Source organism: Haliotis rufescens, unplaced genomic scaffold, assembly GCF_023055435.1.
Source record: "Haliotis rufescens isolate VD_foot unplaced genomic scaffold, xgHalRufe1.0.p SCAF_56, whole genome shotgun sequence".
In the NCBI taxonomy this organism is placed as follows: Eukaryota; Metazoa; Mollusca; class Gastropoda; order Lepetellida; family Haliotidae; genus Haliotis; species Haliotis rufescens.
Genome location: NW_025964290.1, coordinates 2,912,066 through 2,984,154, shown reverse-complemented (window position 1 = coordinate 2,984,154; position 72,089 = coordinate 2,912,066). Strand labels below are relative to the sequence as shown.

Genomic DNA, 72,089 nt, shown 5'->3' with positions numbered 1-72,089 from the left:
TGAAAGATTAATAGATGTTAATAGCATAAATACCAAATCATCAAAATTATTATAACGTCAGTTAACTATAAATTTATATAACTAGTCAGACTACGGCTGAATACTGCTGACTTGGCTGTATATGTAGCTTTCACGCCCCCTTCTATCATCGGGGCGGTCGAGTAGCCTTGTGGTTAAAGCGTTCACTCGTCACGCCGAAGACCCGGGTTCGATTCCCGACATGGGTACAATGTGTGAAGCCCATTTCTGGTGTCCCCCGCCGTGATATTGCTGGAATATTGCTAAAAGCGGCGTAAAACAATACTCACTCACTCACTCCCTTCTATCATCACCGTTACTTTCGCCCCTGAGTATATCTTGGTAGTAAACAAAAGCGCAACGCCAAATGGTCCAGGAAGTACAATCGTACAATATATGTAAGGTTGCCATGTTCTGCCTCTCGTTTAATTGTTTCCATCACAAACTCTGAACTGAAATAAATTGAGAATGGCAATGTGTGAAGCCCATTTCTGGTGTCCCCCGTCGTGATATTGCTGGAATATTGCTAAAAGCGGCATGAAACCAAAACTCATTCACTTAGGCGATATCTCCTGTAGAGGCCATGACCAGTTTGGGATATTAAATGTACATATGGAGTCTTAACTGTAGTTATATTGTATGCCACATAAACGCGCTCTGGTCTTAATAAAATGCATTGTAAGTACAGTAAAATACGTTTATAACGAACACGCTTATAACGAACTGACGGATATTACGAACTTAATTTTTGGTCCCGGCCATTTGTTGTTCAGATGTTGTATGTATGCTTATGACGAACTACGGTTATAACGAACTATAATTAGTGGTCCATTTGAGTTGGTTATAACCGTAGTTTACTGTATATGGGTTTCCCAGTTTCAGCAACTTGTCCCGCCCTATCACATGAGTAAAGAAACGAAACGATTCGCAGATTAAAACCATGTAGGAATATTAATCAAAACCCGGTTTTTAGTGTGAGGCGCGGTTGGTTAGCCTAGTGGTTAAAGTGTTCGTTCGACACGCCGAAGGCTCGCGTTCGATTCCCTACATGGATACACACTGTGTGGAGCATATTGTCGTGTCCCCCGCCATGACATTGCCGGTACAGTGTTACAAGCGGCGTAAAAATCAACTCACTCACACTGAAGTGACAAGCAAACGTTTCATCCACTACCCCACAGCCTTCGAGAAAATGCAGAAATATATTTGGATCTATTTTCTTACATACTTGAATGTGACAAACCCATTTGAGATATTCAAATATATGTGTGAAGTCAAAATCCAGATCGGTGATAAATTGCTCTAAAGTGATGATCTAAGGTCAGATTATGATGGACTACTTTCCTGATGGTAATTTATTGATAAATGGCTCGTGCTTCAGTCGAATTCTTATGGTTTTTAAGTTTTTAATAAATGTTCTTTGATCGTATCTAGTTTGCATTGCAATCATCGCCTTGATAATCCACAGATATGGCGGGAACTATTTTGTGGAGGGTCACACACTGGGTATGGGTAGTAAGCAGTAAGCCGGATGACGTCATTCGTGACCGTTGTGTTATGTATTAATGCGCCACTGCGATCATGAGCATAGTCAAAGTGAGTGAGTGAGTGAGTATGGTTTTACGCCGCTTTTAGCAATATTCCAGCAATATCACGGCGGGGGACACCAGAAATGGGCTTCACACATTGTACCCACGTCGGGAATTGAGCATAGTCAAAATATGCATCGATCATATGCAAAATGGTGCGATTTTCGGGTGTGTAATGAACATATAACCATTCATATCATTTACCTTACAACTCGTTGTTTCAAAACGTTTCTTTCGCTCGGGTAGGTATATTTTTTTAAAAACTCGTCATTAGACAAATGGTGCAGCCACTCGTGAAGCAACGTCTCTTCCAGGACAGAATCAAACACAAATGTGGAATTCATTATTACTTTGAGACACGCTTAAGAACTGTACCCTACGTGAATTTTCAAAGGGGCAAGAATGCAGTACACGGGACACCTTCCGCCATGTTGGTAAGGGATGTGCACGAGCTCATTCCTTAGTTACGGTTTCTATGTTTTTGAGACGCCATTTTTGTAGCCTTGCTAAAACAAGCGGGGTCATTTTTTCTGCTTATTTTGAGCTTTATCATCCAAGTTTTCAAATAGTGATGCTGTCGCGTGCGGCTTTATTAATAGCATCAAACTAACATGGCGGATCGGTGTCCGGTATATTGCACGTGTACGTTTCAATGTTGTAAATTGGACGAAGCGGCTTCCTATTGTAACTGAGAGATGAGAGTCGTGTCTCCACCGCACTGACAGACTCTCATGTTACTCCTCCAGGCAGACAAAGTAATAGATGCGGGGAAACAATTCCTTAATGTATTAAAGAGGTGTTTTGTTTTCATTATACCTGTGTTCGACCTTATCCAAGATCCCATGGGACAATTGGAACACTTGTTTCATTCCAACCTACGGACTTAAACGAATGGTTCCGAATGCCCCCGAGGTGTGCGGAGACTCCGCACGTGATGGTGTCCATGCAACTTGTTACACTCGAGATGTCACGCGCTGCCGTGAGCTGTGACTGGTGATGCGTTGTTTTAAAAGGGAAATATCAGTTATTGGCAATGTAAGGGGTCTACTATAGATTTCCTGTTTTGAGGCTGAATGTCAGTAAAATCCATTTATCAGACCGTTTCTATTGTCTAATTAACTAAAAGCGCAGATTATTGTGATGATGGGTACGGTTATTATTTGAATAATTATATTTAATATAATTGTCTCTTTGCTCGTTTATACCTTTGTCTAGAACGGGAAATCCTTTTACCCGGACGGCATCGCTTTCAGTGGAATGTCCTATAAATCTGTGGAATTATATCAATTTGGTTCGTTCTAGTATCATCATCATCATTATTATAATTATTACTTTTCAACATAATGACAGTGAGTGAGTGAGCTGGGTTTAACGCCGCTTTTAACATTATTACAGTTATATCGCGAGGTATCAGTTTAATGTCGGAGAAAAGCCCGAAGTGATGCAGGTCTCAGACGTTTACAACTTCGGTGAAACCCACGAGCACGGGTATGGTGCTGACAAACCTAGAAACATAATCGGGGCGAACCGGGATTCGAACTCACGATTATAGGTTTCTGGCGTGCCCAAAGGACGCAACTTTGCACAGTGAATCGCCACCCGTGCCCCCCAACATTGTGACCGACACATCAGGAATGGCTATGCCATCCATGCACAGTTAGGCTGGATTCACTCTTCTAACGCTCATTTAGTGGGATTCGTAATGAACTGATATTTCGTGAACGTATATGCGAGGTCGTTTTCATTTACGATGAACGTGATTAAAATCAAGTCTTTGAATGGCATTTAGAAGTGATGCACATGAGGAAGAGAATTCATACTTACTCCTTCATCGGGTCACATGGTGAAGGAGGAAGCATATACTCCGAAAGGTTCCTCATGAAAACGTAGTTGACATCCATAACTTCTCTTCCTTGTGACTGAGAGCAGACAGACACACACGCAAGACATATACCTTACCAAGGACAATACTTGTCTTGTACAGAAGAAATATTATATATATATATAATGTAAGAATAATAATGAATGTACAAAGAAAATACATACAATGTATAGAACCCATGACACTACAAGTACACACTTGAAAATTGTATTTGACCAAAACATCACAAACGTTATCAAAACGTTACTAGGCTGAAAACAAGCCCCGAAACATTGCAAAGTCCAAACAACAACTATGACCCCCATATCATATAGATCCCCATCGAACAGCCATTTCTCCTTTGTTTCAGTTTTAGCCACCATCAAACATTGGTGTATACTTTCTTATCACTCTCTTTTCAGTTATATTGATATTGCGCAAACAATACACACACAAATACCCTCACAGACATCTACACACATGCGGGGGCACGGGTGGCCCAGTTGTCTAAGGCGCCGCGATTCGCTGTGCAGAGTTGCGTCCCTTGGGCACGCCAGAAACCTATGATTGTGGGTTCGAAATCCGGCTCGCCCCAATTATGTTTCTAGGTTTGTTAGCACCATACCCGTGCTCGTGGGTTTCACCGAAGTTGTAAACGTCTTAGACCTGCGTCGCTTCGGGCTTTCCTCCCACATTAAGCTGACACGCCGTGATATAACTGGAATAATGTTAAAAGCGGCGTTAAACCCAACTTACTCACTCACTCTACACACATGCACTTTGGGATGACCCTACCGTAGTAAGAAATATGACGTCAAGATTGGAATTCCCATGCCATTTCATCCGAGATACGTCAAAACTGGCTGCAGCACCGATTTTCAACGTGTTGGATAGTATCGCATGCAAAATTCGCTCGCAGAGTGTTTGGCTGCGTGGTTTTTTTCGGCAGCCAACTGTACAGTACAAATCCTACATCAGGAATAGAACTAATATTATGCGATCCATTGTTATAATCCATATTGTTTTTACAAGATACAAGGGTGTGTCATGGATATATAAATGTGAGCTTGCGTTCCCATCCAGGTACTACCTTTATTGGAGCGATTTAACATTTAAACAATACTGAAGAAGAAGAAGAAGTGTTTTATTTTTACTAAGGCCACAGGCCCATTTACAATACATACATACATACATGAAAAAAGTTAATGTCAGGTACAAATGTACAGTTTTACATTCTTTTCACAATTACGTCTTCTTTCATAGCTGTATTACAGGTATTTACATAGTTTTCCAAGTTATTGTTTACACGAGGATGGCAGCAGCGTTTTAAATTTATGAATATTTGGATTATGACAAAAAGTTGTTGGTAAATACAATTGTCTAATATCGTTGTAATATTCACATTCTAAAGTAAAATGATATTCAGTCTCTATACTTGTTTCACATATGGGGCAGAGCCGTAAACGTAAATCAATATCAGCCCATCTACCTTCGTTTACCTTAAGTCTTAGTAGCCCGGCTCTAAGCCTTATCATAACATTTCGATACTTTATTTCAGTAATAATGGAAAGGTATTTTTCTGGTTCCAGGAGATTTTAAAACTCTTTATACAGGATGTACCTAGAACTAGCCTTGATAGTACTATTCCATGATTGGTAGAACATATTTATCAAAACGTTTTTAAAACTATTAATGAATGATGGTTTGTCGCCAACAGCTTGACTGAGCCAAACTACTCCAATCCGTGCGAACATAATATGGAACGTATTGCATCTACATGGACTGTCTGTTTTGTTGTGGGATGGTGGGGTAGCCTAGTGGTTAATGCGTGCACTCGTCACGCTGAAGACCCGAGTTCGATTCCCAACATGGGCAAAATGTGTGCAGCACACTTCTGGGGTCCCCCGCCGTGATACTGCGGGAATATTGCTAAAAGCGGCGTAAAACCATACTCACTCACTCTGTCTCGTAGTGTGACACACAAGCGTCATTCATCGTTGTTTCTTTGTTTCGTGGCCAAAGTGGACAGACTTTTCGAAAATATTTTTATAATAACAAAACCCCCTTCCTAACAAAATGATAAAAACCTAATACGATTATTAAGTAATAAATAGCTATATAGTGGACCTCTAATTGTCAACGCCACCCGCTATATTTTACCTTTGACCCCGCAACCAAGACTTGACTCCAATCATTAACCCGCCCAGATTACAGCCTCTGTTCTCGTAACGAGAATTGCTTCCCTGGTGTTGTACAGAGTTTGCGAAGGGCGGTCAGTCGCACATGTGGCGCAGGGCTTAATCGCCTTAATTGAGACAATCTGCAGAAAATCAAGTTCATAAAAATCGGCAGAGAAAACAAGAATTGGAATGGAACTCTCACGGGTCGACTTAAGTTTGCCTTGCCGTGGGCCGTAATTGCCAGCTCTTTATGTCCGCGACTTGGCATTAAAACCACTGCTAAATAGTTTGTCTGGTTGTGAAATCAAGGGTTTAATTTCCTCTTTATTGCACGAGGCGACATCATAAACCGTCTTGCATCTCAAGAACTCAGCCTTAACTGGTCCAGCCCGTTACTATCTTCGGCTTCCGGTTACTGCTATTGCCACTTCCGCCCCTAGGGACCGGTCCGTACTCTTTGTGTTCTGATTTCTCAATTTGATTGTAATTAAACGCGTTGACAAAGAGAAATAATGATCGATCCCCATTTGGGCATGAATACAAGATAGAGCTTGAGACACAACCTGAGCCGGTCATCTATCAAGGAACTATTTACTTCCGCGGACGAACGCCGGTCTTTTTACACTGTCCTAAGTTTGAGTATTGCTATCACGTTCGACCGTCTTATCGCCGTGTGCCATTACGATGCAATGTCGGTGATTTGAGCTGGAAAAATTGTGGTGATTGTCGCCGGGTGAAAACAAAACGGACGCGAGGCGACTGTAATCAAGTGAAGGTGTAAGCAGGAGAGAAGATTAGTGAGTGAAACTGAGCGGGCTGGACAATGATGGATGTTCTGCTTGGCGTTCATTAAAATGAATGCATGCTTAGAACACTAGAGGTAGGAGCCATTAGGGAGGGTTGTATTAACAGCACCGCCGAGGCACTCCTGCCAGACTAAAAACATATTTAATATAATTTCAAACCAACTTGTGCGCGTTGTTTGCGATCTTGCGGGACGGGCTATTTGTCAAAATTTACCTCAAGTAATCACTGCCCCTCTCGTCTATCATGTCTAATTTGATAAAACTTTCATATTTCATCCGAGTTTTAGTTTTATTCCGATTTTATTACACCTGAACCTGACGTGAAATCCCTATCTCAAACGCAATCAATCAATAACGAATAGAGGAAACTCAACCGACTAAATAGGTTGTGCATTTATAAATACAATTTAAAAAAACATTTTGGTTTCATATTTCAAATTCACTCACAAATTCTATTTGGTCTAAAACAAATTTACAAAAATGGTTTAAACGGTTTATAATTAGCAAAAAGCGAAACAAATCCAACTTAGACCTTTACGGAACGTCGGCACTGAAGACAAGACTGCGGCTTGCCTATAAATATTGACGAACGCGACGAGTAACGTACTCCACACTCCATAAAGACGTGTCACTCCAGTGACGGCGGTATTTTGTCACCTTCGGCCTTTTCTAACTTGTAGTGTCGCTGCTAGATGAGACTTATCGCGATGACGATGGCGTCTAAGTGGAACCTCGTTGTCAGAAACGTTGCCAAGCGTAAAGTCGTCGCTGTCCCAAGAATGCCGTCAATCATACCGGGCATACGTACTTGACAGCATACCGCATCACTTGACTGGTGTCCGACTCATACTTGGTTGACTTCGGTATGCAGAATTGTTCACCCACTGAGCAAATGACCATTAAACTTGAAATTTCAAAAAAATATTTTTTACATTTTGAAATTGATACACACCTGTCAGTCTGGTATTTGTTTTTTGAAATATTACGCAGTTTCGTACGAATGTTGAGTTTCTTTTCCATTTCGATAAAATATGGGAAATAATTGTTCAGAAATTTGTAAAATAACAGGTTTTCTTGCATTCGTATAAAGAGATTTGCGACACGGGAATACACGGTTATTAATTTCCTCTATCTTGAAACTCCCCCTTCGTTAGAGCTAAGAGAGGTGGGGTAGCCTAGTGGTTAAAGCGCTCCCTCGTCACACCGAACACCCGGGTTCGATTCCCTACATCGGTACAAAGTGTAAAGCCCATTTCTGGTGTTCCCCGCTTTTATATTGCTGGAATATTGCTAAAAGCGGCGTAAACCCATACTCACTCACTCGTGAGAGCTGGCGATAGAAGGTAGTCCAGTGGAACGAGTGCTCGCACACCCGTTCTTCATGTCCCAATATTATTGCTATGCTCAAACATTGTTTTCATGCACAACTTAGATGTATCGTTTATTTTAAGCGATAACTGGGCTCAAACAGAGCAGACAAGACGTTAAAGTTGAACTCGCTCGTGCTTGGTGCCGTGCTATGGCTGGACTATATTAATACTGGTAAAATCAACTTAAAGACCATGCTCAATGTCCTTGTCAGATAAACTCAAAGATATCGAGGTGAGTATTGTTTTACGCCACTTTAGGCGATAGTCACGCCATTTCACAAAGGGGGAGACACCAGATTCACACCACACCATAGGCGGATCGGGGGGGGGGGGGGGGGGGGGGGGGTCCAGGGTGAAACAGTTCCGTTAACATACGTACTCTCGAGGTGAGGTGAGGTGAGGTGAGGTGAGGTGAGGTGAAATGGGGTTTAACATCGGATTATAGTACTCCTAAGATAGGTAGGTGTTTGCGTGTATGTGTGCGTGTGTGTATGTGTGCGTGCGTGCGTGTACCAAACTATCAGGTAAAAGAAAGAATACACTGGAAAATTGGATTTGATCAAAAAGTAACAAACGTGACAAGGCTGGAAACAGCCGCCGACACAAAACTGTGGTACCCGTATCAAATACAAGGTTACGACAAGTACCATCTATTCCATAAACGTCTTTTGGTATAACGCGGCCGGGTATCGAACCACAGACCTTCCTCTCCCCAGACGCTCTATCCACTGTACCACGGAGGCGGTTTAATGTACTCTTGCTTTGTCCAACACAACCATTTCACGGCCTTTTGAACTATCTCTTGAAAACAAAACATATTTCGTAAAAACGCATTCGACAAACAATAGGTTCAAGGTTCCGTTCCATACTAGGATCTTAGGGCTTATAATGTTGCAACCCCTTGTTTAACGCCGCCCTCGGCAATATTCCAGCTGTATGACGCCTGTCTGTATATAATCAAGTCTGAACCAGACAATCCAGTGACTGACATCATGAGCATCGATCCACGCAATTGGGATATCATGCATCAACCAAGTCAGCTAGCCAGACCACCCGATCCCGTTTGTCGCCTCTTACGACAAGCATAGTCGCCTTTTACGGCAAGCATGGATTGCTGAAGACCTATTCTACCCCGGATCTTCACAGGTCACATAGTAAGTAAGTGAGTGAGTGAGTGAGTGGGAAGGTGTGTGTGTGTGTGTGTGTGTCTGTGTGTGTGTGTGTGTGTGTGTGTGTGTGTGTGTGTGTGTGTGTTTGGGTGGCGGGTGAGTGAGTGAGTGAGTGAGTGGGAAGTTGTGCGTGTGTGTGTTTGGGTGGCGGGTGAGTGAGTGAGTGAGTGAGTGGGAAGTTGTGCGTGTGTGTGTTTGGGTGGCGGGTGAGTGAGTGAGTGAGTGTCAGGAAGAAAGCCCAAAGTGATGCATATATCAGGTGTTTACCCACGAGCAGGGATATAGTGCTAACAGCCGTGGAAACATAATCACAACGAACCGGGATTCGACCCCCAGATTTCTTGCAGGCTTAAGGGACGCAACTCTGCACAGTTCTGTGCCTTTGACTGGGCCACCCGTTAACTTGGCCTTACAATGTGGCGCCAATGCATAACCTGGCTGTTATCGTACGAAACGCCACCAAGCCTTCAATCACATCGGGGACACGGGTCGCCCAGTCGTCAAAGGCAAAGGCAAAGACAAAGTTGCGTCCCTTGGACACGCCAGGAACCTAGCTATGATCGTGGGTGCCAATGCCGGTTCGCCCCGATTATTTTTCTAGGTTTGTCAGCACCATACCCGTGTTCATGGGTTTCACGGAAGTGGTAAACGTCTGAGACCTGCACTACTTCGGGCTTTCCTCCCACATTAAACTGATACCTCGCGATATAACTGTAATAATGTTAAAAGCGGCGTTAAACCCAACACACTCTCCTTATCTAACTCCAACATAATTTGCATGTTTGCATAGGTCCATTGTTCTACAGTAACTTTACCAAGGGCCCACTTCCCTACACCTCTCCCTATATCGAATAACTTTTCCATTGTCCCAAATGTCTGTGGGGTTCGTCCAAATATTATCAACAATTTGATTTGCCTTTTGCAATTTGTACCTTTGTATCATTGACCGAACCGCTCGTTTCGATCCTCGACCGACTGCAACTCTCACTAAGTCTACTCGACCTGTGACGATCAGGGGTAGAAGAGGTCTTCAGGAACCCATGCTTGCCGTAAAAGTAGACTATGCTTGTCGTAAAAGGCGACTAACGGGATCGGGTGGTCAGGCTCGCTGACTTGGTTGATGCATGGATCGATGCTCATGGTGTCAATCACTAAATTGTCTGGTCCAGACTCGATTATTTACAGACCGCCGTCATATAGCTGGAATATTGCTGAGTGCGGCGTTAAACAACAAATAAACCAACATACAAACACAAGGTCTACGCGTTCTACTCGATAGCGACGTCTCTCCCATCTCTGCTATCTCTTCTTTGAGATCTTATTTCTTCCTCTCCAATTTCGACAACTTCAAGTCTTTCCCCAAATCTTTTATTGACGCTTCTAACTCCTTTTCTTCGTCTCGCGACGTGGGTTTTGTCGACAAGTATTCAGTTTTCGTCGTGCCGCCCTCCATTTCCGCTCCACTAACGGCGCAATGCTCCTCGGGTATTTGACTCGTACCAAAGTCGCGATGTCTTGAGGGTTGAGATTCCGTCATGGAAACGCTTTGTTTGAACACGAAAAGCATGAACTTCGTTTTGTGTCGTTTTCCTTTCTTTATCAGTTTTGTATCTGCTCCTTAACAAAACTATTTCGCTGCCAAGCCATGTTCAGAGTGAGTGAGTGAGTTTGGTTTAACGCCGCTTTTAACAGTATTCCAGTTATAGCACGGCGTGTCAGCTTAATGTGGGGGGAAAGCCCGAAGTGACGCAGGTCTCAGACGTTTACCACTTCGGTGAAACCCACGAGCACGGGTATGGTGCTGACAAACCTAGAAACATAATCGGGGCGAACCGGGATTCGAACCCACAATCATAGGTTTCTGGCGTGCCTAAGGGACGCAAATCTGCACAGCGAATCGCGGCGCCTTAGACGACTGGGCCACCCGTGCCCCCTCCATGTTCAGAAGCTTTTAGCCAAATATATGATATAATTTGCAATCAAATTAGGGAATGGAATACAAGCAAAGGACTTTTTAAATGTTAAGTCATTCACTCACACACAGCGTCAAGGAAGTCGCAATTACAGGATTGACTACATCTGTGGTAAATATTTAACAAACTATTTTCACTCGACATTGAAGTACATGTTAACTTAGCATGGTCATAGCAGGACAATATGTTGCTGACAACGTCGTTAAACTGTCTGCCATGTAGCGCATCTTATTTTAAAGTTCATCAAAGTAGACTCCCTTCATTATTTCAGCTCAGTGTCAGCCATTTGATGCTCTGTACACATACGTCATCGACCAAGCTGCTGACACGTTGTCAGTACATTGAACCAGCCAGTCAATGTACCCGTGGGGATGCCCCTACTACACCTCACCCCATTAGTAAGTCCCATCGATGTGCATTGCATTGACTGGTTATTACCCTTGCACTTATAAACTGATTAGTTCTTAATATTATTGAGCCTAAACCAGAGTGAGTGAGTGAGTGCGTTGGGTTTAACGCCGCTTTTAACAGTATTCCAGTTATAGCACGGCGTGTCAGCTTAATGTGGGAGGAAAGCCCGAAGTGATGCAGGTCTCACACATTTACCACTTCGGTGAAACCCTTGAGCACGAGTATGTTCCTGACAAACCTAGAAACATAAACCGGGATTTGAACCTAAAATCATAGGTTTCTGGCGTGCCCAAGGGACGCAACAGCGAATCGTGGCGCCTCGGACGACTGGGCCACCCGTGCCCCCCCCCCCCCCCCCCCCCCGCGAATTTTTTTGAATATTTAAAATGTGGAATTGTAATAATATTTAGGATATACTGAATATAACACTAAACACTGAATAAAACAGAATGGCGGTATGACTCGAGGCTGTACTCATGTTTATCTTGTAATGTTAGTCTATACTCACTCTGTCATGTCCCGACGGTTGGGATCGTTGATCGCTTTCAGCCAGTAGCGAACTTGTTAAAAACAGGCCGCCAGGACAGAGCTGGAATATTGCTGACTGCGGCGTCAGACAACATTCACTCACTCATCATTAAGGAATTGTCACGAGAAAGTTCTTGCCTTGAGGTTTTCGTACAAGTAGGTGTCGACCATCAGCTGAAACAGTTTTCCATAGCTGTACCCGGGTGCGGTGTGTGTATATATAAGTAGTAATGACAAGGAAACAGTATCAATAAAATTTTATATAAGCAGTGGACGGATGCTGAGGCATGCGCAGTGTTTCCCCACTGTAAAATCATACCAGCAAGTCAACGAATATAGAATACCTGGTTCGATGTCTTGGTCATGGAATGACTGGATTTTCTATGGTATCTGACCGAGCTAAAGTAACACAGTTTTAGTCTGGTCGTGTGGTTTCAGTAGATTATATAAGCTAGTCGGTCGATTACTGGTTTATAAATATATGGTGAATTCAAGAAAATAACCAGTGTCGATTATTCGCCGAAACAGATTTCATAGGACGTTTAAGGTAAAATAGCGGTGAAAATATAAATGGATCCCTGAAAATCAGTGAGGGTAAACATACCCTGCCGTATTAGTAGCGGCCACTCGCACAATTTGCATGAAAAAGTTAATGTTTCTTTGATGCCTGATAGACCGCCTCCGTAGTCTATTGGTAGAGCGTCCGCCCGGAGAGCGGAAGGTCCGGGGTTCGATCCCCGGCCGCGTCATTCCAAAAGACGTTAAAATATGCTACTTGTTGTTACCTGTCTTGCGCTCGGCATAAGTGGCTACAACAAGGACTGGTCGGATCGGAGTCAGTATACTGTGTCTGAGTTGGGTATTCATGTTAAACTGCGGCATGGTATCTCAGTGGGCTAGCAGTATAAATCGGCATCAGTCCGGACTAGTACAAGTAGCCACACACATCCGTGCATGCACGCCGCTGTATAAGTGCAAATCTTGGAAGCGACGTTAAACCCCATTTCACCTCACCTCACCTCACCTCACCTCACCTTGTTGCCTGATGCCGCACAGCCGTACTCCTGCCACGCGACGACGGCCTGTAAACAAAACCGCAGTTGCTGCACATGCCATACATATATTGACTTCCCAATTCGAAGAAAATGTAAAATTATAGTTTTTCGTCCGTTCTCCAGGGGACATTTTTGTGATGTCACTATAACTTGAAAACTACTGCGTAGATTCTTTTTAAACCTTTGCCTTGTTTGAGTGAGTGAGATGGGACTGACGCCGCTTTTAACAGTATTACAGTTATATCACGGCGTGACAGCTTAATGTGGGAGGAAAGCCCGAAGTGATGCAGGTCTCAGACGTTTACAACTTCGGTGAAACCCACGAGCACGGGTATGGTGCTGACATACCTAGAAAAATAATCGGGGAAAACCGGGATTCGAACCAACAATCATAGGTTTCTGGCGCGCCCAAGGGACGCAACTCTGCACAGCGAATCGAGGCGCCTTAGACGACTGGGCCACCCGTGCCCCCTTACCTTGTTTGACCATTTTTTAAGAGTTTTATTTAGTATGCATTTCTTTACCTTTAATAGTTAACATAACGGAACTTGAATATCCTAGTAAGTCAAATGTATTCGTATGACCCTGTCGTGTTTGATGTCTATTATAGCTAAAATGGATAGAATTATCATAAAAACGCCCGCATGTTATCAGAAATGAGCGGGCCACTGTAACTTGATAATGCCCTCATATTATTTGACGACGGGCCATTATCACGCCCGTTGTTAGGTGACGTCATAGGATAGGGATAGGTGACGTAACGTTCAATAGTGACGTCATCTGGTTTGTTCTATGACGTTTCCATATTTGTAAAAGTGGGTCAGTGACATTCGTGTTGATTGCAGTAAATGTTTCAAAATCGACATTGTTTCTATTTATTTGATAACAAATTCCATCCATTTTAGCTATAATAACGGTAACGCTATTTTTCAGGGCATTATCATTTGCTGAAGCCCTCGGTCTTTTCAACTGCCCTCCTTCGTCGGGCAGTTAATGGAAGACCTCGGGCTTCTGCAAATGATAATGCCCTGAAAAATAGCGTTACCCTTATACCACTCTGTGGTGATGAGGGCGTTAACTTCACTCCACCTAGTGTGTGTGTATGTGTGTGTGTGTGTGTGTGTGTGTGTGTGTGTGTGTGTGTGTGCCTGCGTGCGTCCGTGCATGTGTGCATCTGTGTGTGTGTGTGTCTGTGTGTGTGTGTGTGTGTGTGGTTTTGGTACTGTGAAATCTCGTTACGGATGCGACGTTGACGTCATCGGATGTCATCGACAGCCCTGTCTCGATAGGCATGGTAAACATCTTGAAATGGAACCCTAAAGTAAGAATTAACGCTGATTTCAAAACTATTAGAGTTGCATAACCGCATGTCAGCTAAGAAACATAACTGTGGCACGTGACCTGTTCACAGCTCACGTGTCATGAATCAGGTGCAGTTGAGCAACGTCGGTGGCGGAGAGTAGTTGGATGGGTTAGAGTTTCCTTGGCCACGGTCCTGCCCCTTGTAATACACGTGGTGTCACATTAAGCTACATATGCCTCGGTTCACCCAGCAGTGAATGGGTACCCGGTAGGATGAAATGGTAATGTGACTGTTAACCTTCTAGCGCCTCACGAGGCAGCTTGAGTTGTATACTTCCCAGGGAGCTGAGAATGAAACTCAGTGCACACTGATCGCATTATCATTATTATGAATGAACATAATATAATAATGAATATAATGATCAGCGGATCCTCGTACCTAAAGGGACGTAACTATGCAACGAAATTGCAGCACCTGAAAAAACGCGACCAAAGAATGAACACTGCAGGCAGTTGGGCGTCGCAGAAATAAGTGCGTGTTGTTCTTGGCGGTTGTGAAAAGACTTTTAGAAGTCAATTACACAAAATAAATAGTGGAATATAATGTGTAACAATTTTATATACAAGTCTGTTAATATCTACATACATGATATGGACATACATCACAAACTGGCATAATATGTCATGTCGATGAATTCTAATGGAAATATATAAAAAAGAAAACACGTATACCATATGACAACGTTTTGACTCAGCAGGAAAATATACACTGTCAAACAAAACTCAGTAAAAACTATGACGCGGATATCGATGCAATTATGAGTGATACTTTCAACAATGTCCATGAAGTACCATATGCGCCAGAACAACTTTTAATTGTTTAATATCTTACGGATCTGAGACCTTGTCGATGCAAAGTTGGGAAGATCGGAGAGAATTTGAAGAAAAGGTTAAGGTAAGTCTTCATGAAGATTAAAATAAATGGAATAATTGTGTAACATTCAAAAACGTCCTCTTCATCGCTTTTATTATAACGTTGTCGGTTAACAAAAGAAAAATATATCATGAAAATATCACTCGATAATTCTTCTGTCAGTCTATCATGCACCACAGTGTTATAAGAAAATCGATGTTGGGTTTCCATCATCGGGTTGACAGACCAAAGGGAGCTAACTCAATCTCAAGGTTTCGCGAGCCGGTCCTTCTCGATGTATAGCGTTAAGGTCCATTCCTTGATAGTGCTGTATGAACTACTGAATCTGATCGTTCTATCCGTTTCTTTACAGTCGAGTACATACATTACACATTATTATTCGTCTCCTCCAATTGTTTTGGGGTAAGGGGGACGGCAGTAGCTTAGCGGTTAAAGCGTTTGCTTTCACGCCGATGTCCCGGGTTCGTTCCCCACATAGGAATAATGTGTGAAACCCATCCTCGCCATGATATCGCTGAAAAATATTGCTAAAAGCGGCGTAAAATCATACTAACTCACACCAATAGTTTGGGACTAAATAAAAGCAAACACTTCGCTTGAAAAGATAAACATTAAAAGCGCATATCACAAACTACCTGAGAAAAATAAGAAAAGATTATTTCAACAGAATCTCTCATATTTGGGAAGGAAACACATTGTTCCCTGGTCTCCGGTTAACCCGAATATGATGTTTAACTCGAAGTAAACACCTGTTCCTCCGTTGTTTCGAATATCCCAAACTAAACTTTGACTTCGTGATCAGTTGACAAAAACAGCTGGTGTTCGTCAGTTCACGTTGATTGGGCGTAACGTCACGTCACGTCACGTCACGTGAACCCACGTGAAGTCTCTTAGGGTAAATTTTGATTAACAGTAATCAGGGAAAACAACATAATTGTCTCGAAGCGTGTGCCTTCAATTCCTGTCAACATTCGCGTTTTTATCTGACACTAGCTTCCTTTCAGTCAACAGGATGCGATGGAGTGGCGCATGCGTACTGAGCGTCGAGTTAAGCACACCAGGTGCCGCTCCTTCCGAAGATCTCAAGGAGATATGAGTTCATGAACATATCACATGGGTCCACATCGGCCAGTTTCCGCATCTTTTGGAAGTGGTCCAGGTTATCACCGTAGACGAGTTTGATGTGGTCAATGATCCCGGGTATGTTGTCGTGGCGTTTACCCCAATGGGGTCTGACCTTCTGGTTGCGGAAATGGTCGACAAACTGGAAGAAAAATGATAGGAAGATCAGCTTTTGCCACAGCGCAGAAAAACTCACGGTAGCACTCGTGCCATTTCGGGACATCTCCCGCCCATTCGTCACCATCCGTCCCTTTCCGTAAACTTGCAGCTTGCCCATTCGTGACGGCTCGCATCGTTCCGTAACGACAGTTTGTAACGGAATTACACGAGGTGGTCACGAATGCAGCTCGGAAATTGTTACGGAAATTGGCGAGTGAATGTATAAAATGTATAAAAGTACAAATGGTCAGGAAGATATCGACACTTGCAGTGACTAGTAATAATTCCATTCTATACAAGTAGACTGGTCCTATGCTTGAATGTGTCGCCTCAGCTAGCTACACAAAGTGTAGCGTGCTAAAAAGAGGCAGAGGACCAGTCTAGGTATAGGATTTGAGAACGAGGCTGTCACAACAACGGAAGTCGATGCTTTGGAGCATGTACATACCTTCCTGGCGGTGGGGTAAAAGCCATACTGCGCAGGGGGGGCAAGGAAGTCGATGACGAGGGTGCGGCCACTGTCGTCGGCCTGGGTGATGTCGTGGTTGCCGGGGCAAAGGTCGCAGTCCGAGTTCTCGAAGAAGCGGGGAAGGAGGGCGTTCAGTGGGGTGGAGCCGTTAGCCTTGATCTGATTCTCTGCCTCCTCGACGATGAACTGAAAAACGCATGGAAACTATTTTAACCCATACTTTTCTTTATTCATGAGAACCTGAGTTAGGTCTGCAGCTCTGTGTAATTATCTAAACTGTATCAGGTGTTAAGTGAGTGAGTGAGTGAGTATGGTTTTACGCCCCTTTAAGCAATATTCCAGCAATATCATGGCGGGGGAAGCCAGAAATGGGCTTCACACATTGTACCCATGTGGTGAGTCGAACCCGGATCTTCGGCGTGACGAGCGAACGCTTTAACCACTAGGCCACCACCCCTTCACCGGGTGATGAGGCTCGGTTAATTACTCCGTACCACGCGTACCGTGCTTATAATATCAATCACTGACGTGTCTGCTCCGGACTATATCACATACGCTTATGCAAGTGTAAGACTTCGGGAAAAGAATTTAAAATATACAAAGAGAAACCCTTTAAGTCCGAACCCCGATATACCGGACACCCTGCAATCCGGAATCGACGGACGTCTACATATGCACATGGAGATATTCCTATATTCCAGTTATTATTTTTTAGCCAGTAATTTGATGACTTGGACTTTTGAACCAAGACTTGCGCACTTCTGTTTGGTCTGTCATGAATCGCATCATGCACAACCTTATCTAACCGGCACAGAGTCCCTCCCAACATGTATATATCCCCTCAGCCCCCTCATCTAGCTGACTCATATGCCCTCCTTTCATGCATCTCTGAAATGCCATACAGTATAGCAGAGGCAGCGAAGAAGATTTTATGACGCTTCATGTGGTTTGTTTAGGATAACGTTGATTTCACTGGAACGTGGTACTAAACACATAATAATTGTGACTATTAAGGTCAGGTGTTAGTACAATGTAGAAAGAAAGCATTCATCTGTCACTGCATATACTATATTAACTCCGTCCGATGGATCGTCTATGTGAGTGAGTGAGCCCCGACCTCGGCAATATTCCACCCGTAACAAATCGGAGGCTGCCAACGCGGGATTCGGGGGTCTATTGGGAGTGTGATACGCGGGACGCACATAATACCGTATTGGTACGCAGAGTCAACATTTTCAAAAACATTATGGTGTACGTAAAGGTTTTCCTTATAATATTTGACCACCTCCGTGGTCCAGTGGTGGAGCGTCCGCCCGGAGAGGGGAAGGTCCGGGGTTCGATCCCCGGCCGCGTCATACCAAAAGACGCTAAAAGATGGTACTTGTTGTTACCCTGTCTGGCGCTCGGCATTACGGGGCTAAAACAAGGACTGGTCGGCTCGGAGTCAGTATACTGTGTCTGAGTGGGGTATTCATGTTAAACTGCGGCATGGTATCTCAGTGAGCTAGCACTATAAATCGGCATCAGTCCGGACTAGTACAAGCAGCCACACACACCACCTTATAATATTTTATTTTTTCGATATTTGTGGAGTAATCCGACTTCCATCTTCCCGAGGCAAGGGAAATGAACTAACTGACTATATAAGTCCTGTTTACATGTGAAAAATGGACTTATATAGTCAGTTAACTCCCTTGCAAACCGCACCCTTTTCTCAATGTATAAGATGTGTGTTAAGTAATATTCGGGATTCAGAGATGAACAATGAGTTTCAGAGTGAAAAATTCGATGGTATTCGGGATTCAGGGGAGAGCGAGTGCGCCATCTGATCGAGTCTGGACCAAGTACACCAGTCACTGAAGGAATGACCAACGACCCACGTCACTGGGGCGCAATCAGCCAATCGCAGAATACCAGACTGCTCAGAAGATCCGTTTTAGGCTCTTACGACTAGAGGTCTTCTCGGGCAGGCGAAACTATATTGGAGATATCTTACCTGCAATGCCTCTGCCGCCCTGATGAACTGGTTATCTATGTTGAGCATGAAGGCGGCACTGGTCTCCGTGCCCCATCTTGGCGGGAGGATCACGGGAAATGCGTTGACAAGATGGTGGTAGCTGACGATGGGGACACGTTTGGCAACGCTCACAGCGCCCTAAAAGTAAGATGATTCAACATTGAAACGACCGTTTTAGCTTTGAACACAAGGCCAAATACAGTTTCGTGTGTTTCACACCAATGTTTGGGTTGGAAGAGACTCATGCTTGTAGTTGGGACGGGGTTCATCCAAAAGTTCATCTTCGGAATAGAAAACAACCGAAATCAGAATGCAAACATTTGAAAAACAGCAAAAGTAAATAACTACGGAAATAAATAAGTAAGTAGCCCTTATAGAACGAAGACATTAAATACTGGACAATCAAAGGTGGAGAGAAACAAAGTATTTTTCAGACTAGTTTGGACACAAAGCTAGAACACTTCCAGACCTATAATTACTCAATTCCTCTCACGGAAAAATGATAAGATTAATTTAACCAATACCATGGTGTTTATACTCTGTGTCAATAGTAACGTGTAATGTGAACTGATCCGGGACGATACCCCACCTTGGTCAACGTGTGAGCCCTTTTCTGGTGTTTGGATGTTTATCAACGTAATTGTGTGCACTATTTCGTGATGATTTCTCCATGGCAACTGTCTGTTGAACTTACCCTTCCACGGAGAAGACCCTTCTCCTTGCCTCCAGACAGAGAACCGTTAGTGGGGAGGAAGTGGGTGGGCTCAAGGGGTCTTCCTCCAAGTTCAGCCTCGCTGATGATGTTGATGGATCTGTAAGAACATCATCATCATCATCATCATCATCATCAATCGCCTATCATCAATAATCATCATAAATCGCCAATCATCCAATCATCAATCAAGATCATCAATCTCTAATCGCCATCATCATCATCAACCGTCAATCATCAATCATCAATCATCACCATCATCTATCGCCAATCACCAAACCTTTATCATCATCATCATCATCATCAACCTCCAATCATCAATCATCAATCATCATCTATTGCCAGTTACCAAACCTTTATCATCATAATCATCATCACCATCAATCGCCAATCATCAGTCATCAATCATTATCATCATCATCTATCGCCAATCACCAATCATCTTGGTGTTGCCTGAATATTGATATAACTGAAATATTGTTAAAAGGGACGTTGAATGTCCCTTCACTCACTCACTCACTCACTCACTCACTCACTCGTCTCTGTCCATCACTGTAATATATGAGCAGTACCTGAGCCAGATGGAGTCGCGCTTGGCGTTCCATGCTGCTGGTATTGTGCCGTCCCTCTTGTAGTCCTCCGCCTCAGCGTCCGTGACGGAGTTGAAGGGGAACCACGAGATCTCCGTCAGAAAGTTGCCGGTGACGGTGTCGCGCAGGGCTGTGTTGTTGTAGATGAGGGAGCCGAGCGGCACGAACTGGTTGTGTACCTTTGCTATCAGGGTAGGGTATACCTGGGCAAATAAGAAACGTGTCAAGTTTTATGACTGTACTGAGGACTGATTGCTCGCAGCATGTTGCCTAGGTGATTGTGTGATCGTACCCCAACACTCATAGTTGCTCACGCTATCAACCCAGAGCTACAGATAAGCTGCGTATTTGCATAAAATACCCCAAATTATTTTTCAAAACTCAATTACTTTCAATTAACTTGCGTACAGAAACGCATGCCTTAATGAAAAACTCAAATGTATGAAAAGAGCACGCGTAAATACCCAATGAAGCTTTTTCAGCATGCATGTAACGGAGCTAATTTCCGAAACACAATTAAGAGCTAATTTACTTTCCGAGTCAAGACTATATATACGTTGAAAACATTTCTTTCTTTTTTTAAATCTCAAAATGTTTACACATTTGGGGAAAAACCCAATAGAGTGTTGAATAGGTGAGTGACAAAATATTGGTTACCCGATGAAATATGTAATAACCAAATTAAAATAGAAACCGTTGAGTAAAATCTAAATTGCTCAAACAGATATCTGGAGCTCTGCAACCACTGGTTTGTCTCGTCCAAACTCGAAACACTCTAGTGAGTGAGTGAGTTGGGTTTAACGCCGCTTTTTACAGTATTCCAGTTATATCACGGCGTGTCAGCTTAATGTGGGAGGAAAGCCCGAAGCGATGCAGGTCTCAGACGTTTACCACTTCGGTGAGACCTACGAGCACGGGTATGGTGCTGACAAACCTAGAAACATAATCGGGTCGAACCGGGATTAGAACCCACAATCATAGGTTTCTGGCGCGCCCAAGGGACGCAACTCTGCACAGCGAATCGCGGCGCCTAAGACGACTGGGCCACCCCTGCCCCCCTCGAAACACTTTAATAAATCGCCGTCATATAATTGTAATATCGCTGACTGTGGCGTGCACACATTCACCGACTCGCTGTGTAAACAAAGAGTTTCTAATAATGTCCCTATATTTGTTTTTAAACGTTCCAAACACCAATCGTCCAGATTGTGGGGTTTTCGAATCGAGGTTTCGCTGTAAGTGCCAGCTGTTATATATTATCTGGGGGCGGTGGAGTAGCCTCGTGGTCAAAGCGTTCGCTTGTCACGCTGAAGACCCGGGTTCGATTCCCGTCATGGGTACAATGTGTGAGGCCAATTTCTGGTGCCCCCCGTTGTGATATTGCTGGAATATTGCTAAAAGTGGCTTAAAACCACACTCACTCACTCACTCACTATGTCCTACCTGTATGGTGATGTCGTACATGATGCCAAACATCCCCAGGTTACAAATGATAGCCTTCATCAGCTCCGGGTGCCTCTCGATCGTAAACTTCCGGAGTCTGCCACTAGAGTCCATTAGTCGGAGTTCCCTGACGTACCCACTGTAGGTGGGGGCGCTCCACGTAGACCCCTGGGGCGAGGAAGGGCGTGGTTATACACAACCGACAATTCAATCCATTATGACATACTAAAATATATAGCGTGTTCCATTATGATAGGATTTACATTTTTAACCAACTCTGTTAACTCAAAGTTTCCATAGCAACGCCAATAAGAAATTTTATTTTAGATTATTATCGCTGTGTGCAAAATATCACTGAGTCTGATAAAAGTCATACGATGATACTTGATAATGCTTCTGAAATAATAATAGACCAGGCTATCTGTTTTCTGCTTGTTTTCAATATTTCAACACAAACACAACTACGTGTCTGTTTAAATTTTATTTCCTGGGATCCAGGGATGGGGGGAGCCTGTTAAGCTGACCAAATTAAAGTTCAAACACAAAACAAACGTGACACTTTTTAGGACATGCATCCAGCTTATGCTGTGAACAGTTTTTGTTTTCTGTAAAACATAATTGATAAAACAATTCAGATTTTTTAAATCAAATTTTTATTATTTTTTCAAAACAATCCAACAACTCACGTGTGTAGCGGCGGCAACCATCCCGCCCATTGTTTCGTTCACGTTGAGTGGCTGTGACAGCATTGTGACGTCATTGCGAACCATGAACTCATTAAGATCGTATTCGTACACGCCTGTCATCGCTGTCAACGTCTTGTAGTTTCGGACGCTGTTCTGTAACAGAAATATATCAGATGTGTACAGTGAAACCCTGTTATTCTGGAACCCTCCCTTTTTGGAATAGTTAACGAGGACTGTCAATATGTATAAAAATCGCATTAAGAATCAATCCGCAGTGTAGTAGACAGAGCGTCTGGCCGCGTCGTACCAAAAGACTTGAAAAGATGGTCCTTGTTGTTACCCTGCCTGGCGTTCGGCATTACGGAGCTAAAACAAGGAGTGGTCGGTTTAGTAATAATAATAATAATTGATTTGTAAAGCGCCTAATATCCATCGACAGTTGCTCACTGGCGCTGTGACAAAGTTAAAAAGTAATGTCTATGTACATATGCCAACAATCAGGAGATCTATTGAAAAGCTGAGGTGAAGAAGTGGGTTTTGAGGAGAGACTTAAACGTTTCCTTAGAAGCAGAGTTTCTCAGATTGGAAGCCAATGTAGTGCTTTAAGGACAGGACTGATGTGATTGGATCTTGGAACTTTAGAGATGCATCTAGCCGCAGAGTTCTGAATGCGTTGTAGCTTTGATATGGCTTTCATGGGAAGATTAGCATACAATGCATTGCAGTAATCCAGTTTGGAGGTCACAAGACATTGCATCAACAATTTAACTGTTGGAGTATCAAGTAGATGGCGGACTTGACTGATGTTATAGATGCTATGGTAGCATGCTCTGCTGGTTAGTGAAATATAAGTGTCCATGGCCATTGTTGAATCAAAGGTGATCCCCAGGCTTGAGGTCAATATACTGTGTATGAGCAGGGGTTTATTCATATAAAAATGCGGCATGGTATCTTAGTGTGTTAACACTTTAAAACCAGCATTATTCCTGACTAAAACATGGACACACACACAGACACAGACACACACACACACACACACACACACACACACACACGTGCATACACGTCGTTATATAAGTGGCAAAGTTTCACCTCACCTAACATATAACATCAGACCAAATTAGTTAATCCGAAACTGAAATAAGGCAGAGTTAAACAACAAACAAAGAAACATTGCCTTGAACCAGATGTCAATGTCAAACATGTTTCTTGTGACCTACTTCTATAAAAAAAATAATGTGGCATGTTCCACGTGACTAACAGGGGAATCCCCAATTTCCGGTTTTCCAGGAAATCCAGTCCGTGTTTTTCCAAGACGAAATAACCTTTGCGGCCAAGTGTCGCACTGCGACCACTGGACAACACACCTTGGGGTTAATCTGCATCCGGGGTCCGTCGTGTCGCTCGAGATCTCGGACATCCATCATGACATTGCCTTCGTCAACATACAGCGGAGATCGGCTATGTCCGGCACCCGTCGCCCTGACGCGCATGCCCAGATGCCTCGCCGCCCGGATGATGCGTCGGACCTGGAGGACAGAAACTGTTTATCACAACGTCTCCCATCTCCCCGAGGGAAGGGAGTTAACTGACTTTAAAAGTCCTGTTTCAAGTTAATTCCCTTGCCTCGGGAAGATGAACGCTACCTGTCTTTGTTAATAACTGTTTAAATAGAGCGAGAGTGCGAGTTGTCCGCTCTGGCATTTTTTTATTGTTATGTAAAACATATCAACAGCGTTTTATTGTTGTCGTTTATTAATTTGTTTGTTTATTTATTTATTTGTTGTTTAATGCCACACTAAGCAAAATATGATGGCGGTCTGTAACCAATCGACTCTGGACTAGATGGTCCATTGACTGACATCATGAGCATCGATCCACGCAATTGGGATACGATGACATGCATCAACCAAGTCAGCGAGCCTGACCACCCGATCCCGTTAGTCGCCTTTTACGACAAGCATAGTCACCTTTTACGACAAGCATAGTCACCTTTTACGACAAGCATGGGTTGCTGAAGACCTATTCTACCCCGGATCTTCACGGGTGTTTAAGGATGTCAGCTGTATTGTTTAATATTGGTAGGCACTTCACGTTGCGGGGTATGCTCTTATTCCTTCGCCATGTTATACTACTTCTAAATGACAAATAGCTAGGGGATGGTGGTTAAAGCATTATCTCGTCACGCCAAAGACCCAGGTTCAATTGCCCTTATGGGTACAATGTGTGAAGCCGATTTATAGTGTCACTCCTGCTGGAATATTGCTAACAGCGGCGTAAAACCATGCACACTCATTCAGAGTGAGTCCTGCACGACTTTCCTCCCACATCAATCTGACACGCCTTGATAAACTAAACATACTTCAAGAACTCAAAGCTACTTAACCCCAAGCATGCGCACTCGTATGTTCCTGAGAAATGACCAGCCTGGTTCCCTGGGTATGCCGCCAGCGCAGCATACCCAGGGAACCAGGCTGAGAAATGAACTGATGTTGCTATGAATAGACGGAGCCTAGTTTCCACTAACCTGGAAGATGCTTGTTGGTCTGGTGTAGAAGAGGTTGTCGATGTTGATGGTTTTGTCCCAGTTGACGTAGTGGAAGATCTCAATTTGGGGCTCCTTCCCAATGAGCATTTTGAGGATAGACAGAAGACCGCGCATGCGCAAATATACGGCTGAAAACATGACCAAATTTAAATACAATAATAATCGCCATCGTCAGTGGTGCATCTATATACAGTAAACTACGGTTATTACGAACTCAAAGGGGTCACTAAGTTTAGTTCGTTATAACAGTAGTTCGTTATAACAGTAGTTCGTTATAAGCATATACAGCATATTTGAAACACAAATTAAGAAAAGAATTAGCACAGCTCTTATTCAGCCGCCAAGAGCTGATACATAGCTAAATCGGCTAAACATATTACTCGCTCACTCTTTTTTAATTGACACTCTTGACTTTTAAAAGGTTCTTCAGCGTCTGCCCGCGCCTATACGGGACAGACAAATGCGTTCTATATATAGCTGAAACAGTTATTGCAGTAGACAGGACAATAACAATCAATATACAAATGTCTACAGTCCAGGAACGAGACAATTATGAAATACCTGCAGCTTTTGATTAGCTAGTATTTTGTGGATCGGGAAAACATCGTGCGGTTTCAAACATCGGATTTTCTCATGTTAAAACGACCATTTGTCTTCGGGACAGATAAAACTGGACAAATTAGAGTGAGATACCCATGGCAGAATTCCCTCATAGTGTACGTGCCATTATATTTTACATGTTGTTGTCGTTTTCTGGACAGTTCGACCCGACGTGGATTCCGGATCCCAAACATTGTGTCTCCGAATTCCTTTATTATCACTACGCCGAGGTATTGTGTAGGTACGGGAATGTGCCGAGTGTATTGTGTAGGTACGGGAATGCGCCGAGTTTATTGTGTAGGTAGCGGATTATGCCGAGTGTATTATGTAGGTAACGGAATATGCCGAATGTATGCCGGTAGCCAAATACACCGAGTGGACCCGAGTGTATTCCGTAGGTATTGAAAAAGGCCGAGAGGACCTGAGTGGGAAGACCCGGAAAATCGCAGGAACGGGCGTGAACCAGTCAACTTTGAAAAAGGATAAAAATGTTCCCTTACCGTCACTTCTCTGAAACTCCGTGAGATCTCGTGCATGGCGGCGACTGAGAGGGCCCATGATCTCCGACAGTGCTGTTGGCTTCCTCATCACCGAGCGCTTAGCTGTAACACAACACCAGCATCCGTCACAGTTTTGTATACAACCAGGAGTATTTGTACAACACAAACCAACCTCATTTATCGCAAAAAAAATTGCCGCCGAAAATTCTTGACAAAAACTATTTTGCTTCTTTAGAGTGTTGAAAAAATTAACTTGCCTGGCACTAAAAATACATTGTTGCAAGGTGGGTTTTTTTTTTAAAAAAAAAATATTCAGACTCATAGTTTTTAAACAAAAACATCTCTGGTTTTGCGGGTGTAGCTGAAACATTTCCAGTCTCCGTACAAACCAAACGCTTCCACCACCCCCGACCCACAACGTTATTGAAACAACTCAACAAATGTTTTGTTTGTTTGTTTTTTTGTTTACCGCCGCACTCAGCAATATTCCAGCTATATGACGGCGGTCTGTAAATAATCGAATCTTGACCAGACATGCACTTAGGATCGATGACATGCATCAACCACGTCAGCGAGCCTGGCCACCCGATCCCGTTAGTCACCTCTTACGACAAGCATGGTCTCCTTTTACGGCAAGCATGGGTTGCTGAAGACCTATTCTACCACGGATCTTCACCGGTCTCTCAACAAATTAGAAATATCTATCTGTTATCTTAATAATTTCAATTTTCAAGGGTCAACACCGATGGGTACGATGACACACAGTCAACCGAATAACCAAGCCTGACCATCTTATAGCTAGCCGGGGACCTATGCTACAATTCAATTCATCAAATACGGTAGCTGAATTAGGTATGGCAACAAATATTCATATTATTTCATTATATTGTCCCTTTATATTTTTCATATTACGACATGTGTTTTCTCATATTCACTTGTTTTTCGCATTATATGAACAGCTCAATGTACCTCTGTAGTCGGCTGGTTCATCCCCCAAGGGTACGATCGTGTCCTCAAGACCTATAACAAAGCGATCATTGTGTTAGAACATCAAGCGAGAGATTTATTATTGGTTGTTTAACGCTGCACTCAGCACTATTACAGATACAGATAATCGAGGACCAGACAATCCAGTGATTGATATTATGAGCAATAATCCTCCATCACGTTGAGATGGTACAAAATGTAACCTCGTTTATGCGGACAGCCTGAAATAAATGGTTTCCACATGCATTAGGTCGAGGTGATACAAAGTGCAACCTCTTTTATACGGACGACATGGTATCAATGATGACCCTAGTTTACCATGCATCAGGTTGAGATGGTACAAAGTGTCCCCTCATTTATCCGGACATTCCTTCCCAAACATTTATACTAAATCACGAATAACTTGGTTCTACCGCAATAGCGTAAACACACGTGACAACCATATAGAAACAGCTTCAAGGGGGTCATCTGGTGCCAAGAAACCACGTGGTACACACAAAAGACTCAGCAATATTCCGGATATAGATAATCGAGGACCAGACCAGACAAATTGATATTATGAGCAACAACCCTCCACAAAGCTACTCAGCCTGGTATCTATTTCAAGCCTGAGTGAAGACCTTGTAAGTTGTGTCTTATGGTGAAACCGAGACAGGGTAGGGCCATGTGCTTGTAACTTCAATTCTTAACAGTAGCACATATGTTAAGAAATTCACAAAATAATTACACAACACGGATTGTTTACAGATGTTTGACGACAAAATTTGAAATTATTCACCATTAAAAACAGTTTAAAAATAGTTCCGTCAATTCCAAGTGCAACCTAATTGAAATTCTGGTTCAAGATAATGTATAAATGAAAAAAATACTCAATTCCTGAAAAATAATGGTGAATTTAAACAATAGAATGACGTCACAGATGTGTTCAAGTTATGTACATTTGACACCGCTGGCGGAATATTCAGAAACTAGGATTTTATACTGTTATGGTAAATGAAATATAAATAAAGAAAAAAAATTAAGTTAGTTACCTTCAAGATTTCCATCGGTTTTGCTGCTGCGGAGCGACTTTGACCTTGTGAAGGATATGCACGTGGCGAGATAGAGCGTGACGACCAGAAACACCTTCATGATTAACTATAACATAAAACATTGATACATGATTGAACATAGTTGCCAAATAATGTGATCAGATACACTTTTGCTCTTTTGTGTTTATATTCTTTTTAAATTAATAAGTCGTCCCTGCAACATTTTCGTTTCTGGTAAATCTTATTTTATTTTTCATGATGATATTTAATGTTAGGTTTGTTGAAATATATTTCTTGTTTCCTAACGCCTCATCCCCTCATATGTGTGTTATATTTTAAAAGAAAGGAATTTTAAAATTAAGTTTCGTTTTAGCACACGATTCCAACTTTTCGCCTACACCATGGTAGTCATGGTGAGTCAAGATGCACATGGTCATGTGAGTCAAGCTTGGTCAGCTTCCGTCTCTTCCTACTTAGAACAGTGATGGCGTGAACGAAAAGGTCACGGAGTCCATTAGAAGCGAGGTTTCATTAATAAATAAACATATTAATAAATTAATTTAAAAGTTAGAATCCTACTCACACCCAAACAGTTCTGAGAGAATACATGATAAACAGTAATATCATTTAACAGACCTTAAGACGCCATACATAATTTATTGTATGTTTCACCCCGCCCAGATTGGGGGGGGGGGGGCGGTTTTTTTCGTTACCGCGGTTCGAACCCAAACCAACTCCACTCCATAAACACGGAGGCTGGACGGGGCATCCCAGCGACTCAACAAATCGGTCGTGCGTATGCGACGGGTCTTAAGATACACATTCTTTAATCCTACTCGCCATTCGTTCTCACGATTAATTATAATTTAACATCCATTTTCTCCCAAATCATAAATTCTTGGAAGTGGAACATTTACAAAATGGTAATAACTAGAGACCAGTATCACAACTACGCAAATCTCATTATTTTACCTACGTGCCAGAATGTTGCCATCTGATCACGTGATCTTGAGAAAAATACATTATACCTATGTCCCATTACCAACACTAATCTGCGTCTTGACTTCATTACTGTCGTCAGCCGAAACTGTCGGGCAAAACAATGTTTACACTTGGAAATTGAATTTGACGAAGAAATTACGAACATCAAAACATTACTAAGTTGAAGCCAGTGCCATAATACTGCAAACGTAAGGCCCAAAACACAACTATGATACCCGCATCAAATACATCACCATGGAATAACCATTTCTTGTTCGTTTCATTTTTAGCCACCATCAAACATGGGTGTATACTTTCTATTGCCCGTCAGTTTACATGTGGGTGAACTAAAAGCGGTTCACTTAAAACAATTTTTGAGATGTTAAATTTACGTGATGAATTGTCACTGAGTGCAACGATAAGTCAATAATAAGATTAAGATGCCTTTAACAGTTTGTTATAAAAAACACTATGACAAAAAACAACAGTGCCTTCTGCCTCACAATAGTTAAAACTACTGATGCTAATGTAATAATTAATAAATGATTGACCTAAAACATTTAAATGGTTGTTCACAAAATGAAATGAATGGCATATCCGGCTATGAATACAAACCGCGAGCTGCACATAACGTGTTGTCTTACCTTGCTCTCGGGAGCCTTATGGTAATGGTTTATATTCGTGTCATTTATATACCCGATAGAGTCTCATAAAACACGTGACTTTTATATACGCGCCAAGCCTTCATTCCGTATCCGTCACGGAACCTTCAGAGTTTATTCCGTGTTCACCCTCCTCCGTTCCCTCCACCACCACCTCCTCTCCCTCCCCACCTGCTACTCCCCCTATCGCGCCGCTAAGCCGTCGCTGAAGTCCACACAATCGCGAGGTACACCAAATAAGTCACAAATGTCACGTAAGGTTTTTTCATAGTCATGATAAGGGCATGACGTTATCGCTATCTGGCCCTGATTGCACTCTCGTTTGTTGTTGTCGTTCAACTCCGAAAATATGGTTACGGGTTATTCAAGGACGCTCGATTTCCGTGAAGGCGTTATCAAATGCAACCTTATGCGCTGATCCGGATTGAGTCGGTTCAGGTATATGTACAGGTAAACATGTTACTTAATATAGCTACAGCTATACGAAGTGAAGCATGATATGCAGCACGAGACAGCGAAAACGCGTGGCTCAGTCTGGAGACGTAGCGGCTGCACATTGTGAGTCTCTCTATTTTCAATCAATGCTTTAATTGATTTATATGATCAAGGCCGTAGTAAACTTTTTTTGACAGGGGGGAGGGGGCAAATATTTGTACAAGTATCACTTGTCCCCAACTAAAACTGTTTTCTATAAAAAAAAATCTGGGAGGGGGGGGGGGGGGGGTGTGTGGCTACGGCACTGGTCATCGATATGATTTAACCTGAAGAGCAAAGGAAAAGACCTCTCAGTTGATTTCATGTTTCATTTCAGTTGAAAATATCTGTTTGCGATATTTAAAAAGATTAAATGTACTGGCGCTTATTCAGCACTAAAAGAATACTTCTATACATTGTTTTATTTAAATTACTAATTTTATTAAAAACTGCTGATGGGTGTCTTAGAGATCTGCTCTTTGAAAATTAATAAAGTTGTTTTTTCGGCGCCATATATGGGTCATGTCGTTGAAAATTCATTTCTTACCCCAGTCTTCATTGAACAAATATATTTTTACACAAACCTACCCAGCCACGGGTTACTTTTTTTTACAAATTGTAGCAGGATTGAGTGAAGGTTATACAGACATAATCAAATTCAACAACAGTTTTTTTCGATTTTCAATGACATACAACAAAAACAAAACTCGGTATACTTTCTTTTGCCCCGCTGTGTATGACGAATGACAGTTACAGTCATCGATGTCAACCTCGTCATCGGTATATATGTGTCTGTATACGGCTTCCATCTTTATATTCGGGGCGGTCGGGTAGCCCAGTGGTTAAAGCGTTCGCTCGTCATGCCGAAGACCCGGGTTCGATTCCCGACATGGGTACAATGTGTGAAGTCCATTTCTGGTGTCCCCCGTTGTGATATTGCTGGAATATTGCTAAAAGCGGCGTAAAAACCAAACTCACTCACTCACTCACCCATCTTTATTTTCAATGTGATATAAACTGGAGCCCCGTTAATCCAGACAGTGTCAAGTGAAATCTCCTGGACAATCGAATTTCTGGATTGACGAATCGTGGTGAATACATTAAGTTTGTGTTCCCGTGAGATCGTCCGGTGTGACGTGTTCCGGGCTTCGTGAATTTCGCTGATAACTTTGTTTTTGAAATGTTGCATTAATAATGACATTTTTAAGAGACAAATTATTGTTGCAAATTTGAACTTTAAACAATTACATCACTTTGAGATATCTGTAGTCATACAAACTGATAGTAATATTTAATCTGCGTGTACTCAACATGCGATTATCGACCCGAGAAGATCCGGGGTCTTCAGCAACCCATGCTTGCCGTAAAAGGAGACTATGCTTGTCGCAAGAGGCGACTAACGGGATCGGGTGGGCAGGCTCGCTGACTTGGTTGATGCATGTTATCGTATTCAAATTGTGTGGATCGATGCTCATGATGTCAATCACTGGATTGTCTGCTCCAGACTCGATTATTTACAAACTGCCGTCATATAGCTGGAACATTGCTGAGTGCGGCGTTAAATAACAAACAAACAAACATTATGCGCTTATCTTCCCTGGTGTTGATTACTCAACATCCGGGCCTTTGTCTTTGTGACGAGTGATAATTTCGTTCTATATCTCTATTCAGTCGTTCGTTTCATGGTATATGCCTAGATATGATATTATACATGTGGTTAACAGTATGACGGGAACACGTTGACCAAGACTGGATTATTGCACGTGTATCAAAGTATAGGCAGTATTAGGTGAGGTGAGGTGAAATGGGTTTAACGTCGCGTCCAAGATTATTGCACTTATTTGGCGACGTGCATGTACGTGTGTGTGTTTGTGTGGCTGCTTGTACTAGTCCGGACTGATGCCGATTTATAGTGCTAGCACACTGAGATACCATGCCGCAGTTTTAACATGAATTCACCACTCAGACCAGTCCTTGTTTTAGCCTCGTCTTAATGCCGGGCGCCAGACAGGGTAACAACAAGTACCATCTTTTAACGTCTTTTGGAATGACGCGGCCTGGGATCGAACCCCGGACCTGCCGCTCTCCGGGCGGACGCTCTACCACTAGACCACGGAGGCGGCCATAGGCGGTATTAAAGTTATTAATGAGATCAGTTTGTTATGACATTGGTTTATTGGAAACTTGCAATGTTGCATAAATAACAATGCCATTGTTACGAGGTAACTTGCAAAGTTGCCTTATAAACAATGATATTGTTGCAAAGAAACTTTTAAATGCGAAAAAACCCTTTTCAGACATTCACAAGAAATACCTGCTATAAGTGAGTCGTTTGCAGGATTCCGACTATATCACAGCGCATGTGTCCCAGACCCTAGTGGAAAGAAAATTAAAAAGTAGTCTTACTCAAGTCAAGAATGATTTGGCAAGTCTAGATTGCCCAAGCTCTTGGAAATTAAGCATTGTTCTGGGCTCCATTTGGATTTTATAATTTTATTTTGTACACATATATTTTCTAATAAGATAACTTTATTTCTGCGACTAAATGTAAGTCTAGTGTCAATGAATCACAATCTAACAATGATAATTCCAGTTCTTCGCGACAATAACATTTTAACAGGTAACTAATTTTACGATGTTGTATAAATGTTGTATAGCCAGGCCTGTACTGCAGACAGCTTGTCTGTCACACAGACCCTGAAACAAATATATCCAATACAGCCCATGCAAGTCTATAATGTTGGGCAAGTCTAGATTACTCCAGTATCGGGATGAAGAGAGTCTCTGGGCTCCTTTTTATTATACATGTATTTTTATTAAGATAATTTAACAACTGTTTTTTTTCTGTAAAATATGTTCATTTTAGAGACGAGATGTTAGTCTCTGCAGACAGCTTACCACACGGCGTGGTTGCGGGGACACGAATTTAGACCCTTTCCCTTCTAGTTTATAAATGGGAAGTGTGAAAAGTGTCACATGTCACGTGATCGGTGGATTCATACATGTCAAGGTCGCATTCGCTCACCCGGATGTTCTCCGCTTGTTTTGTCTTTTACGAGGAATTGTGAATGATTCATCTCTAGCGTGTTTCTTTTTCCTAGAAACATGAAACAGTAGACACGGTATGAGCAACCGCTGGTCTCACAATTATTCCTAATACTGCGTTACGGCGAATATCAAATGATAAACTAACTATCCCCCTGGAAACGCCTTACAGGTATATCGGAGTTTGAAATTAACATGACTCTCAATCTGCAGTTTCGTTAGTCAGGAAAATTGGACGACTACTGACAGGAATATCTACAATAAACAACAGGGCATCACTCATGAGTTGCATGGAGAGTAAACATTGTGTATTAAGAGTTGGTTGGTTGGCTTGTTGTTTTACGCCGCACTCAGCAATATCCCAGCTATATATGACGGCGGTCTGTAAATAATCGAGTCTGGACCAGACTGATTGATTGATATCATGAGCATCGATCCACGAAATTAGGATCGATGACATGCTTCAACCAAGTCAGCGAGCCTGACCACCCGATCCCGTTAGTCGTAACGATAGTAGTATTAATGCTAAATATGGTAGATGTATTAATAATAAAGATCGTAAAATATATATTATTAGTAGAGCAGAAGGCGTGTTAATGGTTTGTTTTATTGTTTATTTGTTGTTTAACGCCAACCAATGCTATAACAAAATGTTTGTTTGTTTGTTGTGTAACGCTGCACTCAGCAATATTACAGCGATATGACGGCCGTCTGTGTTTAATCGAGTCTGGAACAGACAATCCAGTGATTGACATCATGAACATCGATTCACGCAATTGGGATCGATGACATGCATCAACTATGTCAGCGAGCCTGACCCCCCGATCCCGTTAGTCGCCTCTTACGACAGGCATGGGTTGATAAAGACCTATTCTCTACCCGGATCTTCACGGGTTGAATACTGATTCTAAGAAAAGTTATTGAGTGAAGAATTCGAAAGCTGAATATCAGATGTCACTGGATGGAATATATATAGCGTCCACTATCTGGCATGAGTCCCAGACTTTGTCGAAAGTGACAATGTCTATAAACGGACGCACAATGAATTAACGAAAGGCACGTGTTCCCGAGCCGAGCAGGAGGTCAGAACGTTCCGTGATTGATCGTGTGTCCGGGTACTACGACCTTCACCTTCAAGTCGGATAAAGCACGTCCTGTGTTACCTTTGACCTACCCGTGTGTCATCATGGCGTTATGTAAAGGATCTACATTATAGGATGTAGGGAGGGGTATATGTAGTATTGTGTGACCCGAGTGTCCCGGGCTGGAGGCCGGATGCGAGTGGTATAGAGCGTAACGAGGGACGCGTACAGCACCACACACACCCTCGCGATCCTGCTACAGCGGACTTGTGTTACCGATATGTTTCATTCTGCGAATGTAAAAGAATTATGACAAATTGAAAAATTATAGAAAACACTTGTTTGAGTTGAGGTTAGCTGGTGCTGTGTCACGTGACTTTCATTGACTCGGAAACAACGCGCAGCTTTTAAGTTTGCTTCGTAGCGGGGTATAAGGGGTTTGTTCCGCAGCTCAGAGATATACGTGCAGCCTGTTTTCTGACAGTCTCTGAAATGAACATATCTTACAGAGAAAAACAGTTGTTAAAATATCTTTATAACGAAATAAGACTCTCTTCATCTTATACTGCAGTAATCTAGACGTGCCAACCATTATAGACTCGCATGGGCTTTATTGGATATATCTGTTTCAGGGTCTGCATGACAGACTAGCTGAATTCTTTGTGGCGGGGTATAAGGAATATATTCTACCGCTCAGAAATGTAATTTCCTCTCAGGCGGGATACGTAGTATTTTATCAAGATCACGTGAGCCAATCAGTACTCAGAGGGCACGTGTGGCCCTGTCGTCTAAGGCCCCGCGATTCGCTGTGCAGAGTTGCGTCCCTTGAGCACGCGAGAAACCTATGATTGTGGGTTCGAATCCCGGTGCGCCCCGATTATGTTTCTAGGTTTGTCAGCACCATACCCATGTTCGTGGGTTTCACCGAAGTGGTAAACGTCTGAGACCTGCATGACCTCAGGCTTTCCTCCCACATTAAGCTGGCACGTCGCGATATAACTAGAATACTGTTTAAAGCGGCGTTAAACCCAACTCACTTACTCACTCACTCACTCAGTACTCAACATTATTTTACAAACTGACAAACCTAGAAACATAATCGGAGCGAACCGGGATTTGAACACACAGTCAAATGTTTCTGGCGTGCCCGAAACTTGGAAATATAAGAACGTTTCGACCTTGAATTAATGTTGAACAACAAAAGCAAGGACATACGCATTGTGGGAATGTTTTTTTTATTTTTGTTTGTTGTTTAACGCCACACTCACCAATCTCTGTCTGTAAATAATCGAGACTGGACAAGACATTCCAGTGATTGATATCATGAGCATCGATCCACGAATTTGGGATACGATTGAAGGAATGTAAAAGTATTACAATATTCTATTGAAATGGTGGTGCAACGTTTTGCAATAGTATATAATACACATTTTCAATATATCAGTAACAGAAATGACCACACAAGTCTTCAGCAGAACTTTATGGTGTGACCTAGAATTTCAGATAAATACGTATTCATAAACATGTCGCATGGATCCACTGCCGCCTGGTCACGTGCAGCCAGGAAAGCCCGGATGTTATCTCCGTACACTCGGCGAATATGCGGTATGATTCCAGGAATATTGTCGTACCGTTTAGGCCAGTGGGGGCGGATATCCTCCTTCTCAAACGCTGTCATAAACTGAGGGGAGAGAAAAACAGAGAATTAGCAGGCGGTATAAGGGGACTGTACTCAGTGAGTCAGCGTGAACTTCTGAAGGGCGTCGAGATTCCGCTATCCAGGTCATGATTACCCACATGTTCGTGTTTGTCGAGGCTTTTGCTCGTCTTGTCAACATAGCTGACGGTGGCTTACTTGGAATTGTGGACGGAGTGAGAGATGTAACTCCTTGGCGTTATTGTTACTGACTCGACACTATTTGATATAAGGTAAGGTACTGATGTATATGTGAGACGTAAAGTATTAATATGTGTGTGTGGGTGTGTGGGTGTGTGTGTGTGTGTGTGTGTGAGAGAGAGAGAGAGAGAGAGAGAGAGAGAGAGACGCGCGATATAGATATATATGTGAGACGTAATGTATTCGATAATGTAAGACGAAAGCTATTCATATATTTGTGACGCAATATTCAATATTATTTCGCTTTATTCGACTTCGTTATAAGCGTAGTTAACTAACAACGTGACCAGTGTTTTACACGATCAGTGGCATAAGGTACTGATACATATATATGAGACGTATCTATTCATCCCCACGATGTTAGGTCAGCTGCAACTAGGCACGGGAGATATATATGTGAGACAAGGTATTGGTAGATGTGAGACAAGGTATTGGTAGATGTGAGACAAGGTATTGGTAGATGTGAGACAAGGTATTGGTAGATGTGAGACAGGGTATTGGTAGATGTGAGTCAAGGTATTGGTAGATGTGAGACATGGTATTGGTAGATGTGAGACAAGGTATTGGTACATGTGAGACAAGGTGTTGGTACATGTGAGACAAGGTATTGGTACATGTGAGACAAGGTATTGGTAGGTATTGGTAGATGTGAGACAAGGTATTGGTAGATGTGAGACAAGGTATTGGTAGATGTGAGACAAGGTATTGGTACATGTGAGACAAGGTATTGGTACATGTGAGACAAGGTATTGGTACATGTGAGACAAGGTATTGGTAGGTATTGGTAGATGTGAGACAAGGTATTTGTAGATGTGAGACAAGGTATTTGGAGATGTGAGACAAGGTATTGGTAGATGTGAGACAAGGTATTGGTAGATGTGAGACAAGGTATTGGTACATGTGAGACAAGGTATTTGGAGATGTGAGACAAGGTATTGGTAAAAGTGAGACAAGGTATTTGTAGATGTGAGACAAGGTATTTGGAGATGTGAGACAAGGTATTTGGAGATGTGAGACAAGGTATTTGGAGATGTGAGACAAGATATTGGTAGATGTGAGACAAGGTATTGGTAGGTATTGGTAGATGTGAGACAAGGTATTGGTACATGTGAGACAAGGTATTGGTACATGTGAGACAAGGTATTGGTAGATATTGGTAGATGTGAGACAAGGTATTGGTAGATGTGAGACAAGGTCTTGGTAGATGTGAGACAAGGTATTGGTAGATGTGAGACGTAATGTATCGATATATGTGAGACATTAGGTATTATTGGTCCAGATTGGTCCAGAGGTAGAAGGTTCGTCCACTTAACACGTCTGGTTTGATCCTACAGTAAGGCCCAGTCATAGTGTGCCCGTTGTATGATGGCTTCAAACTACGCTGTGATCCTATATCTACAACTACATGCAGTTTGTTTATTCAGTGAAACCCCGATAGTACGGACGTCATTAATCCGGAACCCCATCATACCGAACTCTTATTGTATGGATGAATTGTATGTATCAGAAGCGATCATACTTCGTACCCATGGTTCGTTACTCCGGGCATTCGTTAATCCGGACATTCATTAATCCAGATACAGTACAGTCTGGATTAACGGGGATAGATTATGATATGAAGACTAGACAATTGTTAGTTTGGTTGTTGTTTAACGACACACTCAGCAGTATTCCAGCTATATGATGGCGGTCTGTAAATAATCGAGTCTGGACCATACAATCCAGTGATTGATATCATGAGCATCGATCCACGAATTTGGGATACGATTGAAGGAATGTAAAAGTATTACAATATTCTATTGAAATGGTGGTGCAACGTTTTGCAATAGTATATAATACACATTTTCAATATATCAGTAACAGAAATGACCACACAAGTCTTCACACAAGTCTTCAGCATCGTTAGCATCGATCTACGCAATTGGGATACGATGACATGCATCAACCAAGTCAGTGAACCTGACCCCCCGATCCCGTTAGTCGCCTCTTACGACAGGCATGGGTTGCTGAAGACCGGCTCCCTATTTAACCCCCGATCTTTACGGGCAACTCGGCAATTGTATAGCTTCTTTGTTGTTTGTAATGACATTGAATTTGCAAGAAGTAGCCTGAAGTATCCTTACAAACAATACAGAAGTTGTTGTCTGTAAAAGTGCCATTTATTATATACATATGAATGAAATACTGGAATTTATCAGTGACGATAGATCAAGTTCTCAGTCACTCGTGAAAATATTATACTCTCCCCACTTCACGAGATGAGATAAAAGTGGTATTTGAGAAAACACATAAAAATATCCTCTATGTCTTCGTGTACTTCCAACTTCTAAATGCCCGTGAAAGACTTTACTGTTCACTGTTATAATTTCAGCATTACCTTAATGGTGATGTCGTAGAAGCCAGCTTGCCATGGGGGCGCCAGGAAGTCGACCACGAAGGACCTGCCGGTGTCTCCGGCGACGTTGAAGGCGTTGTTTGCGGGGCAGAGGAGACAGTCGACGTTGAGGACAAATCGAGGGAGGAGGGCGTTGACAGGGGTGGTGCCGTTGAGCCGGATCTGTCGCTCTGACTCCTCAATGATGAACTGAAAACAGTAATTGACAAATATATACATTTGATACATTATTACGTTCTTTGCGTTGGCGTGAAATGTTGCTCACAATATTGATCACTGGCTTGTCTGGTTCAGACACAATTACTTGTAGGCCGCCGTCATATAGCTGGAATGTTGCTAAGTGTGGCTTTAAACAAACAAACCTGTGGTTAACAGTATGAAGGGAACACGTTTGCGAGACTGGATTATTGCACGTGCAACAAAGTATAGGCATTTAATATTAAACAACCAAACAGATTGACAAGTACTCGCTTTACATCGATTTGATTCCGGTCAGATGCAATATATATATATATATATATATATATATATATATATATATATATATATATAATAAAATAATAAAGTCCACGTTAGTCCATCATCTTCTTTATATCAGTTTCATACATATATATATATATATATAAATATATATAAATTCTGACAATAAATAATCATCTTTGGGTTTTGAAACTTATTAAATTTGAAATAATTGATGACCATCAGATGACCTCATTGAAGCTATTTCTAAATGACTATCACGTGTGTTTAAGCTATCGCGGTTGGACCAAGTTATTCGTGATTCAGTATAAATGTTTCGGTTAAGAGAGGTGACACTTTGTACCATCTCAACTTGAAGCATGGTAAACTATGATGACCAGTAATACCATGTCATCCGTATAAACGAGGTTGACAAGTTGTACCTCGACCTGATGCATGGTAAACTATGATGACTATCAATACCATGTCATCCGTATAAACGAGGTTACATGTTGTACCTCGACCTGATGAATGGTAAACTATGATGACCATCAATACCATGTCATCCGTATAAACGAGGTTACATGTTGTACCTCGACCTGATGCATGGTAAACTATGATGACCAGTAATGCCATGTCATCCGTATAAACGAGGTTACCCCTTGTATCACCTCGACCTGTTCTTCTTTCCACATTACGTCCAGGCGGCCTATTCACGGAGCTGTCTTAGCTAAGACAAATCTTAGCGACTTAAATTACGACTGCCATTCTATTCATGAAGTTCTCATAAACCTTTCGCAACGTTACCTTACGACTCAAAGACAGGGAGCTCTTTTGTGACGGAGGTAAAATAAGTTGGGTGTTTCACAATGAGGTCATCGATTATTCAGGAATTCTTCTGATTGAAATCTTTAATGTTCCTATTAAAACGTCGCAAGCATGTCGTATTGTTGTGGAACGTCGCAAGCATGTCGTATTGTTGGGGAACGTCGCAAGCATGTCGTATTGTTGTGGAACGTCGCAAGTATGTCGTATTGTTGGGGGACGTCCCAAGTATGTCGTATTGTTGCGGAACGTCGCAAGTATGTCGTATTGTTGCGGGACGTCGCAAGGATGTCGTATTGTTGGGGAACGTCGCAAGTATGTCGTATTGTTGCGGGACGTCGCAAGTATGTCGTATTGTTGCTGAACGTGGCAAGCATGTCGTATTGTTGCGGAACGTTGCAAGCATGTCGCATTGTTGCGGGACGTCGCAAGCATGTCGTATTGTTGCGGAACGTCGCAAGTATGTCGTATTGTTGGTGGACGTCGCAAGTATGTCGTATTGTTGCGGGACGTCGCAAGGATGTCGTATTGTTGGGGAACGTCGCAAGTATGTCGTATTGTTGCGGGACGTCGCAAGTATGTCGTATTGTTGCTGAACGTGGCAAGTATGTCGTATTGTTGCGGAACGTCGCAAGCATGTCGTATTGTTGCGGAACGTTGCAAGCATGTCGTATTGTTGGGGGACGTCGCAAGCATGTCGTATTATTGCGGAACGTCGCAAGCATGTCGTATTGTTGCGGGACGTCGCAAGCATGTCGTATTGTTGCGGAACGTCGCAAGCATGTCGTATTGTTGCAGAACGTCGCAAGCATGTCGTATTGTTGCAGAACGTCGCAAGCATGTCGTATTGTTGCGATCGTCTTAGAAAACAACTGTCTAATGAATCTTCGCATCTATGACGCTGTTTCTAGTGTGACATCATTCCGACCTCATGTCACGATTGAGATTTGAATGACGTCAGCACATCCGTGCGGAAGACGTAAACAATAGGCTTGAAGTACCGTTGTTAAGGATTGACGTGTATTTATTTCGGTTCATTGAGGTATGAATCGAAAAACCGATGCGCAAATTGTATGAATCCGCGTAGCGACATGATAACTCAGTGGGCTTGCACTATAAAATCGGCATCAGTCCAGACTAGTACAAGCAGACGCACGCACGCACGAACGCACACGTGCATGCACGTTGCTATATAAGTGCAATATTATTGGAAGCGACGTTATACCCCATTTCGCCTCACCCACTTTATCAGTGACTAGCATCTCTTAAAGCCACACCTACCTGCACGGCCCGGGTCGGCCTGTCGAAGTCCTTGTCTATATTCATCATGAAGGCCGCGCTCGTCTCCTTGCCGTGTTTGGGGGGCAGGATGGTGGCGAAGGCGTCGATGAGGTAGTGGTAGCTCACACGGGGCAGGGACCGCGGGATAGCCACGCCTGCCTGAAACACCAAAGGGTGTCATTATCAACTAAACTGGGCCTCAATGTACAGGGGTATCTACACATAGTGCCAAGCATACATAACACTGAAATAGTGCCGTGCGCTTTAAATCTGTCCGAAATAGTCCCGTTGCAGTTCAAAACAGATGTTTAATCTCTTCTCCAGGTCAGTTTGCCCTGTTTTGTGTATAGGATAAAACACGTCCGTGGGTTGTTATGATATTTAAAACCCGCATCCCGAGGGATTTTCCGAGGGAAAGGGTTTTAAATAGCACAACAACCCGAGGGGAAGTGTTTTATCTAACTTATGAACCGAAAAAAGAAACTTAAAACAACATTTATCAACATTTTTATGTTTCGAATATACTTTCCAAGAACATTAGGAAACGGGCGTAAAATATCTGTTGCTGGTATACGGATCTTGAAAAGGACATTCTAAAAACATTGTGATTGATCAACACCTCTGTAGCCTTGTGGTACACTCACTGGGCTACAGATACGAAGGTTGTGTGTTCGATCCTCGGGAATATAATGAAAATAATTGGCATTTGATTTTAATTTCATTACATGTTACAATCTGAACCGAAGTTGTTTAAATAAAATACCCAGGACATTATATAAAATCCATCGGATATTATAACAAATTATATAGCAAATATGACTTGAATATCCTATAAAATCCCGGGAATATTACAGCGTCCCTGTTTCTGAGATTTAACCCGACCAGAGAACAAGAGGATGACGTCACTGGAGGTTTATAAAGAAGGTCAAATCTTGTCAAACTGCCTTCCACAGGAATTGTTAGATAGGCGTTACTTAGAGCTGACGAATGAAAAATTAGACACAATTTATTGATAAAAGTAAATAAAGAAGTTGTTACCCATAAAGTGTGTCTACTGTGTCTGAGTGGGGTATCCATGTGAAACTGCGGCATGGTATCTCAGTGGGCTAGTACTATAAAATCGGCATAAGTCCGGACTAGTACAAGCAGCCACACTCACACACACCCGTTCATGCACGTCACTATATAAGAGCAATAATCTTGAACGCGACGTTAACCCCATTTCACCTCACCTCAACCTTCACGTCAATGGGTGAGACATGTCATGATTGCCAACGTTTCCAGATATTTGAGACTCAAACTTGCTGATTTACTCACTCACATTGGGAGTAATTGTAACTCATTAAATCATGTATCAACCCTTCAACTCAGCACAGCGCATTATACCCGCCATCTGCGACTGGTCCACCCGCGCCCCTTGTCAGCTGAGTGAGTGAGTGAGTGAGTGAGTGAGTGAGTGAGTGATCGATCAATCAATCAATCAATCAATCAATCAATCACGGCGGGTGACACTAAAATACCAGAATTGTGCTTTGCACATTGTACAACTTCTCGGCTGAATAACATTGAAACAACATGATAATAACATGATGATAACTTGGTGATAACATGACGATAATAACAGAATAATAACAGGATAACATAATGATAACATGATGATAATAACAGGATAACATGATGATAACTTGTGATAACATGATAATAATAAGATAACTTGGTGATAACATGATGATAATAACAGGATAACATGATGATAATAACAGGATAACATGATGATAATAACACGGCAAGCATTCTACCCTGCCCCGCAGTAGACCAGTGACGTTCCCCCCCGACAGCGCCCCCTTAGTGGGCAGGAACACGGGGCCCTGGATGAGGGACGGGTCTACATCCTCCACCAGTTCGATTGTCCTGCAACATATGTTTATATACCTGTACAGCCACAATACAGTCTACTCGGGATATATAACCATGTCATGTCTTTTCTGGCATCAGCGCGCTACATCCAAAACAATGATGACAAATTCAGTATCGGACTAGAAACAGACCAGTGCGAGCAGAGGCATTGCCTTATCCCCCTGGACAGGATGTGTCGACATTGACGTTCTTGTAACTATTTATCAATGAATTGCGCAGATATAAAGGATTTTCTACCATGACATTGAAGGATGATTTAATTTGATTCGTACATATGATTAAATAGGAAGTTGTTTATTGGCGACAACCACGTCCGATTTTATGTCCGCTTCACATCGCGTGAGAATAATTTGCACGCGTTGGCCCCGGCATTATATATATATATATATATATATATATATATATATATATATATATTAACCTCGCTTATTTATGTGTATATCCCACATACAAGCCAAAACGAAGGCGGGTAAAAGTGTCTTCTTTAGTATCAAAGTTTTCATACCATGGAAAGAAAAGATCACTTTAGAGAAACACTCAAAGAGAGGTTGAGTGCCAAATATTACAATATAAATAAGTTGATTTTTATTTTTGGGTGTGTGTTTTTGCCAAAAAATCAAAATAGAAAAAAGTAAGTTAAATTTAACGGGGTTCCACTGTGCAGGGTTGTCGAGGAGAAATAGTTCCCTGGCGGACATACCTCAACCACATCACGTCTTTCTTGGCGGTCCAGTTGCTAGGTATAGTTCCGGTCCGGGCGTATTCTTCCGCCTCGCTGTCCGAGATTCCGCTGAATGGGTACCAGGCAGGTTCTGTCAGGAATTTGGACGTCACAACGGCCTTCAGTGCCTCCGCGTTGTAAAAGAGGTCCTCTATTGTCAGGAACTGATTTTCAACTTTGGCTATTTTCATTGGAAATACCTGTGATGGACAAGCGACTCATGATGCTGTATGAATGATTTGATATGTTTCTTATTAAACTGAATCTCGAGGTCTGGGAGAGGTGGGGTAGCCACGTGGTATAAGCGTTCGCTAAGGACAGCGTTAAACCCAATTCACTCATGTACCTGCTTGTCACTCCGAAGGTCAAAGTTGGATTCCTTGCAAGGTTAAAGCACGAAGTCTATATAGTGTTTCTATGGTCTCCCTGGTTAAAGTGTATTTTCTGGTGTCTCCATTTTCTGGTGTTACATTCCTGGACTATTGCTAAATACGGCGTAAAAATACTCACTCATTAACTTGAAGTCCCGAGGACCGGCAAATGTATACTACTTAATAGAAGTTAAGGTATACTCGATTCTTTAATATTACTATACTAATCTTTTATTACCTATAGTAATATGAAAGAATCGGGTGGTCGTAACTACGTCTGAGTTATGAAAGTCGAGATATCCGATGTTCGAGTACCAATATTATGCTCCAGTGTAATGTATGTACCACGTGCCGTAGACAACACAATGTTATTAAATTTTATATAACAATTCTGTGTTTCCATGACAACGAAGCCTTGCACGATCAGCATCCATAAGATCACTGACACCAAGCTGGTAAATGCGTGAGTAAGTTGGGTTTAACGCTGCTTTGAACAGCATGTCTGTAATATTACGTGTAGATTGACGTGCTTCGGTGGATTCCTGAAGCCATTTGGGCGTGCTGATCAAAAAAGGGTCATGATCAGGAAGAATCTACGGATCATGACCCGGCTAGGGGGCGTAACTCTAGCACGATCCTGGTGAGGGGAGACGAAAGAAATGTCAACCTGTTTTTATTGTGTTAACTTTTACTATAACGTATTTGACAAACATGACAATAACCATGCTCTTTTCGTCAACTTTATTGAAAACCAAAATTGAATTTAGAACTGTTTCCTAGGAAATTCTCTTTGATCGAAACAATTCATTGACCGAAACAAAGTGTTTTATCCTCATTGAAAAGTCGTGACGAAATGTGAGCGATGCAAAATATTTCCTTGAAAGAATTTAATCGAAAATAATATATCTTTAGTCCTCATTTTACTGTCGTAGTGCAATTCAGACCATTTTACCTTCAGCGTGATGTCATACATGATCCCGAAGACGCCGAGGTTACACATGAGCGCCTTCATGACGTCACCATCGTCTTCGATCGTGAATGTCCGGAGCCGAGACCGAGAGTCAATTATCCTCATCTCAACTACGTAGCCGCTCATGGTTGGTCCATCCCAGCTTGAACCCTAGGTCAAAGGTCACAAGTGAGGCCACATGCATGTCTATTAATAAAACAAATTATCAAATTGAAGGGGCGTTTTTAATGCTGACGAAATGCGTAGTTCCTTTCGTTGCGCGTGCAGTTGTGTTTCATGCAGTTGTGTTTTATGCAGCTGTTTGTGTAAATAATTTACATTAGTATTAAGCAGTATTATTTACACATTTAGATTCTTGTTAATAGGACATATTTATTGACAATGAAATATTACACATTAAGTTATTAATTTCATAACATAAAATAATATTCAAAACATTTGTCACCCGTGAAAATGGGATAGAATAAGTCTTCAGCAAACCATGCTTGTCGTAAGAGGCGACTAACGGGATCGGGTGGTCAGGCTCGCTGACTTGGTTCATGCATGTCTTGGCATCCCAACTGCGTGGATCGATGCTCATGATATCAATCACTGGATTGTCTGGTCCAGACTCGATTATTTACAGACCGCTGTCATATAGCTGGAATATTGCTGAGTGCGGCGTTAAACAACAAATAAACAAAAAAAACAAAATCAAAACATTGGTTGATATTTTTCAATCAGCTTGAGATGAAGACACTGACCTATGCTGAAACATTACGGAAACGTAACGCCGATTGCATCAATATTTCAACTTATAGGGGCATTCGTCACCACACGCTTCTTTCAGTAACATACAAGAATGCCATCCAGTTTGTCTCGGAAAGACATGAATTGTCACGAATGTATTTCACTCGCATCTCACTGTAACCTACAAGAAAAACATCCGGATTTGATCACGGATGTGGTTCGAAGCGCGCACGACCAAAGGGAGACAACTCACGTGTGAGGACGCGGCAACCATGCCCCCGACAGTTCCGTTCACCTGGATGGGCTCCGAATGGAAGGTGAGACGTTGTCGCACGAGGAATGCGTTTAACTCGTAGGTGAACACGCCGCTCATGGACGTGACGGTGTGGTAGTCGCGTGTGGCAGTCTGTTGAAACAAATAGGAAACATATAGCTTGCGCCAGCGTAGCGTACACAGGGAACCAGGATAATGTATATTTAAAGAGATGAGGTGAAAAGGGGTTTAACATCACGTTCAAGGTTATTACACTTACATAGCGACGTACATGCACGTGTGTGTGACTGCTTGTACTAGACCGGACTAATGCCGATTCATAGTGCTACTCCTCTGTGATACCATGCGGCAGTCCATCTTGAAGACAACCGCCTCCGTGGTCTAGTGGTAGAGCGTCCGCCCGAAGAGCGGAAGGTCGGGGGTTCGATCCCAGGCCGTGTCATACCAAAAGACGTTAAGAGATGGTGCTTGTTGTTACCCTGTCTGGCGCTCGGCATTAAGGGGCGAAAACAAGGACTGGTCGGCTCGGAGTCAGTATGCTGTGCATGGTATCTCAGTGGGCTAGCACTATAAATCGGCATCAGTCCGAACTAGTACAAGCAGCCACACAAACATACACACGTACATGCACGTCGCTATATAAGTGCAATAATCTTGGACGCGACGTTAAACCCAATTTCACCTCACCTCACCTCACCATCATGAATACCCCACCCAGACACAGTATACTGACCCAGAGTCCTTGTTTTAGCCCCTTAATGCCGAGTGCCAGGCAGAGTAACAATAAGTACCATCTTTGAACGTCTTTTGGTCTGACGCAGCCGGGGATCGAACTCACGACCTTTCGGCCTCCGGGCGGACGCTCTACCACTAGACCACGGAGGCGGCTTTACGAACACGGACACGGCAACAACCGGAGTGCAGCCCATTCGGATTAATCATTGAACAGATCCGCATCCAATCTTGCAAATCTCGCAGTCACGGAGACGGTCTCGTATATTTAAGAATGCCTGTGACAAAGCTATGATGTAGGTTCGTGGGACTACATCTTTCCGAGGCAAGGGAGTTAACTGACCATAATAGTCTAGTTTGTAGACAGTTGGTGTCAGTTAGCTCCCTTGTCTCGCGAAGATTGGGTTCCCCCCAGTATAGTGACACACTATGATATAGCTCAATAATTGATAAAAGCGGCGTCAGATCCACCTCACTCACTCTCGCCGTAAGAAGTGTATGACTTTGTGAGTGTTTACTGTGTACGAACATTGTGATTATTTAAGAATTACTTCAGTATTTGGTTACGTTAATGGAGGTTTAAGTTTTTGAAAACAATATAAAACACAAAACATAATGTTATGTTGAAGTCAGTTCTTATGAACACGTCAAAAAAATAATTCACAGAACGCTTATTTAATCACTAACATCAACACTTGTAGACGGTACCTTGTAGACATCGAAAAGAAATCAGTGATATTGTTTATTTTAATAACGCAACCCAAGCCCCGCCCACTCTATTTTCAGCCAATCAGGAAATGTTAGAAAGCTAGTGGGCGTGTCCTACTTTTTTTAAGGTTTATTGAAACAAAAGACAAGAAAACATTTCTTGGTTAGCCAATCAAACGCCAAGGAATCACTTATCTATAAGAATGAACTCGTAATTGAAATACCAGTTTATCAGTGTGTTCTATAAGAATTATAAGCTTATTACCGGTTCGTTTATTTGCAGCTTGGGTCCGTCATGACGTTCCAGACCTGTGATATCCAGCATCACGTGACCTTCATCCACGTAGAGCGGCGCGCGACTCTGAAAGTAGCCCACCGCGCGAACATGTAGTCCCAGCCAGTGGGCAGCTCGGACCACATTCTGCACGTGCCTCACGTGTGTTGGCCTGACGTAGAAGACGTTGCTGATGTTGATGGTCCTGTCGTAGTTCTCGAAGTGGCGGATGTCGATGACGGGGCCGTTGCGTCCAACATACAGTTCAAACAGAGGAAGGACTTGACGCATGTATACATACACGCCTGGAATGAACATAATATGAGCGTTTATATCAAATTTATGACATTTATATTATTTAATATTTTCATCGTTGTTGGTTAACTCTATTTTCCTAATCAAGATTTGCAGGTTAACTCTGTTTTCGTTCTCGTAATCAGAATGCAGAAATACATGTACAGTTATAAGATGAAATTTAAAGGGTTTAATACGTGTAAGCTGTAAGGAATAAAGACCAATTAATTCAATTCAATTTCAATTTCTTTATTCAACGTACTGAGGAGGCCACAGGCCTATAGTACAATCATGATTACAGGAGCAATTGGTACAATCATATATTTTCCAAACTTGATTTTCTTTGTATAAAAGCATGATATATGTACATAGAAAGATTTCTTATGGTTTCGATGTTGCTAGTGGTCAGTAATAGTTTAAACTTAAATGTACAATGGTTTATATGAAAATATTTTGGTAAATATACTTTTCTTAGTTCATCATAATGCGGACATACTAGTAAAAAGTGATACTCGTCCTCAATTAATCCTAGGTCACATAGTGGACAGAGTCTATTTTCTCTCGGAATATTTTGATATCTACCTTTTTCAATTATAAGATCGTGTGATGAACATCGGAATCTTGCAAGTGCTACCCTAAATTGTCTAAGGCTAACACTGAACAGGTATTGCTCTGTAATGATATATGACTTGAAACTGCTATATAACAGGGACTTTGGTGAACGCGTTAGAGTTGCATTCCATGACTGAAAATATAAATCTTTTAATCTTTGTGTTATAGCATTTATGAACAATTTCGGATAAGCAATATGTTCTAATTTAAAACTGTAACCAAAACCACAATTATTCAGCAGGTTCCTTAAAGTCGGTTACCCAATTTGTTTTGCCATTGCTATCATACAAACACATCATATTGTAACATTTCTTAGGGAATCTTGAGGAGGGCATATTAAGTAGTCTTATCCAATATTTTATTATTTTCAGACGTGCTTCTATACACAAAGGGACTCGTCAACATTCACCATAAACGATCACGTTTGGGGTATTCATTTTAACTCCTAAATATTTCTTACAAGCATATAAATGAACTTTTTCCAGAGCATCTATTTGTGTAAATCCCCAAATTTCTGCCCCATATAAAAGAATGGGTTTAATTTTCGTGTTAAATATTTTGAAGTATATTCTATAGTTTACAGCCCCAACATTTTTTAAACTACTGAACATGCCCAGCAATATTTTCTTTCCCTGTACAGCAGCATTATTTCCATGTGTATTCCATGCCAACGTATTGGAAAAATACACACCTAAATATTTATAACCCTTAACTACTTCTAAACACTGACCTTTAAATAACCACTTTTCAAACCTTGATAATTTGCCACCTTTTTTGAAAACAACGATTTTTGTCTTATTTGTATTAATTTTCAAATTAAACTTATCACAATGAACTTCTCATTCTTCTATTTGTTTCTGCAATCCTTTCACCGTACTAGAAAACATGATAATGTCATCAGCAAATAACAGAAGGAAAAGCTTGACAATGTCTGGATGAAGATGTATACCATCTGTACAGTTCTGATGAACAGCTGTAGCTAGTTCATTAATAAAGAAGACAAACAAAAAAGGGCTAAGTATACATCCCTGGCGTACACCAATGCTGCAGTCAAAAGCGGTAGACATTACACCGTTATTTCTTATACATGCTTTTACATTGTTTATATGCTACACAATAGTTTTACCATTTTACTGCTCAGGCCATGCTTGGTAAATAACATCCATAATTTACTTCTATCCACAGAATCAAAAGCTTTAGAGAAATCAACAAATAAAACGTAAAATGTACCCCCTTTGCTTGATATATAGCGCTGAATGAGACTATACAAAATAAAAATATTGTCCGTGGTTGAGTATCCTTCCCTAAATCCTGCTTGTGCCTCAGTGATTTTATCTGTAGCGTTGGACCAAAAAACTAGTCTTTTATTGATGATATACAAGAAAACTTTACTAAATATACTAAGAAGTGTAATACCTCGATAATTGTCAGTCATATTTGGGTCATCATTCTTGAATAGGGGTATGATAATACCAACATCCCAACATTTAGGAAAGTAAGATTTTTAAAGCATTAAATTAAACATTACCAGTAGGTATGGCGTTAATAAATCTTCAGCGTGTTTGAAAAACTCCGGGATAAGGTTATCTATTCCTGCAGATTTATTATTTTTAAGATGCCGAATGCTTACTCTTATCTCATCTTCTGAAATTGGTAAATCTAAGATATCCCTTGTAATATCATTCTCAACAGTATTTTCCAAAACTGACTAGAAATAATTATGAAAATCATTAACATCTGAGCCATTCTCTTCTGATCTATCGTCAAATAATCCCTTAAAATGATTAAACCAGTCTTCCAATTTTATCGTATTAAACGTATAGTTAGTACATTTTAAACTTTTTAACACTTCCCAAAACTTTTTGGGGTTTTCGATGGAATTTTCTAATAGTTTTAATTTCTCTCCGTTATATGCTTCTTTTCGTTTACGACAAACTGCCTTGTATTTATTCCGTGCGAAGTTATACTCTTGCAAAGACTGGGTGTCCTTAAGTGTCCTGAATTTATTTAATGCCCTACAACTTTCCTTTTTGTAGAGTTCACATTCAAAATCATACCAAGGTTTGCTAGTTTTTGGAGTACCACAAACAAGTTTCCGCATTCCTTCTGCTACCGTACACAAAGCCCGGGATAAACAATTAATACTTTCATCTATGTTTGTAAAGGCTACATCTATGGATTCCTCCAACAAATTTTGAACCCTATCTGATTGTAAATTATCGCAAAAGGAGTTTTTCTTAGTGCTGTCCCACTTGAACTTATAGCTCAAATCTTTGGAATTACTATCAGCGTGGCGTTCACTGTGATAAAGCGCTCGTAAAGATAAATGAGGTGGAAGGTGTGATGATTCTGCTCGCGAAAGAACAGCAAACTTTTTGCAATTTGGAAAAAGCTCTTGGGAGCATAAAACGTAATCTATTAAGCTGGCCCCATTATGTCCAATGAAAGTATAGTCACCAACTCCCTGATCATCATCACATCTTCCGTTCATTATGTGAACATTTAATACAGCACATAGATTTAACAAACATCTGCCAAAATTATTGACACACTTATCCACTGAATATCTTTTCAGTGAGAATTTATCTAACATAAAATCCCCAAAACAACCGTCATTACCTTCAACATACTCAATAATATCATCCTCTATAAAATCAGCCTCTGTTCCCGTCCTGGCGTTAAAATCGCCACCAATAAACATATATACATCATTAAATTTCATTAGAACCTCAAGAAGCTTCTCTTGTAGGTATATTACACCATTCTTATACTGTCTTAACAGATTAGAATACCAGTTTGATCCCTCTGGATGTATATAAACACAAGAGTATAAAATATTTTTTTTAAGTCCAAAGAGCTGTTTGTCCAATAAGAGTAAAATTCCACTGTCAAACACCTCTGTATCCTTGACATAAGCAGATAGATTCTTTTTAACAAGTACTATAACACCTCCAGAACCAATTAATTCATGTTTCCAATCGATTTTCATAATCATTTTACGATATGATAACTCTATTAGTATACGAGCAAGGTCATAAGTTTATCATCCAAAACTGGCTCCCACAGGAGATATCGCTAGGGTGAGATCAAGCGATAATTACATTGTAGATATATGTCTTGATATATTTGATACTAAAAGACGCTCGGTGAGATTCTACACATTCAGTATAATATTATAATCAATATCTTACGGTCGCTTCTCTCAAATATATTCAAATCCCGTTTCTCTCGCGAAAGTATTTCTTGAATTTCCTCCAGTGGTCGCAGTTTTGTTCCGATAGATTTGCCTGACGAAAGAAACATAAAATGAAAATCAATGAATAAATTGACAAAGCAAGTATTGCCCGACAATAAAACTGGGACTTTATACAAAGAGTGAGTGAGGAAGGTTTAACGCCGCTTTTAGCAATATCACATCAATATCACGGCGGGGGACGACAGAAATGGGCTTCACACACTGTTCCCATGTCGCCATATTTTTTCATCTAGAAATAACTGGCATATGCGCACGTAGGGCACTGGAATTGTATATAAATATTCCTTTGTGAATAAAATCCCCTTCACTGAATTTAATTCGGATAACACCAAAGTAAGTGGAGACGTGACTGGGGAACTCTGTTAATCCAACGACTGTTCACTGAAACTGTGTGCAGTATTCAGGAGGGTTTGTGTGCAATGATGGCGGAAATAGGACTGTTGCATCACATCACATCACATCACATCACATCACATCACATCAGTATCACATCACATCACATCACATCACATCAGGGGCGGTCGGGTAGCCCAGTGGTTAAAGCGTTCGCTCGTCACGCCGAAGACCCGGGTTCGATTCCCGACATGGGTACAATGTGTGAAGCCCATTTCTGGTGTCCCCCGCCGTGATATTGCTGGAATATTGCTAAAGGCGGCGACAAACCATACTCAGTCAGTCACATCACGTCACGTCACATCACATCACATCACATCACATCACATCAGTATCACATCACATCAAATCACATCACATCACATCACGTCACATCACATCACATCACATCACATCACATCACATCAGTATCACGTCACATCAGTATCACATCACATCAGTATCACATCACATCACATCACATCACATCAGTATCACATCAGTATCACATCAGTATCACATCACATCACATCACATCGGTATCACATCACATCACATCACATCACATCAGTATCACATCACATCACGTCACGTCACATCAGTATCACATCACATCACATCACATCACATCAGTATCACATCACATCACGTCACGTCACATCAGTATCACATCACATCACATCAGTATCACATCACATCACATCACATCACATCAGTATCACATCACATCACATCACGTCACGTCACGTCACATCACATCAGTATCACATCACATCACATCACATCAGTATCACATCACATCACGTCACATCACATCACATCACATCACATCACATCACATCAGTATCACATCATATCACGTCACGTCACATCAGTATCACATCACATCACATCAGTATCACATCACATCACGTCACGTCACGTCACGTCACATCAGTATCACATCACATCACATCACATCACGTCACATCACATCACATCAGTATCACATCACGTCACGTCACATCACATCACATCAGTATCACATCAGTATCACATCACATCACATCCACAATCACATCACATCAGTATCACATCACATCACATCACATCACATCACATCACATCGTATCACTTCACATCACATCAGTATCACATCACATCACATCACATCCAAAAATCACATCACATCACATCACATCACATCCACAATCACATCACATCACATCAGTATCACATCACATCACATGACATCACATCAGTACCACATCACATCACATCACATCACATCACATCAGTATCACATCACATCACGTCACATCACATCGTATCACATCACATCACATCAGTATCACATCACATCACGTCACATCACATCAGTATCACATCACATCACATCAGTATCACATCACATCAAATCACATCACATCAGTATCACATCACATCACATCACATCACATCACATCAGTATCACATCACATCACATCAGTATCACATCACATCACATCCACAATCACATCACATCACATCAGTATCACATCACATCACATCACATCACATCACATCACATCAGTATCACATCACATCACATCACATCACATCACATCACATCAGTATCACATCACATCAGTATCACATCACATCAGTATCACATCACATCACATCACACATCACATCACATCACATCACATCAGTATCACATCAGTATCACATCACATCACATCACATCAGTATCACATCACATCACATCAGTATCACATCACATCAGTATCACATCACATCACATCACATCACATCAGTATCACATCACATCACATCACATCACATCACATCAGTATCACATCAGTATCACATCAGTATCACATCACATCACATCACATCACATCACATCAGTATCACATCACATCACATCACATCAGTATCACATCACATCCACAATCACATCACATCACATCAGTATCACATCACATCACATCACATCACGTCACATCACATCGTATCACATCACATCACATCACATCAGTATCACATCACATCACGTCACATCACATCAGTATCACATCACATCAGTATCACATCACATCACGTCACGTCACATCAGTATCACATCACATCACATCACGTCACATCACATCAGTATCAAATCACATCACGTCACGTCACATCAGTATCACATCACATCACATCAGTATCACATCACATCACATCACATCAGTATCACATCACATCACGTCACGTCACATCACATCACATCAGTATCACATCACATCACGTCACGTCACATCACATCACATCACATCACATCACATCACATCACATCAGTATCACATCACATCACGTCACGTCACATCAGTATCACATCACATCAGCATCACATCACATCACATCACGTCACGTCACATCAGTATCACATCACATCACATCACATCACATCACATCAGTATCACATCACATCACGTCACGTCACATCAGTATCACATCACATCACATCAGTATCACATCACATCACATCACATCACATCACATCAGTATCACATCACATCACGTCACGTCACATCACATCAGTATCACATCACATCACATCACATCACATCACATCAGTATCATATCACATCACGTCACATCACATCACATCACATCACATCACATCACATCACATCACATCACATCACATCAGTATCACATCACATCACGTCACGTCACGTCACATCAGTATCACATCACATCACATCAGTATCACATCACATCACGTCACGTCACGTCACATCAGTATCACATCACATCACATCACATCACGTCACGTCACATCACATCACATCAGTATCACATCACATCACGTCACGTCACATCACATCACATCACATCAGTATCACATCACATCCACAATCACATCACATCACATCAGTATCACATCACATCACATCACATCACATCACATCAGTATCACATCACATCACATCACATCACGTCACATCACATCACATCACATCAGTATCACATCACATCACATCACATCACGTCACATCACATCACATCACATCAGTATCACATCCACAATCAGATCACATCACATCACATCCACAATCACATCAGTATCACATCACATCACATCACATCAGTATCACATCATATCACATCAGTATCACATCACATCACGTCACATCACATCACATCGTATCACATCACATCACATCAGTATCACATCACATCACATCACATCACATCACATCAGTATCACATCACATCACATCACATCAGTATCACATCATATCACATCAGTATCACATCACATCACGTCACATCACATCACATCGTATCACATCACATCACATCAGTATCACATCACATCACATCACATCACGTCACATCACATCAGTATCACATCACACCACATCACATCACATCCCATCAGTATCACATCACACCACGTCACGTCACGTCACGTCACATCACATCACATCAGTATCACATCACATCACGTCACGTCACATCACATCAGTATCACATCACATCACACCAGTATCACATCACATCACATCAGTATCACATCAGTATCACATCACATCACATCACATCACATCAGTATCACATCACATCACATCAGTATCACATCACATCACATCAGTATCACATCCACAATCACATCACATCACATCCACAATCACATCACATCACATCACATCACATCACATCCACAATCACATCCACAATCACATCCACAATCACGTCACGTCACGTCACGTCACGTCAAGTCACGCAACCCAACACGGATTCAGTCAACCAGGACTATGGGGTCCTGAATCTGGGATGAGAACCAATCACCATGACGGGGCGCAACCCTGCACAGCGAATTCGCTGCCTCACACTGGATGAGTGGCTAGTTTTACGCCGTTTTTGCGATCTGTAAAACCGGGTTCGATTCCCCAAATGGGTAGAGACTGTTCATCCCATTCATTGTGTTTGGCGCCGTCAAATGTCAGGATTACTGCAAAAATCAGCTGAATCCATACTGACTTGCCAACAGCATTATTATTATTGTTGTTGTTGTTTTGTTGTTGTTGTTGTTATTAATGTTATTATTATTACCCTATATTTTACAACAACATTACGTTTTCATATGTGGTGGTTTCCCAGAACACTGTTCCGTTCCTTCTTTCAAACAAAACATATTGTGCAAAACGTAGGCATTGTGTGCACAGAGTCGCCATAACCCGCGTGACTGACATGTTTACATGTGAGTTAGCAGACAGTGGCGTCACATCAAGACTTGATTCAAGACTGGCGGAAAGCCCATAGGCCCTTAGTTGCTCTAACAGTGCAGGGAACACCTCACTGTGCCCTCGCCTGTTGTTATAGGGTACAGGTGTAGTAACAACATTTGGGGTGAGAGCACAGTGAGGTTAAACCGGCACTCCAAGCTGAAGAAATTGGGCCCAAGTCCTCCAAACATCTTTAAATTTATTGACATTAACAAGAATGAACAATCACGTTCAGAGACATTGTTAATGCAAATTCATGCCGAGGGCGACTGCCACCAAAGAGAAGGAAATATCTCCAAACTGACAACATCCTGATAGAGAAGGACAACTTGTTGACTGGCAGACTGACACCAATTGAATATGCTGACGCTGTGGCTGAATATGTTGGATTGTGAACTGAATATTTCTGCTTTAAATTGAATTTGAAATGTATATTTATTTTTGCAATACGTAATCTATCAATATGAAATATATGAAATTTTACGAAATATATGTTTCTGTAAAGTGAATGTACTGTTGAAATGTATATGAAGTTTTATGAATCTGACAGATAGTAATTTTCTCTATATAGACATGCAACAGACTATAGGTAACCCCCTATTGTTACCCACTTAACCACGGCTGACTACACCTGTATCCTATAACAATAGGTGAGGGCACAGTTAGGTGTCCCCGCACTGCCAGCTTGCACCGATCTCATAGGCTGCACGGGTGGTAATACAACAGTTACTAACGAAGGTACGCATTGCTATTAAATATTTACACCTTAGGCCAAACCAATTTATTTTCTTGTCTAACGGTATTGATTTGGTCAGTACAGGAAGCAATAATAATTTTTTAATTTTTAATATATACAAAAAGTTGTTAAAAGTAAGTATAGCCGATTGCTCATCTAACAGAAATACATTTTATTAAAAAAACAACTTTGTAGAATTAAGGCAGGTTCGTCTTCAGAATAAATAGAAAATAAAACTTTTAAAAATTAGACGAATTTAAAAAATTAAATAAATTACAGCAGAAATATTTCTTGCAAGAAATCTGTTACCATGGATTATTTTTGTTGAAAACATATATACCTAATTCTGTGCTTTAAAAAAATCGATTTGAAAGAAATAGTTTTCTCACAGTATAAAGCTAATATACAACAAGAAATACGTACCCTGAGCCACAAACAATGTGGACAGCAGTGTCGCGACACCGACAGTAACGACGAACATTTCTTCAGAGCTTCGGGTAGACGACCAGTGAATGAAGCGCGGACTGACTGCTTACCTTTATACCTGTAGAGGTAAATATTCCCCATTTAATAGCAAATAATGAGATGTTGAGAAATAATTGGGCTAACAGGATTGGGAATGACATATATCCGGGTCAGGTGCGCTCCGATTGGCCTCCGAATAGACGATGATGACAGACTCCATCACTCCCCCACCCCCCACCCCGCACCCCCTACCCCACCCCCCACCACCCCATCCTCTCCCCACCCCACCACCAACACCTGCATGAGTCAGAGGACTAAACGCCCCGTACAGAATGCGTTATGAAGACCGCCGTCATATAGCTGGAATACTGCTGAATGCGGCGTCAAACAACAAACCAACCAACCAACGTTATAAAGATGTGTTGAAAGAAAGATTACTTGATTCGAAGGTTTTTATGTAAATAGTTTAACCCCCCTGGATGCCACAGGGACATATATGCCCCTCCTCTACAACCCTCACTTTTGAGTCGAATAAAATTCAAAATACATCACCCACACAACTACTTCACAGTTTTGAATAATGTGGGACATTCCCTGTTCTGTGATATCATCCACTGGCATTTTAGGCCAAGCAAAAGTTCTGAAAATAACCTCTGAAAATTAGGTACATCATAAATGTCGCCATTTTTACACATTACTAAATCACCACTCACGGCGTTATTATCCCCCGCCACGAAGTGGAAGGGGGATATAGGAATGGGTGCCGTCCGTCCGTCCGTCACATTTTGTTTCCGGAGCAGATCTTGAAAACCGTTCCATATTTCTTCACCAAACTTGGCACATAGATAGATCTAGTGGTGAACTGGTGCCTTTTGATTGTTTGGGATTTTTTAAAAAGTTATTTTTTGAGTTTCCATGGCAACCACTTTGATTTAGACTGAAAATGGCGGTAGACCTCGTTTCCGGAGCAGATCTTGAAAACCGCACCATATTTCTTCACCAAACTTGGCACATAGATAGATCTAGTGGTGAATTGGTGCCTTTTGATAGTTTGGGATTTAAAAAAAGTTATTTTTTGAGTTTCCATGGCAACGACTTTGATTTAGACTGAAAATGGCGGTAGTCCTTGTTTCCGGAGCAGATCTTGAAAACCGCACCATATTTCTTCACCAAACTTGGCACATAGATAGATCTAGTGGTGAACTGGTGCCTTTTGATAGTTTGGGATTTTAAAAAAAGTTATTTTTCAAGTTTCCATGGCAACGACTTTGATTTAGACTGAAAATGGCGGTAGTCCTCGTTTCCGGAGCAGATCTTGAAAACCGTACTATATTTCTTCATCAAACTTGGCACATAATGTCATCTCGCAGTATTGAATACATTTCCTTTCTTGTCGGTAAGTTCTGCATTGCTTGAGTGTATGTTCCTCCAAAAGTGTCATGGACACAGTTGTTGCATTCACTGACTAACTTCATACAGAAACACAACTCATTACAAATAAAACAGTGTAACTGATCTTAAACCTCCTCAACTGTATAAACAATATATATTCTTGTCAACCATACTCTGTACTTCACTTGCTTGATAATGATGTTAGAACCTACACCGAAACCATTGCTCCTAATTGTAATAAAGAAGTTGTTCGTCCATATGTCTCATCCTTACTCATTACAAATTCAGTTAAATATTCTATCATAAACTGCAGATGGAAAAACAACACCAGTAATAACTTTTTTTTAGCGCTGCAATTAGGCCATTTACAAAAAGGTCCAGTGAACATAGTTCACAGGAGCTAATGCATTGCACACCCCCGACATGTCATACTGGCGGGAGATGTGAGTATTTCATGCTTGTTTCCAGCATGTCCAGAAATCTATATTTAGGATATCTACTCGGAGAAATGAATTTCAAAAATAGCATATTAGTGATCACGGTATCTGTCTCTTATGAAATCACCAATCAGCATTCCAAAACGTCTCCTATAACCCTAGAATCGTTTAGAATGTTTTGGTAAATACGAAATCACGATCGCCGAAGTGAACTTTCCGCCATATATGATAGTGTTTACAAAATCAAGTTTCAGGTACATCGGTTATGAGACGCCTGTAACATCACGTTTATTTCAAACCTATCTGCGATACCTACATCCTTGAATTCCTCATACATTTTAAAATGAAATGACCAGTGGTGTACGATAAAAAGCGGAAAAATTTACGGTTTTTCAACGCAGAATAAATTCTCGGATAACACTTAGAAGTGTCTTTTTTTTTAAACCGGTTTAATATTTGCAGTTACCTTTACACCATCAAATAGGAAATTTAATATTCTCCACCTCTGCGTAATTTTATAGCCAGAGGTAGATCCAGTGCCGCGTGAGCGCGATTCTCGCACAACCTTCACTTTTCCGATCTTAGGAAAATGTGCGTCAGAAAACACGGCATCCAGAGGGTTAAGATGCAGACTGTTTACCCCATAATCACTTACGAGTTGGCAATTTCCTACAATTAACAGTTATTGAGTAGGTATGCCGCTAGAATGGGCGTCCTTCACGTCGTCCGTATAACGGGGTGCTCAGTTTTCCGGGATCCGGAATAAGGGGATTTCACTGTATACGGGAGTAGATGAAATAAATTACGTATTGATGTGTATTTTCAGCTGTTAACGATTGACCCGTGAAGATCCGGGGTAGAATAGGTCTTCAGCAACCCATGCTTGTCGTAAAAGGTGACCATGCATTTTAATCTTGCTTGACAAATCTACCAAATTCGAGGCGACTTTGCCTGTCGTAAAAGGCTACTAACGGGATCGGGTGGTCAGGCTCGCTGACGTGGTTCATGCATGTCATTGTATCCAAATTGCGTGGATCGATGCTCATGATATTAATCACTGGATTGTCTGGTCCAGACTCGATTATTTACAGACCGCCGCCATATAGCTGGAATATTGCTGAGTGCGGCGTTGCACAACAAACAAACAAAAATGTCAAAGAATCCCGTAATTTCGTCAGACAGGATTTCTTTGGGTTCCAATGTTAACCAAACAGACCAAAACGTTCAGCATACACTAGAATATACACGTGTTGTCCTGAAGCCAGGTTTGGGATGTGTGGCTCTCCTACTAGGATGGCACATTTCTTTAAAATGTGTTTTTGAATAAATGTTTGGTCTTGCTTCGGTATAAGTGGATGTTGACAGTTTGTGTTAATACTTTGAAGACATGAATTCACGGCCAGCCAATCAACAGTCACGTTGACCCGCTGTATAGTAACCATGACAACGTTATACAAGTATTATACATATAAATGCTGAACTCAAGTATAGCACTGATTAGTCTTGTCAATATAAAAGTTCAGCGGCAGAGAATAACCAGTCTCGCTTAGCCGCCAAAACAGATTTCAAAACGCAAAATAGCAGCGAGTGAGTGAGTTAGTTTGGTTTTACGCCGCTTTTAGCAATATTCCAGCAATATCACGGCGGGGGACACCAGAAATGGGCTTCACACATTGTACCCATGTCGGAAATCGAACCCGGGTCTTCGGCGTGACGAGCGAACGCTTTAACCACTAGGCTACCCGACCGCCCCCCGTAAATAGCAGTGTAAAGTGTATGAATGGATCAATGAAATTCTGTCATGACACCAGGTGTTGGCGAAAATGTAAACGTCCTGCTCTACCGGCAGAACCCGCTACCGATTAAAACGATTAAAACCATGTATTTCTGTGGCTGCACATGGACACACTTGCACCCCAGCTGATGGATATACACTGCAGTCAACCCCTTCTAGTCAACGTACTTTAGTCGTTCCACTCGAAACAAGTTACATTTATAATAATTTGTAATCGGCTGTCCCCGGTAAACCCAAACAGCTGAAATGTGTTTAAAGCTGAAAAGTATTCTAAAACACCCCAGTTTGTTTCTGCTTCAAGTTGCCTTATGACCAATTATTCAAATTAATAATTAATAAATGTGTGTTTAATTGAATAATTGTCAATTTTCACACCTGACCATAAACTGCCTCGCATTTGAGATTTTGAAAATAAGTACTTTTGCAATGTTTATTTTTTATTTTTTATTTTTATAATCTATGCAATGTCATTCCGTAAGAGGTGTCATGCTGTTTATAATCTATGCACTGTCATTTGATGCTTTATGCTGTTTATAGTCTATGCAATGTCATGTGATAAGGTGTCATGTTGTTTATAATCTATGCAATGTCATGTCATCTAGTGTCATGCTGTTTATAATCTATGCAATGCCATGTCATGTGGTGTCATGTTGTTTTAAAACTATGCAGTGTCATGCAATGAGGTGTTATGTTGTTTATGATCTATACAATGTCATGCCATGAGGTCTCAAGCTCAATATAATCTATGCTATCACAAGCCTTGTGTCATGCTGTGCAATGTCATGGCAGTTTGTTTGTATGAGCCTGAATTATTTTTTTAAGAAAAACACTTTGCAACAATGTAATTTTCGTGACAGGCAATTTCTTCTTTTATTCAACAATCTGCATTGTTTATTTGAATTATCATAATGCTCTTTCAAGAATTTTCGGGGACATTTTTTGTTTTTCGATAAAATCCCAATACCAGCCCCAATACCTACACACCCAAACCCCTACAATGACATGACGTTAATAATCCAAGACCGTTCATGCCATGTGGTGTGATGCCGTTAATAATCCGAGACAGTTCATGCCATGTGGTGTGAAGCCGCTAATAATCCAAGACAGTTCATGCCATGTGGTGTGATGCCGTTAATAATCCAAGACAGCTCATGCCATGTGGTGTGATGCCGTTATTAATCCAAGACAGTTCATGCCATGTGGTGTGATGCCGTTAATAATCCAAGACAGCTCATGCCATGTGGTGTGATGCCGTTATTAATCCAAGACAGTTCATGCCATGTGGTGTGATGCCGCTAATAATCCAAGACAGTTCATGCCATGTGGTGTGATGCCGTTTTTTATCCAAGACAGTTCATGCCATGTGGTGTGATGCCGCTAATAATCCAAGACAGATCATGCCATGTGGTGTGATGCCGCTAATAATCCAAGACAGTTCATGCCATGTGGTGTGATGTCGTTAATAATCCAAGACAGTTCATGCCATGTGGTGTGATGCCGTTAATAATCCAAGACAGCTCATGCCATGTGGTGTGATGCCGTTAATAATCCAAGACAGTTCATGCCATGTGGTGTAATGCCGTTAATAATCCAAGACAGTTCATGCAATGTGGTGTGATGCCGTTAATAATCCAAGACAGCTCATGCCATGTGGTGTGATGCCGCTAATAATCCAAGACAGTTAATGCCATGTGGTGTGATAGTGTCAATAATCCAAGACAGTTCATGCCATGTGGTGTGATAGTGTCAATAATCCAAGACAGTTCATGCCATGTGGTGTGATGCCGTTAATAATCCAAGACAGCTCATGCAATGTGGTGTGATGCCGTTAATAATCCAAGACAGCTCATGCCATGTGGTGTGATGCCGTTAATAATCCAAGACAGCTCATGCAATGTGGTGTGATGCCGCTAATAATCCAAGACAGTTTATGCCATGTGGTGTGATGCCGTTAATAATCCAAGACAGTTCATGCCATGTGATGTGATGCCGCTAATAATCCAAGACAGTTCATGCCATGTGATGTGATGCCGTTAATAATCCAAGACAGTTCATGCCATGTGGTGTGATGCCGCTAATAATCCAAGACAGTTCATGCCATGTGGTGTGATAGTGTCAATAATCAAAGACAGTTCATGCCATGTGGTGTGATGCCGCTAATAATCCAAGACAGTTCATGCCATGTGATGTGATGCCGTTAATAATCCATGACAGTTCATGCCATGTGATGTGATGCCGTTAATAATCCAAGACAGCTCATGCCATGTGGTGTGATGCCGTTAATAATCCAAGACAGTTCATGCCATGTGGTGTGATGCCGTTAATAATCCAAGACAGCTCATGCCATGTGGTGTGATGCCGCTAATAACCAAAGACAGCTCATGCCATGTGGTGTGATGCCGTTAATAATCCAAGACAGTTTATGCCATGTGGTGTGATGCCGTTAATAATCCAAGACAGTTCATGCCACGTGGTGTGATGCCGCTAATAATCCAAGACAGTTCATGCCATGTGATGTGATGCCGCTAATAATCCAAGACAGCTCATGCAATGTGGTGTGATGCCGTTAATAATCCAAGACAGTTCATGCCATGTGGTGTGATGCCGTTAATAATCCAAGACAGTTCATGCCATGTGGTGTGATGCCGCTAATAATCCAAGACAGTTCATGCCATGTGGTGTGATGCCGCTAATAATCCAAGACAGTTCATGCCATGTGGTGTGATGCCGTTAATAATCCAAGACAGTTCATGCCATGTGGTGTGATGCCGTTAATAATCCAAGACAGCTCATGTCATGTGGTGTGATGCCGCTAATAATCCAAGACAGCTCATGCAAAGTGGTGTGATACCGGTAATAATCCAAGACAGTTCATGCCATGTGGTGTGATGCCGCTAATAATCCAAGACAGATCATGCCATGTGGTGTGATGCCGTTAATAATCCAAGACAGCTCATGTCATGTGGTGTGATGCCGCTAATAATCCAAGTCAGCTCATGCAAAGTGGTGTGATACCGGTAATAATCCAAGACAGCTCATGCCATGTGGTGTGATGCCGTTAATAACTATTCACGAGTTTCATCAAATTGGTTTTACACGGGAGCTCGTTTAGTATTTTATTTATTACTTGCCATTTATAACGTTTTTAGAATTATACTGTTGAGTATGAATAGGCTGACACCTACACGATCCACGGCATAGTCCAATTAAGTTTAACAGAATAATACTTCAAACACGTCAAAAGATGAAACGTATGAATTTAATACCATACAACGGTCCACCTTTAGAATTCACAAAATTATCGTAGGGCTAAGACTATCGCAACTCACATACTTTAACTAAGACTAACGACTGTCGTTGCGCTACAATACGATCGCCTTGTGGAACGGGACTTGCACCTCAAAGTTTACAATAGCGTCACAATACCCGATGACGTAAATTGTGTTGCAAGATCCATCGGCGAAACCATTCATGTGACGTCAGCCTAGCAACAAGGTTGCTGGGGTCATCGAGTGTGCATAAGCTCCTCTCAGTGATCTATCAACTCCACACGCAATGTCGTTGAATAAGTCAAGGGATGTTGAGAGCTTTCAATATTTGTTCGTGAAACGTGTTCCGAGAGTACATCAGCACGCGTTTTGGTATTACACAATGTGTAATAAAGCTGTATGTTTATTAAACGGGTGATCTCTTCACGGGCAAGTAATAAATCGACTTTATTAGGTACACTAAATTTACTAAGAATCTACCTGTGCGTTCCTTTTTTTGAAGAGTGTATATATGTTCATCTGGGTCAGTTGCCATGGTGATGGTCAAAAGTGAAGCGATTCCTAGATAGATAAAATGCATGTGTGTAATGTAAGTGCATGTGATCGCATTATATATTAGTACATATGCACCTAGTGCATATTAGTGTCGTATTTTGGGTATTTGAGACAATGGATGACATCCATCACAGGCCTGAAGAGAGGAAACGCCGAAATGAAGCTGATTAATTTTCAGTCGGACCTCGTTATACGGAACTTCTGTTTACCCGGCGACTTCTGTTGGCAGCGTCTATTACAATGAAAGCGATGCTACAATATGTATCCATTGTTTTTCATCCGGATCCATTAACTTAAAACGGGAGGGATCGTTCCAGCCACTGATTCTTTTGGAACACCTCCTGCTCCGACTACAGTACAAATACTTTATTTATATAGACGTGCTGTGTAAACGAGGAACGAACAGGGGAGACAGAAAACGCATCTAAAGTTTATTGAAACACCAAGGTTCAGCCAGTCGTCAGTCACATTGCTCCGAAGCCCTGCCCCCTCGTCTCACACGTGACTGACGACAGGACCCGGATGTTGACAAGCACGGGCGCGCGTCGTAGCCGGTAGAAATGTATTTAAAATAATATGTTCAAGTTGGATTGTGATTGAACAGAACAGAACAGAAATTTATCTGAAAAATCTCACATAGTTTGACAGAGAACATGCATCACTACGTCATATATACACACAATATATTCAAGCCAAAACAAACACACTTTTTTAATATAGTTTGAGAGTTTTAATAGCAGGGGAAAATAATGACTATGCATTAAGAATATAAAAAAAATAACTGTGGTATTTATACATAATATCTTTGTAAAAAGGCTATTCGTTGATTGATCAGTTGGTGACGGACTTACAAATAAGAAACGAAATTCATTAACTAAATGTAAAATTACACACACGACACATTCTATTTTCTCTGACGCGCGTGTAGCCTGGAGCAGGTCATGCATGGACTTCTCTTCTGTATTATTGTTTCAGAATTAATAATTAGGGAAAAACAGCTTATTTTGTCTGCTCCTCCACGTTTTAATTATTTTCTGAAATTATTGGTGTTCGTAATTTTCTAGAAGTAACTGTAACCACGTGGTTATTGATGGTAAGGTGATTCTTTAGAAAAACGTAACTCAAAATGTCGGCTCTGTTTCTATAAAGATATAATATGATCTGGTGTCTAATTGTCCTGAAGACTAGCACATCTGCATTTTAAATATTCGTATCTTTTTTAAAATATAACGACAACACTTTGTGTTTTTTCTGTTGTGTCCAAGGGACGCCATTTGGTACAGCCTTAGTGAGTGAGTGAGTTTGGTTTTACGCCGCCTTTAGCAATATTCCAGCAATATCACGGCGGGGGACACCAGAAAGGGGCTTCATGGTGATTATGTTGAGAAATAATTAGCAACTCCATCAACGCAGTCCGTTATAGTTAGGCTCAGAATTTTTCAGCCACTTCTCAAACAAAATCGTTATGTAAAATTCAAATCATGTTTTGACTAGTAAAACTAACACGTACCATTTTAATTGTGGAAACCCATTTGTCCAAAACCTCTCAAGTTCAACATGAAGTTTTCATGGGTAAATACACATAGTAAAGAAGGAAAACTAAAAACAAAATATATTTTAAAACATGTGGCCCATGGGCCAGCAAACTTTCCTTTATACGAAACTCTCTTTTCCGCATTGTAAAAACAGTGTATACATAAGTATTATGACACATAATTCTTAGTAAAACCTTCTGTGGATCCTACACATCCCTGTAACTACGGCAGGCGATTCCCCTAAACAACACGTGAATGCGTCGACCCGATACAGACCCGGAACAAAACCTGCGACGTGTCAACTGCCGCCGGCAGAGGGCGCGGTTTTGAACATGGCGCAATTTAGCAATATTGTTGAACATTGTGTGTGTAAAGTTTTATTGTTTAGAATAAAAATACAATAAAATTACCGTTAGTTAGACGGTCACCGATTAGATAACACAACTTTATTTTATGGGATTATCGTGATATACGTCGGACCGAACTCTTGTAATCCTACCGACTTATTTAACATAAAAATATAGACTGTGAAAAAAAAAATAAAGACTGTGAAAAAAAAATATAGACTGTGAAAATAAAAATATAGACTGTGATTGTGTTGATTCGCCGCTGATTGCGTACAGCCAAATGTCAGTGACACTTGACACTGAGTGAGTGAATGAGTATGGTTTTACGCCGCTTTTAGCAATATTCCAGCAATATCACGGCGGGGGACACCAGAAATGGGCTTCACACATTGTACCCATGTCGTGAATCGAACCCGGGTCTTCGGCGTGACGAGCGAACGCTTTAACCACCAGGCTACCCGACCGCCCCGACACTAAGTGAGATTTCGCAGTTCGCTGCACAAGTCACTAATTGGAGGTGGATGGGCCTTGTCGGTGATCCGATATCAGTTCGCTATATCCGTTAGTTCGCTGTAGAGAGTTCGTTATGTATGGAAATGTTATATGATAATATAAATGAGATAAATCGTGGATTTTGTAACAGTTCGTTGTATCCGTTTGTATGCATGGTGTAAGATTAAACTAAATGGATCGGTGACTTAGTGGATTGTGTTTCGTTGTACCCCGCCAATCGTTACCACTCGAATGCCCCGACCGCATGGGACGTTGTCCAAATCAACCACTGGTAAAGTTGTCAGGGACAAACGATTATTTACAGGCCGCCCTGATATTGCTGGAATACTGTAGACTGCAGTAAAAATGAACAAATCGCAATGTTTTAGATTTAGTTAAGAGAAGACAGACTCCTATGAAAATATCTGAAGTTACGTTTTCGACAAGTGAAGGTTTATATCGCATAATAATATATGTCAATTGTTTACAAAAAGAAATCATATGAGTGTTATTGGGACAAAACTGCATCCTGTTCACAAACAGACGCATGAAAAGGATTTTTTTGTGTGCTGAAATTAACATAGGTTGCAAGGGAAAATACTCAGTGCTGCGAGGGGCTTCAAAATGCAACTAAAACGATTGGGTTTTCCTGGTTTAAACAAGTGACAAGTCTTCCAATTAATGTTATCTCTAACGTGGTGGTATCAAACTTCACCACTGAGTTGTTCCATGTCGAAAAGTTAATGTTCACAGGCCCCGCATTTGTCCAAGTCCGCCATCTTTGTCCCTCGGCGTGCCTCCTCCTCAGTATGCGCGGAGGCGCTTGAAAGCGCTCTCGGCGTGCGTTTCGTTCATTTGGAAATATTCGGAGGTGCTCGCCAGCGCTCGCTGGCGCCTCGGCACCAAACGGCTTATTGAATGCACCTCTGCTCTGCTTGGGAGCAGCAAGTCACATGACTTGATTGTCAGTGTTCGAAATATACTGAGTCAAATTAAAAACTTCACATTTTTAAAAGTGATCCCATATATGATATACAATGGACAAATGTATCAGAGAAGGTAATTTTTAATCATTAATGTCCAAAGAAGGATTTTAATTAACGGTGGTAACCATAATTTGTTCAAAGCACCTACGGTATTCGGTAATAACATCAACAGTTTAAATCATAAGTCCCAAGCACGAGAATCTGATGGCACACAAGTTCAGTAGCGTGTATGGCCACCATGCGCGTTGACAACTGCCACACAACGCCTCCGCATGGACCTTGTGATGCTTGTGAACACGTGATTGGGAAGACGACGCCATTGTTGCTGCAAAATGGTGCCAAGATCTTGCAAATTCTGTGGTTGGTTCTGGAGAGTGTGCGCAGACTTCTGCCAAGAGCATCCCAGACGTGTTCGATGGGATTGAGGTCGGAAGACCTTGACGGCCAGTCCATGACGTTGACTCCCGCATTCTGAAGGAAATTCCTTGTCAAAATTGCTGTGTGGGGTCTGGCATTGTCGTGTTGGAAGATCAAACCGGGTCCATGTGCTGCCATAAAGGTCTCGGTAAGCAGCAGCGTTGAGGTTGCCACGGATGACAAGAAGCCTGGATTGGTTGGTTGGTTTGTTGTTTAACGCCGCACTCAGCAATATTCCAGCTGTATGACGGCGGTCTGTAAATAATCGAGTCTGGACCAGACAATCCAGTGATTGACATCATGAGCATCGATCCTCGCAATTGCGATCAATGACATGTATCAACCAAGTCAGCGAGCCTGACCACCCGATCCCGTTAGTCGCCTTTTACAACAAGCATAGTCGCCTTTTACGGCAAGCATGGGTTGCTGAAGACCTATTCTACCCCGGATCTTCACAGCCTGGAACGTGCATTGCCACAGAAAGCACCCCACCCTATGACACTTCCGCCTCGAAATCTGTCAACTTCCTGTACAAAACACTGGGCGTAACGTTCATGACGGCGCCTCCACACCCTCGCCCTACCATCAGCAAATCGAAGATTAAATCGGGATTCATCACTGAAGACGACTTGATTCCAATTCCTCTGAGTCCATCGTAAGTGTCGCTGTGCACACACCTGACGTTGACGTCTGTGTAATTGAGTCAGAATCGGCCCGCAGTATGGCCGTCGTGCTTGAAGGTGAGCAGTTCTCGGACGGTTTCTAGCAGTTTGCGCACTCAGTCTACCCCTAAACAGTTCATTTCTGGTTGATGTAGCCGTCAAAAATCGGCTACGGAGGTGACGTAAGACAATCTGATGATCCTCTGCATGTGACGTCACACATGGTCGACCTGGCCGAGGGCGATCAGCGGTGGTGCCCGTTTGCTGTAGACGCGTCTGTAAATCATAAACAGTCTGTCGACTACAACCCATCGTCCTTGCGACTTCAGCTACGGACGTTCCCGTCTGCAACATGCCGATGGCACGTTCACGTTGCACATTTGAAGGCGTGGCATGACAAATGGCCGTAAAGACTTTTTTTTTTTTTTTGTTAATGACTGCTAACAAGTATGGCTGAAAACACGTGCGGTATTATGGCCACGTGACCAGTTGCACGTGAAAAACCACTTTTGCCACTGTAGTGCTGTGCACATGATTTTGATCGATTCACCTGCACAAGAACGAGTGTTATCTGAAGACAATACGTGGCCATTACTGTTTAAATACACAATAAGGGCCCACAATGATAACTGGTCGAAATGTTAAAATTTTAGGATTGTAAAGTTTTTAATTTGGTTCAGTATAGATAGCGGTCCGTTGGCCCGAACAGATTTGTTCTCGGGCTGATAGTTTTAAATTTGAGCAGGCCCATACAGCCTGCGGTTTATTTATGTAATTATTTCTTAAGCATTATTTAAGTAATGTAATAGAAATACCTTTCATATTTATAAACAGTAGAATTAGACCTTTCAAATAGTGTATGTCATGTAGTGGCAAAGATGTTTAACAAGCTGATATAGCTGTGAAGATCCGGGTTAGAATAGGTCTTCAGCAACCCATTCTTGACGTAAAAGGTGACTATGCTTGTCGTATTTATGCAAACAATGACATAGCAAAGAATATGTAAAAAAAATTAATAATTTATTAACGTATATACAGGATTGGGAAATAAGGAGGACTGATTGCCGCTGACCCCCCCCGGGGCTAAGTAGTAAAACGCCGGATGTGTCCTAGGGTTCCCCTTAGCACGCCGGGTACTTAAGGAATATGTGGGGGGGGGGGGGGGGGGGGGGGGGGGGGTGGGGTGGGGGGGGGTGGGGTGGGGGGGGTGGGGTGGGGGGGGGGGGGGGTGGGGGGGGGGGGGATGTTGGAGAATGTTTTGAGGCCCTAATCAACAATCAGTCCCCAAAGGTATGGATGGGAGGCAAGCATGTAGGTAAACTATGGTGAGAAAGTAATAAAAGATGACATGCAGATGATTGTCCAAAGGGAGGTGGGTGGGTAAACAAATAATTCATGCGCGAGAACTTTCAATATGGCGAATAAAAGACACGCTACCCGAAATGGGTCAATTACCCGAGGCACTGTGGGTATTATGTTCGATAGATTAATTGTTAGTTGCATAATGTTAATTATTTCCTACGTTAATTATTTCTGTCGTTATTGCATAAACTTACGTACATTAAGAGGCGACTAACGGGATCGGGTGGCCAGACTCGCTGACTTGGTTTGATGCATGTCATCGTATCCCAATTGCGTGGATCGATGCCCATGATGTCAATCACTTGATTGTCTGATCAAGACTCGGTTATTTACAGACCGACGTCATAAAGTTGGAATATTGCTGAGTGCAGCGTTAAACAACAAATAAACAAAAAACAAACAAACAAATAAACAAGGAAACGCGTTAGATACATTCATGATAATCAATATAATTGCCATTCCTTAATCGGACGAGCCCGTATTTGGTATCAAGTCTACATCAACAAGATGACCGACCACATAATTATTGGATCAATGCAAGCACTACACACAGTGGCTGATAGCACCAACGATCATTTGTCAATGTATAACCTGTACAAACTGACGTCCAAAAGAAGTACACCATGGTTTTGAGTGACGACTGAAACTAAGCGATAGCATCTTGGAAGTTAAAACATATATAAACTGACGTCCAAAAGAAACTTTACCAACTGAAAATCTAAATTTCAGACAAAGTATAAATTCTTTTTCGATGAAGTCTATCTGAAACACATAACCTAAATACAACAATAGTGTATGCAGAAAATGTTAATCGTCTGTTACAAGTTTGCGAGATAAAACGCGAAAAAGTGAAAAACACGTGCACCATGGACAACTGCAAATGCACGTGCGGGTAAGGGTACAAAACGATTGCAACGGCAAGTCAGACATCCACAGTGATAAAAAAAACACATAAGAAATGCCACGACTCAGTCGAACAACGTGAACGAGCCTTGGGTGTGGTACAGATG

The 72,089-nt window shown here is 41.7% G+C and overlaps 2 protein-coding genes and 1 long non-coding RNA gene across 4 annotated transcripts; 1 reads left to right on the top strand and 2 right to left on the bottom strand.

Annotated features, from left to right (window-relative positions):
* Positions 1 to 14,863: 14,863 nt before the first annotated feature.
* LOC124141684 (D-arabinono-1,4-lactone oxidase-like) lies at positions 14,864 to 29,673 on the bottom strand. Its single transcript, XM_048385242.1, has 13 exons — positions 29,657 to 29,673; positions 28,061 to 28,166; positions 27,012 to 27,062; positions 26,043 to 26,144; positions 24,922 to 25,070; positions 23,762 to 23,923; positions 22,395 to 22,547; positions 21,709 to 21,876; positions 20,248 to 20,468; positions 19,658 to 19,775; positions 18,943 to 19,101; positions 16,926 to 17,132; positions 14,864 to 16,460 (listed from the first exon to the last, which is right to left on the bottom strand). Exons 2-13 carry the CDS (start codon positions 28,158 to 28,160, stop codon positions 16,245 to 16,247), a joined length of 1,806 nt encoding a protein of 601 aa, XP_048241199.1. The 5' UTR covers positions 28,161 to 28,166; positions 29,657 to 29,673; the 3' UTR covers positions 14,864 to 16,244.
* A 5,818-nt stretch (positions 29,674 to 35,491) lies between these two features.
* LOC124141685 lies at positions 35,492 to 57,977 on the bottom strand. The gene is made up of 10 exons (XM_046509733.2): positions 57,789 to 57,977; positions 51,955 to 52,050; positions 47,849 to 48,162; positions 46,123 to 46,275; positions 45,123 to 45,290; positions 43,779 to 43,999; positions 42,961 to 43,072; positions 41,162 to 41,320; positions 38,579 to 38,785; positions 35,492 to 35,985 (listed from the first exon to the last, which is right to left on the bottom strand). Exons 1-10 carry the CDS (start codon positions 57,844 to 57,846, stop codon positions 35,773 to 35,775), a joined length of 1,701 nt encoding a protein of 566 aa, XP_046365689.2. The 5' UTR covers positions 57,847 to 57,977; the 3' UTR covers positions 35,492 to 35,772.
* LOC124141686 lies at positions 35,981 to 48,384 on the top strand. Of its 2 annotated transcripts, XR_006862058.2 has the most exons (5): positions 35,981 to 36,233; positions 38,573 to 38,794; positions 45,129 to 45,308; positions 45,970 to 46,186; positions 47,867 to 48,384. It is a non-coding gene; the product is annotated as an uncharacterized LOC124141686 (long non-coding RNA). The 2 variants fall into 2 exon arrangements; XR_006862059.2 differs by lacking the exon at positions 45,970 to 46,186.
* Positions 57,978 to 72,089: the final 14,112 nt, after the last annotated feature.

Bases quoted from the DNA above. Each gene is read 5' to 3' on its own strand.
- LOC124141685 (XM_046509733.2), bottom strand. From the start codon at position 57,846: ATGTTCGTCGTTACTGTCGGTGTCGCGACACTGCTGTCCACATTGTTT. The intron at 46,276-47,848 runs GTAATAAGCTTA...TTGTTTCAACAG, and splicing joins AGCTGCAAATAAACGAACCG to ACTGCCACACGCGACTACCA. The intron at 41,321-42,960 runs GTAGAATGCTTG...TTGGTGTTTCAG, and splicing joins CTGGTCTACTGCGGGGCAGG to GCAGGCGTGGCTATCCCGCG.
- LOC124141684 (XM_048385242.1), bottom strand. From the start codon at position 28,160: ATGAAGGTGTTTCTGGTCGTCACGCTCTATCTCGCCACGTGCATATCC. The intron at 22,548-23,761 runs GTGTGTTGTCCA...TTTCTGTTACAG, and splicing joins GGATGCAGATTAACCCCAAG to AACAGCGTCCGAAACTACAA. The intron at 17,133-18,942 runs GTAAGATATCTC...TGCGTTTTTCAG, and splicing joins GGGCGGCAGAGGCATTGCAG to TTCATCGTCGAGGAGGCAGA.